Here is a 56107-nt window from a genome sequence, read left to right as displayed (position 1 = left end):
TTGACTAGAGCTGAGCTAGCATGACCAATGGAGGGTACCAAAAAGTAGGCCGCAAGCAGGCACATGCAAAGGGCAGTCATGCGCCGAGTGTGATAAGTTATGTCCGCAAGGTCACCGGAGGGAGAAAACATCTCAATAAGTTGCATCACATTGAGGCGACCATCACTAACTAAGTAGCAGGCAGCGCCGCTACTCAATCCAAGGGCTGCGGATAAAACCTTATGGATGCTTTCACGAACAGGAGGGATAATGACTTCTCTCGAGCCGAAACCGCCGAGGTACGCTCGGAACTCCTCCACGGTGGGACAAAGTTCTTGCTCGCCGAAGCGGAACACATGAACCTCGGGATCCCAGAGACTCACAGTTGCCCTTAAGAGCTCGGGGCGAAGACGGATGTTGCGAAGGTGCCTCATGGAGTAGAGGCCATGAGACTAGAAGTTGAGCCAATCGATGCCCTCCATTGAAACTAGCCATGGGCAGAGCGAACCGGTGAGCGAAAGGGCCATTGGGAGGAAGAGTGAGCTTTAGAAGAATGAGAGTTGAGTGGGATAGAAAGAATTTGAAGTAGAAGGCTTGAATTTATAGGAAAGATGGAGGAAACAATTTCAACTTTCAAAGAGTCTCGGGTTTCAAAAGTGTAAATTTTCCATGAGTCTTGAATGGGAAAAGGCTTGGTCATAGCATGGAAGCACAATGCAGTGAGAGTTGAGTGGGATAGAAAGAATTTGAAGTAGAAGGCTTGAATTTATACGAAAGATGGAGGAAACAATTTCAACTTTCAAAGAGTCTCGGGTTTCAAAAGTGTAAATTTTCCATGAGTCTTGAATGGGAAAAGGCTTGGTCATAGCATGGAAGCACAATGCAGACATGCACTAGCTCAGAAATGCCACTACACAGATCAAACTTCAACCATCGTGCAATCTGTCTTGGGAAACAAGAAAATGCAGACTATCAAGACAACCACGCATAGCATATGGGAGCCGTGCACAGCACATCCAAACCAAAAAATCAGCACGGTATCCTACTGATATATTGCGGAATCTTATGACACAACACATGGCGTTTTAAAGACCCGTGCGGCATACTGCGTCTGCATTTCTGCAATTTTTGACAGCAAGAGCATGTAATGGATTTGAGGGATCTCGGGGCACCAGCAACCACTAGAACACACTCCAACAAGTATTTGGGACTTCAGGGACGTTTTGTTTTGAGTCAACTCCCGAGATTCAAGGTCGTGGTACAAAAAGTCGATATAATCTAATTCTTGAGTCGTGTCGAAGCATCAAATTGTGTTTTAAGCCATTTCAAGTCACTTTTCTTGAGTCACACAGGTCATATTGGTCGAAAGTAACTCAGTTCAAGTTTCGGTTTGGGGCCCAAGTCAAAATTTGAAGTTGTCACCTTCCAGAGTCAACTTTTTCCTAGTCTTCTAGCGTATTCCAAGCATAAGGTCAAACTTTTAGGTTATATAACGAGCTTTGAAGTCTGTCATAGTCATTCAAATCCGTGACAAGGGCATTTATGTAAATTTTTGGGTAAAGCATCAATTTTTCCAAAGTTGTTCAATTACTTTGTCGATGTCAATCATTGCAAACCACGCATTGGACTCAGTTTTATGATCTATGTTGAGTGTCTTAGTTATTCCATTCTTGTTGAATAGCAGTAATAAAAGAGATTGGATGATAAGGACATTGAAAGAACGATTTCTAGACATAAAATTCTGGGCATCCATCCGTCGAAGTACATAGTAGAATAAGGCTTGTAAGCCTGTTGCTCAAAATCCTATCTACCAAGGGTAAACAGGCACCCTACAAAAGGAAGCACGCAGGCTCCATCAAAAGAGAAAACTCAGTCCTCATCCTCATCTCTGTCCTCACCCTCCTCTTCGTCCTCCTCAGAAACTTCCTCCTCCGCCTCGGAGCTGACGACCTCCTGAGTGCGAGTCACCTTGGGCACGGTACTGCCGAAGGTATCCTCCAGATCAATGTCTGTAGGCTCCCCGGTCTCGTCTGAAACGGTAACAGGCTCCTCCTCGGTGCCACCAGAGTGTCGTTGTCTCTTCGATGGATGCTCCTCTCGAGAGCCAGCGGAAGAAGCCTGTTGCACAGGCATGCGAACAGACTTCCTGTGTAGCCCCCGAGCAGCTACTCCTCTAGCATGCAATAGCATTCTTATAGCATTCACATCATAATCATGAGCAAGGGTAATGGTAAATGACTAAGATTTAAGAGCTTACCATCGTCCCTCCAGCGCGAGTCAGTACCGGTGGGGAGTGGCCCATGGCATAATGCCGCACAAGTTGCTCCAAGCCCATCATGGCTGCGCCATCTTCCTAGCATACTCCGAAGTCACCTGCGTAATAAAAAGGATAATTAAAATGGGTAGCAACAATAGTACATTCACAAATGAAAGCATGTCATACCTGAGCAAGGAACTCCGGAGGCTCGACTGTAGGATGTGGCACCTCCACCAGGCCAGGGACTCCCTAAGCGGTCACCACATCCACCGTCCAAGAGACGCAGGTAACCTAGCCCTGTTCTGACCCGCGCCGTCACCATGGCCTCCACCACCTCTTCCTGCATCTTTGCTTCTTCCCCTTCTACCTCTCCTACCTCTACCACCTTGCGCCTGTTGTTGCGTCTCCCAAGCAGCACGAATCCCAAAGCCTTGCATCAGGTACTGAGCCTGGTACTCCGCATAGTCAGCACCGGCCTGAAACAACGGCTCGAGCTGAGGGTCCGGCTGCGCGAACCGCTCAACCTCCTCCAGCGTATACTCACTCGTCGTCAGCATAAGAGAAGGGAGCAGTCCAGGGACTAAGAAAGTGTCTAGCCTTAGCGACTGACGTGATACCCAGTCGCCCAGGTACCACTACCAGTCGTAAGGGGACTCCAAAAGCACCCTCCCTTTCGTTGGACACATATGGAACCTCAAAGTGATCCCAGATACGCCAATGTACCTACAATTAGAAGCATGCATCAGGAAATCGATGCGGTTGAAATGCGTTGAGAACATGAATTAGGAAATCAAAGGAAGCATGGATACCCGGTTAGGACGTAGCTCGTCTCGGTATAGCCGGTAGGCGTTCAAGTTGCCTTTCCCTTTTTTCACCCCACGATATTCCTTCGACCAACGAAGGGCTCGGGGAAGTATCGTGTTGTCGGGGCACGACGTCGTGGGAGGGTACATGTCTAGTACCTCGTACGTCCAAAGCTGCAAATCAAAGCATTAAGAGTTAGCACAAGACATACAAAGGATGATGAAAGGCTAACTAAAAGGAAAAGCAAAGTTTCAAGATATACCTCCCAGACTCGCCAATAGCCGCCGAGGCTCTTCCCCGCTCCTCAGGAAAGAGACCCTATGAAGGCATAGCACGCCCCCAAAGCCGCGCCGCCTCAGTCAAAACGAGCAATCTCCCCAATATTCTTCAGGGCCGGCAGGAACGACAAGTGTACTCGGTTGCGTTTGTTGGGAAATAAAGACACACCGAGCATGTACAACAAAAAGCACCGGGCCATTTGCTCCTCCTGAACCCTACCCACCGGAGGCTCCGTCCAAAAGTCCAACAGCTGAGCATACGGCGCATCCCCCTTCTCTACCCTCGGCCGGTATCCCAAGAGATGTCTCTAAAGCTTGGGGTCTCTCCCCGTCGCAACGTCGTAAGGGATAGGGTCGCCTCCGACCCTCAGAACAGTGATCGCCGCAAAGTCCAATGGCATCACCATCATCTCACCGAAAAAGAAGTGGAACGAGTTTGTCGTATCCCACCATCTCTCGACAAGTGCCCTCACTACTTGGCAATCATTACTCGCCCTCGTCAGCACATTGACAAACTCCCCGAAGCCTGCCTCCCTCACCATTTCCTTCGAGGCCTCCAAGAGCCTTTCCCAAAACTGGGGCACATCGCCGGCACCGCCGTAGCATGAGATCTTTATCTCCTGATACAACAAGAGGAATGATTCAGTGAACGGGCGTGATATTCTAAAGCATGGAATTGAAAAGCATAGTACATTGTATTAATATATGAATATCAAACCATACCTCATCTCGGCGCAAGGACAAGTGTTGTTGTGGGTCCCTCAGAACTAAAGTCTTGTCATAGGCAGTCCTCTCTAGCCTATAAGCGTCCAGCAGCGCAGGCACCACTGCATGCCGAAGTGGCACATAGGACTCCTCGGTAAAAGGCCGGTCCCGCCCAAGGACCGCGATTGCCTCACCCACCATGGTCCTCCGTGGAACCAAAACCTCCTCCTCCTCCTCAACCTATGGCCCCTCGGCTGCTTCAGTCTCAAGCTCGGCCCGCAATTCCCTATCGCGGGACTTAAGCAAAGCCTCTCCAAGCCCAGGTACCCCTCGTAGTGTCTCCATTAAGTCCTCTAAGGACGCTATCTCTAAATAATCGCCCACACCAATGTGCCGCGATGACCCTACACCCACTTCACTACCTACAAACATGGCCGGTGTCTCCCATTCCCCGACCTGCTTCTCCTCGACAATGGGGGCCTTCCCCAAGTCGACCCGAGGCTCTCTCATGGGAGAGGCCTCCGTCTCCTCCTCTGCCCTTTCCAAGCCACCATCACCGTGGGCCTCCGTGGCCCTCTCCTATAAACCACCCGTGGCCCTCGATTGGCCCGTAGCTCCTTCCTCGGTCCTTGGCGCCATTGCACCCGAGCTCTCCAAGACTTGGTCACCATTGACCACTCCTCCATCGCCACCGTTGCTACCCCCCATAGTAGCCACCGAGGCCGTGGCCTCCTCGGCCATGGCTGCCGAAACCGATTCCCTTGGGGTTTTTGGAATATCCCCAATCGCTTTATCACTCTCTAGAGGGATCGAGAGCAGAGTAACCTCGACCTTCGGTGGTTGATCACCACCTGGCATATCGACACCGCGATCCATGATCATTATAGGAAAGAGAGAGAGTACCAAAAGAGAGAGAGAGAGAGAGAGAGAGAGAGAGAGAGAGAGAGAGAGAGAGAGACATGGGAGCAGAGAGAGCGATGAGAAAAAGAGAAAGAGATGACCGAGAGAGGGAGAGAGAGAGAGAGAGAGTCGAGAGACAGAGCTGAGAAAGAGAGCGAGAAAGTCAAGAGAGGGAGAAACAAGAGAGAGTGGGAATTTCGAATGAAGTGAGGCGTATCGTATACGCCTCACCCATATATCCCCCGAATTAGTTCGTCTGAAATTAAATTTGGACCGGGTTCACAACCTATAGCGCCGCACGACATTTCGACTAAAATGCGCGGCATATTGCTTTGTTTCAATGTGCCGTGCGTACCTTCGTAAGCTACGCACGACATTATGGTCTATTTTGACAATTCAAATTCTGGACGGGTTCCTGACATTTGGGGATATGATTGTTTGGATTCGCTGAAGTTTGCTCGAAAAGAGAAAGCAGACAGATGCAAGTAGTAAGAAAATGGGACTTTTCATTCCATAAAACCTGGGGTAATCCCCGGGATTTTCATTACATTTGTTCAAAAAAAAAAAGAAAGAGAAAACAAAAGGAAAACAGAAAAGTCCTACTGCCCCTGACTTTTCTTATTCATCATCTTCTTCCTTAGTCGTTCCCCTCCCTGGAAGCATCGTTCCCGCCATCCGAACGGTCGTCGGAACCGTTCGGATTCCCCTCGGAATCTTACGCAGTGTCCTCCGACTCGTGCCCCGATGCGAACTCAGGATCATTCTTGTCATCAAGTTGGTCATTAAGTTGATCATTCTTGTCATCAAGTCGGCTCGAGAGAAGTCATTATCCCTTCTACTCGTGAGAGCATCCACAAGGTTTTATCCGCAACACTTGGATTGAAGAGCGGCGCTGCCCGCTACTTAGTTAACGATGGTCGCCTCAACGTGATGCGACTTATTGAGATGTTTTCTCCCCCCGGTGATCTTGCGGACATAACTTTTCACACTCGGCGCATGATTGCCCTTTGCATGTGCCTGCTTACTTCCTACCTGTGGGTACCCTCCACCGGTCATGCTAGCTCAGCTATAGTCAGCATTGCTATTCAAATCGAGGCTCGAAAGGACGTGATTCCGATGGTTTTAGCTGAGACATTAATAGGTTTGGATAAAGTTCGTTCTGGAGAGACTGAGACTTTCGGGGGTAGTCCTATCCTCCTACAGGTTGGCTTCTCACTCAACTCTCTTTTTTTGAGTCTTTCTCACGTTCTCATTTTTCCTCATTGCTTGGTTCGGCTTTCTATAGTTTCTTACTTGTTTTTCTCTCTTTTCTAGATCTGGCTTTGTGATAAGGTGAATGTACTGACCATTCCTCCGGGCAATTGGGCATATGAGGCTAGGTTGTTGTCCCTCCGATGCTTTGAGTTTGCGGACAGGCGAGTTCCTGAGTGGGTCAACTTCTTTAGGCCTCTGCGAGCTGAGACCATTTCGTGGAGGCGTTCATGGCTAGATCTTCCTCCTATGATTGTGCACTTCATGGGCCCCCAGTGGGTCGTCCTTGTTGGTTTGAAGACCTTTACTTTCTACATCCCATACCGGATCCAGCGTCAACTCGGCCTTAGACAGGAGGCCCCTGTAGAAGTAATGGTTGATGTAGTTCTGCCTTTGTTTCGCCATTTCATTCTTTGCAACTATCAGCGGTTCTGGAGATTTCATGAAGTGACTGATGCACACCTTTATCCGTCTGTGATGGTTCGCGGGAGCTACCGGAAGTGGCTTAGGAGAGATATTGCTGCGAGGGTTGGAGCTCAAGGAAATTGACTCAATCTTACTACCCTGACCATGGAATAAATTGTGGACCCTATCTTCTTTGTGTTGTACTTTTTGCTTTTGAAAGTCATGCTCAGCTTTATGTATTAGAAACAGTTATTATAATAAAATGAGTTGTGAAGGGTTTCCCTATTTTAATTCAATGCTTTGAATTCTCACAACCTGGATTTTTATTTTGATTGATCATGACCGGGCCTTAGAGTAAGGCAGCCTACGTATCCTTATGGCAAAGGAATCAGGTCATAACGTAGTTCAGGTTAAGGTTCGCTCTGATTTTAACACTCTCCTTTTGCACTCTAAATTTTGCCTAGTGCCGCCCTTTCGGGTTTTCGGTCTAGTGAGCTCATTTATTGCATGCCTTAATTTTTGCCTAGGATGCCCTTCCGGATTTTCATCCTAGCAGGCTTTTGCTCTAACTTTTGTCTGGGTCTGCCCGCCCTTGCGGTTTTCAGCCTAGCGAGCTTCTCTCAGGGATAATAGCGCTTGAGTTGATCCAGGTTGACCAAAGTTGAAAATTCATTTCCATCCAAGTCAATGAGCTGCGCAGCTCCTCCGGATAGGATGGTCTTGATAATGTATGGCCCGGACCACTTCGGTCGGAACTTTCCACACGAATCGTAGACGGATGCCCGAATTTCCTTTAAAACCATATCACCTTCTGACAAGTCCCTAGGCTTCACCTTTTTATTGAACGCGCATGCAATTCTCCTCTGATACCTTTGAATATGATAGAAAGCCTCAACCGATGTTCGTCAAACAACATGAGCTCTTCAAATCGATTGGTTAACCACTCTGCCTCCTGGACCTCACACTCGATCATAGTCTAAAGAGATGGAACTTCCAACTCAATGGGAAGTACAACCTCCATACCGTAGACCAAAGAGTAAGGGGTTGCCCCTGTTGGTGTACGTACAGACGTGCGATACCCCTATAAGGCCAATGGCAACTGCTCATGCCAATCTCTTGCGGATTGAATGGTCTTTTCCAGGATGGTCTTGATTGTTTTATTAGTTGCTTCTACAGCTCTGTTGGTCTGCGGCTGATAAGTGGTTGACTTATGTACTTGAATCTGGAACTCATCTAAGACTTCCCTGGCTCATCCTTTGAAATGAACCCCATTGTCGGACATGAATGCCTGAGGAACTCCATACTGGTAGATGACATTTTGCTTGATAAAGTGTGCAACTTGAACTGCAGTCAATGTGGCATAAAAAGTAGCTTCTACCCATTTCGTGAAGTAATCGACGGCCACCAAGATGAATTTGTGACCATTAGATGCTGTTGGCATAATTCTCCGAATGACATCAATTCCCCATACTGAGAAAGGCCATGACGAGGTCATTTGATGTAGTTTAGATGGCGGAACATGCGTGAGGTTGGCATGGATTTGGCATTTGTGACATCGTCATACGTATTCCACACATTTTGTCTCCATGGTGGACCAGAAATATCGTTGGAGCATGGCGGCTCCATCTCCAGAATTGCCTTGATTTTTGATGGGTCAACCTTGATACCCCAGGTAGTAATCATGAATCCGAGCATCTTTTCTGGCTGTGACTCCAAACGTGCATTTAGCTGGGTTAAGGCGCATCCTATACTTTCTGATTCTTTCAAAGAACTTTCTGAGTGCAGGTAGGTGCTCTTCTCGTTCCTTGGCCTTGATGATCATGTCATCAACGTACACCTCTACTTCCTTATGGATCATGTTGTGCAACAAGGTCGTGGCGGCTCGCTGATAAGTTATGGCATGCTTGATGGGTATGGTTTTAATGAGTGCCACAAGTTCATCTAGGGTTATACTTGAGGGAACTTCTAGGTGAGAGAGGGCTTGGATGATGTAGGCAGCGTGCCCTTCGAAATTTTCGGATTCCGAGACGCAAGGGCCCAGATCGAGGGAGCGCGAGCGGGGAAGCAAGCGCTCGCAAAATACAGAGTCGCCACTTGGGTTTTGAAGGTCCGACACCCAAGGAACCGTATTTCGAAGCACTTGCCGCGTTGATTGATTTGAAAAAGTTAAGGAACTAGTCCGTCATAACCATATCTGGGTTCGGGAGCCAGGTTACGAGAGGGGAAGGGTTTTACAGCACCCTTCTCGCCCAATCCGGAGATCGGACTCTACTTAGGCATTTGCGAAAAACGTTTTGCGATTCTGTTTGATTAATCAATTTTTAGCCAATTAGGGCGGGGGAACAGTTAATCGGGGATTAAAACTGTAACAGTTTGCAGGATGTGATAAGATATAGCACGGATTGGCGAGATGACAAGTAATAAATGGAATAAAGTTCAAAACATCGATCATACATCAAGACAGTGCTGTGTATGATTTTGTCACGAACAAACGGCCAGCTTGCATGTGTGAATCCATCTACATGCAAGCAAACCATCGCGCGACACTACCATACACTCGCGCGAGTGTTGATGCTTCACCAATGGTTTGAATTTCACCCCCTTCTGGGCTTTGGAAGGACCAGTGCTCACCCAGGTGCAAACCAAGCAGTTTATGAGTACTTGAAAGTAAACAATATTACAACAGGCAGATAGAAATATTGTGAAAACATGACCCCTAAACAGTGGGGGTATCTAAACAGAGGCCAAGGCCAAGCTGCTCATGCAAGGGCAGTCCCTGGAAAACCCAGAACCATCGCGCGACAGAGTGATTCAGGCGCGTGATTGTTCAGACTGGACTTCCAGGAATTGCTTTGCATACTCAAGGCTCTGAGACATGTTCAAGAGCATCCCAAGAGCATTCTGAACCAAGGGAAGTTATAAACTAAGCTAAACTATGATTTTTAACATACAAAGCAGTGAGCTAATACTTTTTAAAAGACTTAAAAATGACTATGAACACAACAAGGAACTTAAAGACCAGCATCCCTTCCCCACGTGGTCCAATCTCACGCAGACAGAACTGTCGCGCGAGTGTATGGGACCATCGCTCGAGGGAGTGCTTGGTAACGGCTCTTGAAACCTTGCTAGCTTTAGGGCCAGAACTGGTATTGATTACCAACCTTGGCCCTGCCAGCCCCCCTCAGGGGTTCGGACAGTGAGCAGAAAGGTATTATACCTTTGCTTGAGTGTCTTGGAGATGGCTTGAATGAGGTGGTGAGGCTTGGAAGGTGATTATGTGGGAGAGAGTGTGGTATGAGATGTTTGTGCTTGAGCTTTGCTTCTTCTTTCTTGGAGAGAAAAATGGTAACCCTTTGAAATGAAGCATGGGGGGGGGGGGGGGTTTATAGAAGAATGGGTTGGTTGGTGGCTAGCCAAGGCCATGTAACCAGCCAACAAGGCTGGTCACAAATGCTTGGTGGAGAAGTGGGGTGGCAAAGGTGATGGGAGAATGGGGGGTGAGGTGGTGCAAGGGTAGCCCCCCAGAACGCTGTTCAGTCGACGAAAACGGGGTCACATAGGCCTGTAGCCCCCTGACCACCACGCAATCCGGGTGAAAATGACAGGTGTTGACCATCGCGCAAGACAGTGGGACCATCGCGCGAGGGTCCAGCCAACCCTGCGAGGGTCAATAGTCAAAGCTTTGACTTTGACCACCACCTGGCAAATGGACCATCGTGCGAGGATCCCAGTGTGTCGCGCGACTGTCAAACCCAAGGTCCAGGTTTTGATTCAAGGGTTTTAGGGCTAAGGATGGGTTCCGCGTACACCAAACTCAAGCCATCCCAAGTTCTCGAGACTGTTTTCGACCTGATTCATCATCGGGGAATCAAGAAACCGAAGAACAAAGTAAAACGATCGAGAAGTCAGATCGGGGTGTCTACAGATGAGTCCTTCTCGATGTCGAGTGGAATGAACGAGCACATCCTAAATAGACATTTTAGCTTGAGTCTGTTCGAGTTGTTACTTGACCATCCCTTCGGGATTTTTCTCAGGACGGGAAGGTTCTTTGGCTGGTAGGGCGAAAAGTTGGAAAGTGTTTTTGGTCGGGGTAGTGAAAGGGTTTGAGGGCTCTTTGGCTGGTGGAGCTGCGGGGTTAGAGGATTCTCCAATTTGAAGGTTAGGAGATTGATAGATGCGGCCACTCCTAGTTAAGTGATCGATCTGGCGGTATTTTGATTCTTCACTCCATAAGTCGATCGGGGCCTTGCATTTGTTCTGATAGAGGTATCCTGAAAGTTGGATGCTAAATCGGCGATAACTAAATCTTCCCAAAGATCTTCTGGTTTCCATTGTTCAGCTTCCATTATTGCCTTGTTCACAGTCCATTCCTCATTTCCCACTTTTATATTGATAACTTCGGAGCTGGCCCATGGTTTGGCTCCTGGTTCATCTTCCCATAAGTTCATCATGGCGACATTGACGTCTTTCGGGAAGGTGACTAATGTTCTGATTCTGCTTCTTCCACGATGTAATCCATGGGGTTAAACTCACTACTAGCCAGCTCCTCCTCAGGTTCTAGAGGTTCATTGTAAAAGCTTGGATAAAGGGGGACAGGCTCTAGCCCACCATAGGCTGGCATCTCGGGTTGGTATTCCTCAGTAAACATTACAGGTAAAGAGAACGTATCTAACGGGTCATTCCAGGCTAAAAGTTGATACTCAGTCGGGGTTGGGTCCCATTCCCACTCTGGAACTTCTTGAGGGATCTGGTAGTCGTTGTTTTGCCCTTCGAGCATCATGTATAGAGAAAACCCATCAAGGGGGTTAGCGTAAACATTTTGCCAATCAACTTCCCATGCAGGCCCAAATGGTGGTTCAGCATCTCTCTGGAAACTGGCTGCTTCGAATTCCTCCCAATCAGAAATAAGATCTCCCTATGTGTTTTCACATTCCCTCAAGAAGCAAAGAGCAATTTCTTCGGGAATTTTCACAGCCGGTTTTGGCTCAGTATCGGGGGTAATGAAAGGGGTTGGATCAAAATCTTGGGTGGTTTTATTTGGGGTTAAGGTGATTTGGTTAATATGAAAATGGGTATTATGTTGTGGTAAGGGGTTTGAAACGGTATTCGGTTTATCTGAAGGAGGGGTTTTAATCACCTTATTGTCGATGAGGTTTTGGATCTCATGACGAAGGAGAATGCAGTTATCGGTGGTATGGCCAGGCATCTGATGAAATTCACAATAAACACTTTAGTTTAGGTTTGGTGGAATAGTTTGTGGTGGCGGGAGAGGTTTCAGTACCCCGACTTTTGCGAGTTTCTTGAGTAAAGTAGATCTGGGATTGCTGAATTAGGTAAAAGCTCGATTCTGGAATTTTGGTTTTTCAGAGATCTGGTTGACTTCTATGGGCTTGGCTGAAGTAGTTCCGGCTTGATTGGTATTTCCGAAGAGGACATTGCTGTTACCAGAGTACGCTCTTTTGGACTTCAATCCCGTTTCCTTCTTTTCCAAAGTACCATCCTGTAAGGCTTCTTCCACAGCCAATCCAGAGTCATAGAAAGTCTTGAAATTTGGCACGGCCTGGGAAAGAACCATGTATGGGTCAAAGGAACTTGGCAAGTTTTTTGTTATGATTATGTACAAGTGCAAAGGCCGATTTGGGTTTCAAAAGGGGTCCCCAGATTAGAGCAAAGATGTACTCCCCATGTCAAGTGCATTGCAAGACAATGGTCAAACAGCACAATGGCTCATCATCGTCGAGGGTTGCAAGGCATTCCAGGAGAGCTTGTCACCGGCGAACCGGGTAAGATTGCCGAAACACACTGGCGAGGCTTGTGCGGTACAAAGTGTACAGGATAAAAGAGCTTTATTTTCCAAAAGACATTAAAAATTCCCTTTCGAAAATGTTTTTCAAGCTTGGCTCACTTTATTAATCAATACTTTGGAGAAAACTACACAAGCGAACAATAGTAAAAGTCTCAGTTCGGATTGGTCGGATATGAGATCCTGTTACGTTACCATTCCGTTCTCCAGCAGCGTGGAGCATGCTGTTTTGACAAACTTTTAGAGGATTGTTCATTTGTGTATTAATTTCAAAACTTTTGATTAATGTAAAGTCCCCAGTAGAGTCGCCACTAGGGGATCCCCAACTGGCACACGCCCAAGAGAGTCGCCACCCGGATTTTTGAGATGGATGATCCGAGAAACCGATGACTCGTTTGAAAAAGGCTTTTGGTCTAGCAAAAAATGTCAAGACTTTGGGTCCATGAGCCATGTTATGAATGGGAAATGTTTTGTTGAAAAGCACCCCACTCGCCCGGTGAAACCAGTCTCTACTAAACATTTTCAAAAGAGAAAATTTTCATGAATCTTTTGAAAAATAGAGCTCTTTAATAAACAAGTAAGAGGGGAAGGGACATGGGAAATATATTACATTGACGTGTACGTGGTGCTATCTGTACAAAGGTGATAAAGATGATGCAGTACATAAAAGAAAAGGGAAGCTTCTGGATAAACTGTCTGGACCACTATGATCTCCTTCATAGCATACTGTGTTGCCGCGCATGGCTTTACAATACACCGTGCGGGGTATCTGTTCTGTTATCAGACTGTCATCAGTTCTTAAAATATTATGTACAACGTTATTTTTTTTCAGAGGCATCCGAAGATCCTCAGTCATTGGGTCACCCTAGGATAGTACCACTTCATCAAGCCATGGGCATAAAATAACTTTTAATACATTTAATCGCTTGAGATAGTCAAGAAAACCTTGTTTATAAAAATGGAACATGGCTTGTAGATATGGTTTTATTCTGAAAACACTGATGACTGGTTCCTCAACAACAAAAACAGGCCTTGTAAAAGATAACTTTGGTTTAGACAGTTTAAATAAGAAAATAGTATTTGATGAAATGTCGTGCGTCGGAACACACTACGCCGTGTGACACATCGAAACGCTGTGCGGCGTGGTGCCTGCAGAACCGTGGCAGCTTTATTTTTCTAAAAATGATTTTTAAGTCGAAACTTAACCAAATGGGGTTAAGTCTGACAGTAGAAAGAGTTCCCTTAAGGTCAGGACTAAGCCTAACCCAAGAAAACTTGGTTTTTACCTTTGATCTTGAGCTTGGACGAGGACGGATGACAGTGGATGGGTGTCGGGACAATCAGTTGAGAAAAGAGAGGTGTGGGTAGCGTGGTAGATGGGTATATTTGGTAGTTGGGATCTTTAAAGTGAGTAAAAGGACTCACTTTTAATGGTGAGGAGAAAAATGGAGGACTATGAGAAAGGAAAAGCCCAGAGAATGTTTTTGGAGCAAACTTTCTCAAGACTTGGAAGTAAGGAGTGGGTGTGAAAGCATGATGAGAGAGAAAGATGGTTCAAGGCCCCTTTCCCTTGAGTGGAGGTATTTTCTGGGCGGACCAAAAGTGCTTTTTTAGCTTAGCCAACTTGTAGCTGTGGCTCATGTGGGCGTGGCCGACAGCTAGCTGAGCCAGTCAGAACTTTATCCAAAATGCCGTGCGGTTTACCTCATGACCTCATACAGCGTAATGAAATTCATTACACCGCGCGGTGTTAGAGATGTGTCGTGCGGTACTAAGAGTACAGTTCTGGGCTTTTGGGTTTATTTGGTTGGGCTTTTGGGCAGAGGAAATGCTTTATCCAAGATCGCAAAGGTATTGTCTCCTTTATTTCATCATCGGGACATCCAAAGCCCCTTTGAGGTCCGGATTGGGGTGTCTACAATAACCAAATATTCAACCACTCCATTAAATTCATTTCAGCCATGCATACATCTCATTTACTCCACCTTCTCTACCCTCAACCAAAATACTCTCTCTGTGGAATGCAGGTAGTGTCATTACAAGAAAATTGGGATCTAGAAACAATCAAAAGCGTCACTAAAGAACACAAAAAGCGTCTCTAAATGCTATATCAATGTTTCACCAACCGTCTGCCAAACCATCACAATACATCCGTCACTGTAGAGGTATAGCGATGGTTTTGACGAGCGTTGATACAGATTTTTTTTTTAGTAACGGTTTCTTTAGCTATGCTTATAACCGTTGCTAAAGACAAATTTTTTATTTTTGAAAAATCACTGTTGTGGGACATGATGGCCACGTGTCCTCCATGTGGTGCTGATGTGGCACCCACATGTCATCACCCCTGTGGCACGACGTGTCAACCCTGTGTTGCCTGCATGGCGCTAATGTGGCACCCACATGTCGCCCGCATGGCGTGTATGTGGCGCCCGCATGGCATAGTGCAACAAATTTTGCTCTTCCTAGGAATTGAACCCAGGACCTCTAGTTCTTATGCGCGTGCACGAACCAATTGGGCTGGCACAACACTTGTGTAAAAATGAAGCACCGACTAATATTTATACTATATTATATATCTAGATTTTTCTTAATCCAATTTTTTAGTAACGGTTATTAAAAATCGTCGCTATCGTCCGGTTTATAGTAACGGTTATTGGAAACCGTCGCTATAGTCCAATTTGTAGTAACGGTTATTAAAATTTGTCTCCATAGTCTTGAAATCTAGTAACGGTTGCATGAAAACCGTCGCTATAGTCATGTTTCTAGTAACGTTTTGTAAACCGTTGCTATACACCATTTATACCGACGGTTTTTTTCAAGCATTATTAAAAATACCGTTGGGAGATCCCAAATTTTTTGTAGTGTGTGTGAGCTCGTGAATTTCGTGGGTTGGGAGAGGGTGCATGTGTGTATATAATAAGAGAGAGGGTGATGAATAATTGGTAGAGAATTATTTGATGGGGAAGGAGAAATATGGGGAGGTGTGGCTTGCCATATTATTGGACAAGATAAAAGCAATTAATGGTGCCTTTGAGAACAGTGAAGTAGTTGTGAGGATTCAATGAGAGTTGTCGGTAAGGTTAACATTTTTAGAATTAAAATGTTACTATTAAATAATTAAAATTTTCGGGTTATTACATAAAATCTTGTCCAAAACCAAGATTGAATTTAAGATTGTGTCTTGAATTTTCAAACATGCAAGCATGTTTTAAGCCATCAAAATCTCTCTCTCTCTCTCTCTCTCTCTCTCTCTCTCTCATCAAATTGGGAATGAGGTTTAGACCATTAGTTTTTATGATAAATTTGCAGAAATATTTCATGAAAATATATGGGATATATTTTTGCACAAGGCTCACCGACATGGAAATTTAAATCGACCATGTTTTTTTTAACTTCAAATTGACCGTGTTTTATCATGATAGATTTTGAAAAAAAAAACAATTTTCATGATTTATTTGCACAAATCAACCATGTTTATCATGAATTATTTCTGCAAAATTATCATGTATTCAAAATCAACTATATATTTTTCATAAAAACAAGCATTTTCATCATTAATTTACACAATTGATCATGTTTATCAAGATTAATTTGCACAAATCTACCATTAAAATTGAGTCTCAATAATCAAAAAATGATCTTTCTTTCATGTAATATTCCTGCACCTCCGATGAAAACTGAAGCTCAATAATTACAACCATAATCTTACATGGAAATCATAAATCGAACAAATCACCCTTTTTTCATGGATTATTTCTGCAAATCGATCATAAAAACTGAATAATCCAATAAAGAATATAAATACACTGAGAGCGACAGTGGTCATGAAATCACCAACAGCAACACAAATTGTCACTGACCCGTATGCCGCGCGACCAGATTGGTTTTATGAAAATCTCCAGTATCAACAAATCAACATTAGCAACAAAAATTGTTAATCAACCAAAAAATCACATCACACATCGAAATCATTGATCGTGCATCAACACGCATGAAAAATACAACCTTGGGACCCATATAACCACAAACCACAGTGAGCGGTGGTCGGCAGCGTCATCAGAGAAGGAGATACGGTGGACGGCGTCAGTGGAGTGGCGGCGACATCAATGGACTTGTTGGATTGGCCTTGTGAGAATAATCATACGGTGCTAGGATGGACATCGGACAATGGCGGTGTATTCCAAAGAGAGAGAAAGAAAGAGGAGAGAGAGTGGGACTTTGATGGTAGGGTTGATGTCGACGATCGGTGCTTGTCGCAAGCCGCCGGATGCGATGGGCTTCGACAGAAGAGTGTGTGGACGGTACGAACGTGTGAACTGTTTGCAGTTTCATCACAAGCCACCGGATTTGCCGTTTTCATTTTCCTTTTTTTTTTTTCCTTTGGCTCCGTTCAGTTGTCAAGAAAGTATAAGAAAGGATGGGAAAATCATCTTTCCCATGATTTTTGTAGTGTTCAGTTGGCAAGAAAGTAGTGGGAAACATGTTTTTTAGTTTTCCTGCAGGAATTACTTTCCTGCAAAAGTGATCCTGCAAAAAACACAGGATTTTGCGTCGCGGGAAAAGGAAAATAAGTGAACACTCACAAAATTTTCCCGAAAGTTTCTTTTTCCTGACAAATGAACAACTAAACCTTAATTATTTTTGCAAAATTCTTTTGTCAAATGAACACTTACAGGAAAATAATTTTCTTTTTCCTTTACTTCACTTTACTTGACTTTTCCTGAGAATAACTTTCCCGTACAATATTCCTGGCAACTGAACGGAGCCTTTGGTGCGAACTAATATGCAATGAGGAAAATAATCCCGTGATTCTCGGGATCATGGGAGTGGAATTAGGGGACCTTAATTATAGGGACTAGGACCAAACCCGTCCTTGGGAAAACGGTTATTTCGTTTTTATCAAAAATAAGAAAGGTTTATTAATATTAAGGAAGGGTGTTCTTGGCATTTTTTCAATGTCGGGATGGACACTTAATCACTAAGGTTGGGGACTTAATTATTTCTAGGGGACAAGACCGCTACTTAAATGCCCCTTTTTTTATTCTACATATGCAACAATTAAACTCTTGAAAATTCAATCGAATTATTTATATAATGCCATGTATATACATATCTATACATTACAATGTTAATGCCATCACTGCCAACGTTTTTTCCACGATCTAATATTTAAGTACTCTTCTATCAGATTTTGTAAATCAATCGTGTTAGCTCTCACAGAGAACATCCATTTTGCACAATAAATGTCTCTTTATTATTTGCATTGATTGTAAAGTTGATTCCTATTATTTGATAAAGAATATAGTGTCAATTACAAAATTATATAAATATTGTAGCAGGCCAAAATAATGGCCCTTCGTCTATACCGAGCATTCAACTAAACCTACCGCGGAGGGAGTCAAGTGGGTTCGGATCATGACGGATCCAAGGGGCTTCCACTTGACACATCAATGCTCAGCAAGAGTTCCACTCAAGTAGGGTGGATTCGCCAATCAAGCTTGCCGATCTTTAGACAGTCGGGCATCATGATCGGATGTGAACAGACGGCAGGATCATGCTACCAGCTCATCCACGTGGGTGTAACCACCTTAGCCATGGTGACGACAGTGACATCATCCGAGCGGTTATACATTCAGATAAGGATAAGGGCTCGAGAAGACGTCAGCTCATCTCTAAGGGGATACAAAACCCTAATCTGACGATGAAGTGACGTCAGCCGACGTGTGCTGTGCACATGTGCATCTTTGGAGGGCAAGCAAAGAAGAGCTCTATAAATATCCCTTGACAGCAATCGTAGAGAGGTACATGATCTCTTACACTTAAACCCTAGTCTTTTGCTTTCCTCTCTGCACTATACTTATCCTTGCACCGGAGGGCCATCCCGGAACTTATCCGGTGTAGTCTTTAGTCTTATTCTGTGGTGTAGGTCAGGCGAAGGGTGCTAGGCGGACGAACCATCGAGATCGGAGTCCTCACAAATATTTTTTTCCCTAATGCGATAATAGGCCCCACAATATAGAATAAATAAATTTACTCATTCCCTATTTTACATCCGCCGCTTCATCACTCTCATGTTTGACAATTTTTCCAAAGTTGAAATTATATTTTTCTATGAGGCATTCCTACATAATAACAAAAGATGAGCAGCATAGAACAATTAATTTTTGTATAAGAAACTATCCGCTTACCACATATTAGCTTCCGATAATAAAAGTGATATACTCTCTACATCCCGATTTGTTTGTCTAATCTCAATTTTTTAACTTATTAAAGAAACCAATTCTAATCCATTAATTTAAAAATTTACATAATTTGAGCCATTGATTTTGAAATTGGACAATCAATTTGAAATACGTATAAGTCAAAAAGGGAACAAACAAATCAGGACGGAGGGAGTATTAGTTTTGTTAATTTCATGGAATTTTCCCATCAACCCACCAATGAGTAGTTAAAGTACGTATAAAAACGACAACGACTTTAAATCCAACGGCAATAAGACATCTTTATATACAACATTTTTTGCATACACTACTTCATGCCTTCGAATATTTCCATTCTTCACCAGAATTTTTGTGGTATTCTGTGATGTGTCTCTTGACAACGCCACATACAACTGACCGTGGCTAAAGATGTCTTCCGGGAGATGAATTCCCACGTGGGGGATTGTTTGTCCTTGTGCCTTTGTTGATTGTTAAGGTGAAACTCAAACGAATGGGAAATTGACATCGAGTCATCTCAAATGAAAGTTTCATATTCTTAGGGGTTACTACTACAATAAACCATAAAGATCACAGCTATTGGCCGTGATTGTAAGTTTTTCATCACGCTCCTGCTACCGTGATAGATCTAGGTGTGATTGTAAGTCACTTTTTCATCACGCTCCTGCTACCGTGATAGATCTAGGTGTGATTGTAAGTCACTCTCTTTTATCATGATTATAAACCGTGATTGAAAGAGAGAAACAATCACGGCTAAAATGATCACACCATAAACTGAGATGGAAAACCATTGCATGTGATCTTTTCTTTGTATCTACTAGACCATCTTTTCTTGTCATTGCCAAGTTTCGAACCCACGCACCCTTAGTTGATTTCCCAAGCCCTTACCACTAACCTAGTCAAGAATTTCTGTTACATTAGGAAAACAAAAATATTTATACTTACTTCTAAAAGTGAAAAAACTTTTTTTTCCTTTAAAATTTGCTGAATTTTTTGAAATGGAATTAATATGATATTAAAATATATTGAAATACATATATAAACATTGTTTAAAATATTTTTAAAATATGACAATAGATATTTTGCCAATCAAAATTAGTTGTTGATCACCAAAAGATTTTCTTGCGGCGAAAATTTTAGTTTTAGCTAGTAAATTTAGTAGATAATAGTGTTTTTTGTTGTGGTGTGCGCTTTGTATTAATTTTTATGAAAATTATCACAACCTGCAGATTGTTCATTATCGACAAACTTTTGATTTTTTTTATAAACTAACTATTTCACATGGATTTTGTGTTTATATTGAATTTCAATTTCAATGGTGGCTTTTAATCCTTTTCAGATAAGGCTAAGCCATAATAATATAATTGCTTTTTTACCTGGCTAATGTGTCAAACGCATACTTGGAAGACATCCGAAATAACTAAATTTCACTACTACAATAAACCATAAAGATCACGGCTCGCCCACGTGAAAATCGGGCACTAGTAGAACAGTCCGCCCGTCGTCGAAGAAACAACTTGGAACCCAATTGTGGGATTTGTCTTCTCTTTCTCTCTTTTTGAGTGTGAAGATGAAGATGAAAAGTAAAGATTTTTTGGGATATAATTAGGGCTTATCTTCTTACCTTTTGTAAAAAAGAAAAAAAAAAGAACTTTTCAAAGTTCTTAAACGACATCGTTTTTCTCACATAACTTTTCAAAGTCTGCCTAAATGAGTACCAGCCCGCCCACATGAAATTGAATTGGTTTGATGGAGTAAAATTTTTTCAGAATATGTTCCATAAACAAATTTTAATTGGATGAGATTAATTAATGGGTAGAGAAACTCAGCAGAAATTTGATGTATCAGTACTCCCTTTTGGTTTGCAAATTGCAATATGGGTTTGTTGTACTTACAATTTTATGCATTTGAAATGCATGCACTTACGGTGACGACGAAAGCAACGGAAGCTCTAGAAATGCTGAGGAAGAGCAAAGAAAGTTAAACTGAGATAAAAAAATTTAAGCACCACTTTTTATCACACTATAAGAGTGAGGTCATTTCTCTATTATTTCGCCACAAAAATGAGATCTTTTACTTTATTCTTTTCCGCCCTAAAATCTTTTATCACACCACAAGGGTGAGGTATTTTCTCTTTTTTATCACGCCACAAGAGTGAAGTCTTTTCTCTTTTATCTCGCCATAAGAGTGAGATCTTTTATCTCATTTTTTTCCGCCCTAAAATCTTTTATCACGCCGCAAGGGTGAGGTTGTTTTTCTTTTATCTCGCTGCAAGAGCGAGGTCTTTTATTTCACGCTAAAGCCCATTTTTTATCTCAGCTTTGGACTTAAACTGAGATAAAAAAATTTTAAGCACCATTTTTTATCACACTTTCACTGAAAACCGTGATCTTAGTGAATCTCCTTAGCGTGACGCATATCTATTAATGTAGTAGTGGCGTCTTAAATGGAATCTGTCTGATATAGAAAAGCTCTGGTAAAAGACCCCGTTAATATCTCCGTATCAATGAAATTACTTTTCAAATCACAACAAAGTAGTCTTGCGCCATTGCATAACCCATTTCTCGAATCAAGGTTTCTTAAAAGCATAATAGGTACGCCCTCCTTCAATCTTAATTCATGCGAGGTATTCCTCCTGGTGAAATAGAATTCAAAAACTGTTGCTGGTATAAATTGTGGGTGTCATTTTCCACTTTATCAAATGAGTATAGTAAACCCTTTCTTGTAGGCAAATTTTTTATGCACCCCCTTATTGAGATTCTTGATAGCTTCTCATTCTTTGGAGTAATCAAACTACTATCAACCATGTACTCAAAATCACCGGCACAATAATCCTGAAATCAGATAAACAATACCAAACTACCCTTTCTCACTCTCCTAATATTTTAAATCTCCCTTTTCTAATCTTTCTCGCTTCAAAATTCTATCCCCTAAAACACATACAAATACTAATTCTATAAAATATCCTTCCCAAACTCTAACTTTGGCAGTAAATTAATAACGTACATTAAAAAAAGTTTTATGATAATTATTCAATTAACGAAATTTACCATAACAAATTGTGTACAACACGTACACACGCAATCACAACTAATCAACATTCGATGGGAACTTAACTGAAGATGGGCTGAGGTCTCCAACATTGGGCCATGATTGGAAGCGCCCAATAACATGGTAGAAGATGGGCTCGATCAGTTCTCCAATATTTGGTCATCGTAATTCGAAACCCAACAATGTGGTTCAGCTCATCCCACAACCATTTCTATTAGAAGGGAAAAGATGCAAGTGAAGTACTCTGTTGTGGAAGTTAAGGGAGCCTTCAACATATTATAAGGAGAGGAAAGAAAAAGAAGAAGAATAAAAGGAAACAGTACTTAAGCGTCTTTGTTCAGATCAGCTGCTCTGGCTATCTCCTATATTTTCTTGGAAAGCATAAACATGATTTGGTATGCTGGAAAAAACATGGTTTTGGATACAACTACATGTAAGGCTATAGGTGCTATTGTCTTTTAACACATAACTATGATATAATAGAAACTTTTATCATACACTCAATGTAATTGACCCTATTTTTTTAAATTTTTTTTTATCATGTTTATGACCGGCCTTCAATTGGGACAATTATATATTTATCTCTAGCACAGTGTATAATCTATCTGAGGATATTTGGAGCATTGGATTTGGCATTGGTATCATTGATCTGGTAAAACCTTTCACGTAGATATGCAACAATGACTTTAGGACAGCGACTACGGGTCTCACAATCTTGCACGCCAATTTTTCTTTTTTCCTCTATTTTATTGTCTCTGTTATGTTATTCCTATATGTTATTTTATTCCAATTAACTGAGAACATTTCTCACATTGTATACTAAATTGGTTTTTGTTCTTACCAGGGTCCTGGTCACAACCCGCATCATGCCGCTAAGATACCAATAAACTTAATGCATGATGGAGTATTTTAATACTCGCCAGTAGGGCTGTAAACGAACCGAATCGAGCCGAACCCTGTTAAGTTCGGCTCGGGTTCGTTAAGGTATGAGTTCGGCTCGGGTTCAGCTCGAGTTCGATTCGAGCATGAACAACTTGGCTCGAGTTCGGCTCGTTAAAATTTTTCAAGGCTCGGGTTCGGCTCGGTTGGGTTCGTTAAGATACTAGTCTGGCTCGAGTTCGGCTCGGATTCGGCTCGGGTTCGATTCAAACTCGAACATCTTGGCTCGAGTTTGGCTCGTTAAACTCAAATGAATTGAGCCGAGCGGAATCTAAGCTCGAATTGAGCTCGTCAAGACTCAGGTTTGATTCGGCTCAGCTCATTAAATTCAAGCGAACCCAAACTCTCTCATTGATCGTACAGAATTTGGGAGAAAAATAAGTATTGAATTATATATACAACCTTTAAATTTTTTACATTTACAAATAGATCCCTATTGAATTATTAATTAAATTTAAGTATAGGTTCGCAAACCTAACCGAGCCGAATACCGTTAGGCTCAGGTTCGGCTCATTTACGGAACGAGCCTAGAATTGAGGTTCAGGTTCAGTTCGTTTAGCAGACGAATTGAACTCGAACGAGCTTTTACTGAACCAAGCCTCGAACAGTTCGCGAATGGCTCAGTTCATTTACAGCCCTACTCGCCAGTAACTAACTGCAGTTCAAGGGTTTGTGTGCCTGTTTGGTAGTTCTTTTGAATCTCGTTTTCATCAATCACATGAGTGGTGGGTTCCACACACAATACACATTTTAGTGTGTGTATGGGGCCCATCACTCATGTAAGTGTGGGTGTGAGTTTGGGTGTGTCACTAGAATTATTGGTGTTAATTATCTACCTAGCTAGCTAATGTTGCATGTTTGTCTCTTGTAAAGATATTAAGATGCGTCATGCGTCTACATTCAACAAACTGAGTTGTTGGAAACTCAGCGTTCAATACTTATCGTGGTTAAAAAGCATGTTTGCCTCCTGTTATGTACTATATATATATATATATAAAATATACGGGGCGGTTTAAGGGACACCCAAAAAAACACCTAAAAAAACACTTCAAATCTCAAACTCATAATTCCCGATCAAATTTTTATGATCCGAATCGTTCAATGTGTGCAGAATGTGATTTTAAGGGGGCTCGCGAGAAATTAGCAAAAAAAAAAGACCGAAAAATGCTTGATTTGAGCAGTTTTTATTTAAAACCGTTCAATAAAAAACTGTTTGAAACTGTTCGGATCAAACCCTTTCCGGTCATTTTTTTTGTTGATTTCTCGCGAGTACCTTTAAAATCACGTTCTGATCACATAGAGCTGCTCGGATCATTAAAATTTGATCGAAACTATGAGGTGTTTTTTTAGGTATCCCCGGAACCGCCCCGATATATATATATATATATATATATATATATATATATATATAGAGGACTGGGTTTGAATCCAAAAGACAACCAACGCTCAGATTTGTCCCCTTTATAAATCTAGACCGTTGGTTGTTCAAGAGTTATCATCATCGCATTTTGGTAATCGGCTAATCAAAAAAAAAAAAAAAAGGATCCCTGAGATTGATTTCCTGTGATTCAGAGATTTAATTTTTTACCACATTTACCAAATATTGACGTTCAAATTTCTATTGATTATCTCATAAATTGGGAAATATATAGCAAGTATGTTTGAATGAACCCTAATGAATTGCAAGGAGGAAAAAATTACGGTTGTTAAGCGGCAATCACAATCACAATTACGGCTGCCAATTACTAAATTTTTTTAATTTCCTTTTCAGTTTAGGAATCACAATCACAGCTGTGATTTTGTGAGGTTTATTATAAAATTTTACAATCACAATCACAGCAGTGAATTTCCTCTCTCTCTCTCTCTCTCTCTCTCTCTCATACACAGAGACACATAGATATCTACACCCTTTCCACCGCTGTTAAGCGGTAAGCAAAAAAGGTTCCCATAAAGGTAAAGGAAAGACGATATAATGAGTTCTTTTATAATCGGGATGATACAATGTGTTAATATTAGTTTTCAATTCCAACTTCTAATTTAATGATAATTTTTTATTCCAACTTCTGATACTGAACCATAAGGACCATTGCAGACATCACCGAGACACCGATAGTGAGGTAATCTTTTGTTCTTTTGCTTCAACAGTTTTTTCCAGTTCTAATGTACGGAGCTAAATCCCCTTCTCTACGGTTTAAAAAAACAAAGACGTTACGAGAACGGAATTATAGCCCTTCGCTATTCTATGAAGATTAAGGCTCTGTACATGAACAAAATACCATTCTTGATATTTTGATGCCATGTATGCCTGAGTTTGCGTCAAACGTATTGAAAAAAGAGGGAAAGTGATGAGTGGTCCCATTAATATTTTTGTGGTTTGGAGTTTTGTTGGTGATTATTATAGATTTTCATGTTTAATGAAATTTTTTAACAATACGTTTGCTAACAATATAGATTTTTTTATGTTCATAGATATAGATCGATACGGATTTTTTTATGTTCATAGATATAGAACGATTTAAGAATATTGGTAGATTGCGCTCCTCATTTTGCTAACACCACAGCGTTTTTTAATGTTTATGAACATAGATGCAAAAATAAAGATTTAACCTATCCATTCCTTATTTTCAGAATCCTAAATTCCTAAGATTTGTATTACTGTACAAGAGAACAAGAAGATCGGCCATATTTACACCCTAAAATTAAGGAGATAAGACTGGTTTTGAAGCCGGCTCTGAATGTCTAAAAAGTCTAAAATCAAAATGACAGAGAAGAGAATGATGAGAGACATGTTTACAAAAAATTGTAAGCAATTGGGGTGTTTACTTGAGGCTAGGGGCATTTTTTTTAATGTCTTTTAATATCTACCGACATAGGAAAAGAAAGAGTTCAAAACTAATTAATGCCCTATTCTTTTCTTTTTTTTTTTGAACGGCAACACCCTATTCTTTTTTTCCTTGATAGTTGTCAAAACAACATTTTTTTGCAAGATTAACACATGGAGTAATTGTAAACCTTTTTTCTCATTTTTTTAAACTTCGTTTCATTAGAACATGTGTTGTTATTGACACTCTTTTAAACGTTACCATATATGCATCGATGAAAATATTATGATGTTAACCAAACACACCGCAAACTGGAGTTTTGTATTCCTTTTTTGTTTTTGTTTTTTGTCACTCATCTATTCTAATATATAAAGGGAGAGCACCCTTTGGTGTCTCCTTCTTTTGTCATGTATTTTTCTTTCCTAAAATACCCTCTAAATAAAAAAACAAAACACAAAAAAAACTCCCAAAAACAGTTACCACTACAACAAACGGATTTACAATGAAACACTCAACACTCGCAAAATTTATAAAAAAAAAAAAAAAAACACCCACGTCCCACGTTTACAAAGAAACACTCACAATTTTTTTTGAAAAAAAACTCACCCACATCTCACGTTCACACTTCACATACTAAATTTTACGGAGTATAAAAAAAAACTCACCCACGTTCACAACCACTATCTAAGCCACCATTCTCCCCTTTTATCTCTCGCAAGGAAATTCCTATCCACTTTTTCTATTCTTCTACTCTTGAGCTCTCACAAATCTACCAAAAGAGGAATGTTTGCATGCAATTGCCGAAAACGTAAGTCCACCACCCTTGCTTCGATATGTATGTATCTTTTTCCCCACATTCTTAGTCCTAATTAATGGTATCTTAACTTTTTTGTTTTTTAGATTTTGAAAGTAAGAGGTTACGTACGCCTACCACACCGAATTAGTTAATTGATTTCTTTGCTACAACGTTTGGGTTCTATTCTCATCAACCGCTCAAAGGTTAAAACATTTCATGCATTCATGTACTCTGCACGCCAGTGGGGGGGGAGAATAGAGGAGAAGATCTGCTTCTTTTGGGGGAGCAGATAGCGTGGACTGTTGAGGATTGAAACATAAGGAACCGGCTAAGAGCATGTGTATCAGATTCGGCAAAACCCACATTGTAGCCATTGTGGGTGAGTTTTTCTTCTCCCACTTTTTCCTTCCAAAAACTTTTGGACAAAGATCCAAAAAAACCTTCAAAGACCCTAGGTGCAGTTTTAGAATTCCAGTAGTTTCTACATTTTAAAATTAGAGAATGTATATGGTCTAATCTAATGATTTGTGCAAACCACAGGTACTTTAGGTTCCTACATATCTATTGTGATCTGATTCCTTTTAATATTCCTCTTTACATTGAACTCCTCTTTTCAGAACAAAAAAAAAATGCATTTCTTTTAGTTTCCTACTTTTTCAAAACACTGAAGTGGGTTTCTTTTGTTATGTTATTAGGTGTGACCATCGGAATTTGGTATTTTAAAATTAGGATACCAAGGTATTTTTGCTAATTTTTTGAATGAAAAGAATGCATCTATTCTAAGGTCTAAATTTGGGCGTCGGTCATTTATTTAGGGACAGAGAGAGTATTTTGTAACATAAGAATCCAAATGCTAATCTCTTATTCCATGCATGTGTAAGGGACTAAAGAGTGTCTTCAATTTTGTATTGAAAAATATTAGTTTCTCTGTATGTATGGGGAAGGATAGTTTCTCTCTATGTATGGGGAAGGATATAGCCAAAAAAGAAAGTGGATTATAAAAGCGTGGGAATGACACTTTTGTTTCAAAGTTTGACATCTGTACATGCCCTCATTATTGACAAATTAAAGAAAATTTTGTAATTGTACTTAAGGTTTAAAATGGATGTTCTCCGTGAGAGCTAACACAATTGATTTACGAAATCTTATAGAAGAGTACTTAGGTATTAGATCGTGCCAAAATTGGTGGCAGCAGCGACATTCGCAAAACAATGGCTATTAGCATGGTAATGTATAGATATGTGTATACATATTAATTGTTACTATAGTATATAACAATTTGATTGATTTTTTGAGAATTTAATTGTTGTTTATCTATTACAATAGGTTAATACTAGAGGCCGGGGCACACGCGATGCGTGTGTAAATTGGATTTTCACAAAATTTTGTAAAAATACTTCTCACTTATTGTTTGATCAAATTTTCACAAATATTATGAAAATCCGACTTGCACACGCATCGCGTGTGCCCCGACCTTTAGTTTAATATTATGGGAGTCTATATATATCTTTAAAACGTTTTCTGTTGTTATTCCTATGATAACTTTTGACTATTACTCTCTTTCAAATTTCAGATAACTTCTTGGGACTTTAACTAATCATGGACAATCTAAGCATCTATGGCCATGTGAGTTAAACCGTTTCATTTTATACCTTGGTCGTAATAATCAAATTAATTGTTTTCTATGCATTCGGTGAATTCTTCATTTTCTTATGCAGCTCGACGGTAACTTGCAGAAAATATAAGAACTATTTACTCAATTGCATTACTTAATCTGGCTTTATATATTTGATTCATATTTGCTTTGTTTTATATTTTAAGTACAAATGTTACGTGTCTTCGAGAAAAAAATGTAATTGTGGTGATTCACGATGAGCAAGAAGTTAATCGTATGTTTATGTATGGGGTATGCCTACCAATGCCATTATTACTTTACACCCTCTGTTGTACTGTAAGGGGTCAACGAATTGATAAAAGGGATATGGTGCCATACAATACATACCTTTCGAGAAAATATAATTCTCATATCAATGTGGAAATTTGTCTTGGATTAAAATCTATTAAGTACATCCACAAGTACATCTACAAAGGTCATGATTGTACTATGATGGTGTTGAGAGACGAATAAACAAGATCTAGAATTAAGGTAACTATTATTAGTCATCATTTTACTTTTACAAAAAGGGATTCTTGCTCATTAATTATTTTTTTCGGTTGTTATTTATGTTTCTAATTGTGCTTTTTGGATGAAGTAAATATGCGTTGGTACAAAAACTCTTGGGAGGCAGATGGAGAGACAAATTTCAAGACAATAAAACCTATGTTGAACACATTTTCCCCCCCCTACGTAGTGTATCAGATTTGAATCTATATAGATTTTTAGATTTTTTATGTATGTTAAAATTGGATTCTATGAATGCAACATGGCATTGGTTTTGAGTTTTGTGGTTTGGATTAATATAGTTCAGTGTGTATCCTATCAATGCAATTAACTCGGTATATGTGATTGGGATTATCATTGGTAGTGATGCACACACGGGTATGGGCTTAACAAATAAATTTTTTTGTTGCGGAGTGCTACAGACATAGGTAATTAGCATATCAAAGTTTTGCAACAACAAAAATATATCATATTTTACTTTGTTCCTACCCATTTTTTTCGACATGCTCCCTTTGCTCATTGCTCGACCCGTAACTTTAGTTGTCTTCAAAATGTATTGCGCCGTGCCTGAAGGCACGGGCATTCGCTAGTATAATATAAGGCACGGGCATTCGCTAGTATATATATATTATAGGCAAAAGATGAAATTTTATTTTTAAAAAAAAACGAGAAAGGGGAAAAGGATCCAACAATGAGTTGAAAAATACACCACAAGGGCATAACCCAAAACACTCAAAGGTCTACCAGGATCCACAACAAAATAAAACAGTACAGCACAACCCAATACCCAAATAAAATAAATATTTGCATTACTGGATCTTGATTTAGTGAGGGCTTGTGTAATACTCCGTTCCACATCGAAAGTCTACATGGGTGATCTTAGGCATATAATAAATCATGTGGGCTACTACTAGTACCTTGTGCTTAAATTTTTGGGCCATGTGGTATTGTTCGTAGATCAAAATCATGGTGCTGAACTTGTAATCTGCTTGGGGCATTACAACTTGTCTTTTGAAAAAAATTAGATATATATGCTAATCCATGAAGATCAGAGAGACCGTTAGATGAAGATGATATGTGCAGGGTTGCTTCAGCATCCAAAGCACATTTTTAGTAAACAAAAGATCAATTTTCATACATACATCCAGATGCATTACATGAGATTCCTTTGGCGTATTCTAATTTTATACAAGAATATGCATATTCCTAGACTGTCCTCTTGAAACTCTTTTGTCCCCACTCTCTCAACTTTCTTGGACTTGATGATATTTGAGACCACTTGCAAACAAAGAAGCAAATGCTTCAGCTTCATGTTTATTCAACGCTACCCCAATCTCAACCCCACCGTTGCCATCTTTGGAATCTGAAAGAGATATAGCTCCACTTTTCTCTATTGATACGATCTCCACCTTCTTTGGCCTCCCCCACCCAAAATCAATTTTGTAGACCTCAAACCGAGGCGAGGATGCGATACTGATCAACAAACCACCCTCGTTCCTAATAGAAAGCAATTTAGGTATCATCTCTTTTGCTCCTTTTAGAACTCCATCATCCATTCCTCCTATAGCTTCACCAATTGCCCTAGCTGCTATGGCAACCCCATCTTCTGCCATCAACTTGCTCGTATCTCCATCTATGACACAACCTGTTATACAGTTACCGAAATAGGTAGAAGGGATGGGAGGTTCCAAGCGGGCCCTACAGTCAACGGTTATGAAAAGATGAACTTTCTCGGCCGTTAATTTGCGGGTCTTAACTAAGCAAACCCATGTGTAGGCAATTGTTACTGCAAAAGTGGATGGATGAAAAGATGGTTTCTCTGTATGTTTCTCTTGCCATTTAGATTTCACCCACCTCTTAATACACTCTATGTTTGCTTGTGTCAGTTGGAATGTGCCTAACATAACATCTGGTGGAGCTTTCAAGTCCCACATCTCTAGGCTTCTGTTGTTAGGTCCATTTTGTGCCAACAAGCCATTTAGGTAAGCTTTTTCTATATCGGATGGGTCATTGACTATGGTCCTGTCATAGAACGGAGTTGGTTCAGGCATTAGAATTGAGTCTCCACCACGCCTGCAAATAGAGGCCCATGAATGCATAAACATGGTTATGGATTTCCCATCGAATACCGCATGATGGGCGGCATAACCAATGGTAAAGCCTGCGTTTGGAAAAAGAGTCACTTGCAAGGCTAGAACTGGTACTCTTGTTTTAGATGCCAGTAAGTACGGTGCATAATGATGATATTTATCGGCTTCGCGGAAACCGTTTGCTGAGAGATGGTAGAAATTGTCTTCAGACTCTCCTACTGTAAGTGAAACTGCATCGCCTTCATTGTATTGGACAATTGGTTTGTCGGAATCCTGAGGCCAGGTGAGATTTCCAGCGAGTGGTAGATAGTGTTGTAGGGTGACCGATAGGGAGTGTTTTAGTTTGGGAAGGATGGTATCTGTGAGTGTTGTTTTTGGAACGGGGAATTCATAGAAGAATAAGCGCCGACTCGGACGTAATCTCAACCAAAAAAGGTCGAAAAATGTAAGAGGAAGCGATGTTTGGGTGGGTGAGTTGGGGGAGTGATCAGGCATAGGAGCAACCCTACAAACGTCTAGTACCTTCACCAGATTGGCTTGTGCCATGAGCTAAAGGGAGAAGTTGGAGGATGGATGTGTGGATGGAGTATGAAGTTTTAGAATTGGTTGGAGTGGTTATATATAGAGGAAGATTCAACTGGTTAATGAGTTGAAGTACTGTTTATCAAAATCAAGTGGTTGGGATTTACAAGATACAGGGGATTTTTGAACTTAATTACTATAAATTGACCTCATCTTTTCTGGCTCATGGGCTTGAAATCAACTATGCCTTTTTGTGAGTCCTATGTCCATAAAATAAAATTAATAATTTTCTTTATTTTTGAAGTACCAGATACTTTGAACTAAAATTTATGTGTTTTTCTCAAGCTTTTTTTTTTCTGAAGCTTTTTTTTTTTGGTTCAACCGACTGATCATCAGAGATGGAGAAGAATTTCATTACACATGGGCAACCATGAGCTAAAAAATTTCTATATATTTTTAGAGGGAATTTTTTTTCTATATAATAGTAGAGTTTTAATTTTTTTTTCTTTGCAGGGGCGACCGCCCCTACTGGCCCCTCCCTAGCTCCATCCCAGATCATTCATTCCCTTGAAGTCATCTTTTAAATGAATTCTAGTCATAATTAAATCCATGCAATAGATAGTATTTAATTTTTTAACTCCCGTCAATAGTATGATTTTGGTGAACTGTGCATGGCTGGGCTTTCTAAGTTAGTAAATTTGGATGCAAATTGCTATCTTAGCTGGACGAAAACAAAGCACAATTATAATAGTTGAATTTTGGACACACTTCTACCAGCATTTTTTTTGTCTTATCATATCCCAAGCAAAAGTAATTTTCCAATTAATGTCGAATTATTTGATTTTCAAAGTGAATTTTAAGGTCAGTACGACTTCAATACACAACTTGGATGTGGGAAGTAAGTTCAGAAGATGAAAGGTAAACTTGTGTGATGGCCAGAGTATTGCTTGAACATATGAAGCCCAAATGTTTCTAAATATGAGTCCTATCTGTATCAGATATGTATCGATATTTTTTGGAGGCTCACGGATATGTACTCCAAATAAATTTAAAATGTAACTACAATATAAAACAATAAGTCTACAACCCAGGAAATGGACCCATGCCAAAAACGTGGCCTGGGCCCCACGTCAAGTGCAACAAAATATAAAAAATAAAAAAACGCTTCTACCATTCTCCCCTCACATCTGAGATCACATCTGGTTTGAACGACCTCAAGCAGAGAGAGAGAGAGAGGGAGAGAGGAGGAGGAAGAACCCTAGACGCTAGACCAGACCTGCGACCACCACTACCACCGACGACCACCCCCACCACTGGCGACCACTGACGCACCCCTTCACAAAAATCGCCTCCCCAAAGAATAGATCTCGTGAAAATCTCCTCCTCAAGCTGTTCCTCTCTACCAAAAACTTACTCAAACAAGACACACGATAAATCATACGCAAAATAAAAATCTCAGCTTTTCCCTCATGGTTTCGGAAGGAAAAAAACCCAAGCATACAAAACCCAAATTCTAATATGCGATCCAAATCTCAAACCTGATGAAAAAAGAACAAATTTTACATGAAATTATGTCAAACCCATATCACAGTTGTAAATGATCAATTAAAGCTTAAACTCAATTATTCCTCAGTAATTTTACTGGATTTTTAGTTAAATATAAATAGAGCCAATAAACTGGAGTTGGGTGTTCGGAAAATATGGAGGCAATACAACACCACAATTGATGAGGGGTATATCAGCGAGAGAGAGAGAGAGAGAGAGAGAGAGAGAGAGAGGACTTTGGAGAGACGGAGACGAAGAACCGAGTATGGCGTCAGTGCAGGAGAGACCTTGGAGTATGGCGTCATCCTCTTCTTCTTGTCGATCTTCTCTTCTTCGTTTCTTTCTCTCCTCTCTCTGGTTCCAGCCCAAATTTCGTTTTTTTTATTACTTTTTTTTGCTGCAGCTAACGTGGAGCCCAGGCCACGTTAGCACGTGGTTTTTGGCATGGGTCCGTTTCCTGGGCTTAAGGGTCATCATCGGGCCGGGCCGGGCCAGTCCGCTAAGGCACTACCAAGCCCACCCACGGGCCAGGCTAATCGGGCTTTTTCTTTTTTGCGGGCCGGGAGGGCTGGGCTACCTACTATAAATTGAAGCCCAAGCTTGGCTCATGGGTTAGCCCAATTGATGGGCTAGCGGGCCAAAAATCGGGTGGGCTTAAATTTCTTGGGCAAGGGAAAAAAGAAAGGATTTTGTGGAATTTGGGGCTAATGGGCGGGCCCGTGGGCGGGCTTTTGGACGGTACCACGGGCGGACTCACGGGCCGGGCCTACAGGGGACCGAGTAAAAATTTATAGGCCCGAACCCGCCCAATACAAACAAGCCCGTCCATTTCACGGGCTCGGACCAGGTAAAAGCCTGATGAGCCGGGCGGACCGCGGGCCTTCGGGCCGAATGATGACCTTACCTGGGCTGTAGACTTATTGAATATAAAAACTTCCTTTATTTTATTTCTAATTATTGAATTGTTATCAATTATCTGACTAAGATGAAGTTATTGGCATTGGATTCCCATAGGCATTGCCCTGCCGCTTCATTCACAATGGACATGATTTGACGTTGAGATTGTTTGGCACCTCATTTTTTATTGATTAAAATAATTGAATAATCTCACTTAAATAAATAGACGCCAGTCATAGACATTTACTTAAGGAAAATGATTCGCATAGCTAATAAAAAATAGGATTAAGAATCTCTCAAGTTCATTGGTTGGACCGCAAGGTCCATTACAAATAGTTTTTTAGCCCAAGAATGACTTCAAATTTCATACTTATACAATTAATCTACCTAATTTAACCATCATCATTACGTAATTATATATTCTTATATACTATTCAAATATGTATTAATTTGGAATTGGAATCAACATGATTTTTTGAAGCTTAATGGACGGGATTCTCGAGTTGCCTTCAAAAGATTGAAATAATTTAACTTTCATGATTCTTTCTTCATTTCTTAGGCAATCCAACCCAAACTCAAATCAAACCCAAATCTCATTCTACATCACCCACTATAATTATATACTAAAGCGTGAAATCAACACACAAAAAAACTGACAAAATAAGATAAATAAGCCAACTTTCATACTTTTGCTCTTTGTGTGGCGATTAAATAATAGTAATTGTTAATAAATGAAGCAACAAAAAAAAAAACCTTTGCAAAGACCAAATCAAACACCGGCCTAGCTACCTGACCACAGAAAACGAATTGTAAATTGTCCAACTAAATTATCACTCTCATGATATACTCCGTAGTAGCGAATTTTGAGTGTACACACAATACACTATTAATCGATATTTTACAACTGAATTGAAATGAAAATGGTAAACCTATGGAGGTGATTTCAATGAAGCTAATTAAACATGCAAAAATCAGAAGGAAAAAACAAAGACAAATCTTTGATTTGATGATGAATGATGAAGCTGTTTTGGATGCCTTTGATAGACTGACATGAAAGAACTAAGGAAACCGGATGGTACCGGCCAACTCCCTTCAATGCCAAGTCAGTTAATATTGTAACAACCTGAATTTCCAAATGCCCAAATTGCTAACAATTTGGAGAGTGCGAAAATCACTCCCCTTAAATAACAAGACATTTCAAGTGTACCCAATACGTCTACGTACCATCTTTTTCCCGCATTAATAGTGAACTTCATTAGATCATGAATAAGAGTTCGATACATCCCAAATAGAGGAAAATACTGCAACTACTTAATAAACTTCGAACATATGAAAAAACTAGAAATGGGCCATGCTTGTTTGTTGTATAAATATCATTGTAATTAACTTGTGCTATGTGACTTTATGTCTCAAATTCCAAAATCCATTATCGTTAAATGCATTATCAAGATTTACTCCCGAACGCGAATAATCTGAAAATCACAATATACCATGTGAAAAAGCTCCATGCAAGCACCCCCGAAGACCAAAAATACATTACCGTATTACAGTTGTATCATATAACAAAGTAATATATTTTTGAAGGCTCTCGGATATGTACTCTATATGAATCTACAATATAAAATTTTATCCATTTAAGTATTGAATCGATCAATATCAACTACTCGTATTGACTAAGATGCAGTGATTGGTATCAGATTCCCGCGGTAGGCAATGGCCTACAGCTACATTGGTACTGGAGATGATTTTAATATCAAAAGTGTATTTGGCTGACCTAATCTTCTACTCCCTTCATCCCTTTTTAAGTGTCCTGTTTCGTAACTTCAACTTATTAAAAAGACATCATCATTACACCTTTCACATCAACTTTTTTCTCCACTTTCCCTACTTATCCATCATCATTACACTTTTACTCACTAACTTTTCAAAATAAAATCTACTTTTAGGGACAAAATAGACAATAAACCAACTTTTACCCCCCTAACTTTACAAAATGGACACTTATTAAGGGACAGCCCAAAATGGAATACTGGACAAAAAAAAAAGGATGGAGGGAGTATTGGTTAAAAAGTCGAATGATCTCATTTAGACAAGTAGACGGTAGGCCCGGCCCTGAGTTTTTCGGAGCCCTAGGTGACTAATCAATTTGGGACCCTTCACATTTAGAAATGCTATATTTTCAAAAGATACAAATCATTGCAAATATAAAACTTGCAAATACTTATATATCAAGGTCACAAAAATTACTTGACATTACAATAACTAATGGGGCAAATTTTACTTACCTCCCCTAAGGTTTCTAACAATTACAAACATCTCCCCTCAGGTTTCTAAAATTGCACTTACCTCCCTTGTCAGAGTTAGGAGCTAAAAAACTTTAACGGGGAAAGCAAATTTACTTTTTTACCCCTTCGTTGACCTCCCCTAAGGTTTCTAGTAATAATAGATACCTCCCCTCATATTTAGTGAAATATTTATGTTGTATTTATTTTTGCTAAGTATAGTTATAGCGTCTAAAATTTTATTCTAACACCCAAATAAGTAAATCGATACTAAAAATAAATCATACATGTGCTTGAGCTTTAAAATGGCAAAAGAAATTGAATAAGGACAAAGGATTACTTTTATCTTTAGTAATTTTTTTATGATTTTGAGGATAATTTTATATTTTTTAGATTTCTCTTGTTGACACAACCCTATAATTCAATCAAACTATATAAAAAATAAACGCAAAACTAACAAAAGGACTTACATGATAGTAAAAAGCAAGAATGATAATATTCAAATTCTCACATTTTTATTTATTACAATTACATTGTAAATTACTCACGTATCAGGGACAAAAGTCATAAAAGAATTTAGACATTTATAAAAATATTGGATGGTGATAAATCCATAATTGGACCTAAGCTAAAAAAAAATTAAAAAAAAAACTTACGACTTTATTTTTGCTTTTATTTTTCCCACTAATGATCACTATGAGACTTAGTTTTATAGTGGAATGATTATAGGTTGAAAGACAAAGGATTGTAGCATTGAAAATAACATTAAAACTAATTTTTTCAATATTTATTAGCTAGACAATTGATTTAGTTTAGAGGAGTAATTAATTATTTATAACATGTATTCACTAGCTAAACATTAAATTAGCATATAAGAAAAAAATATTTAGGACAAGAATTTCAATTAACACACACACACACATATATATCTATATAATAAAACAGAGCTGTGTTTGAATCCAAAAGACAACCAACGCTCCAGATTTATCTCCTCCTTCTACATAAATCAACGCCCTCCATTCTACAAAATGGCATGCCCGTAAATACTTTATACCTTTGTGGCAAAAATAGAGAACGGAAATAGGTCAACAACTCATCAGCTTTCAAAGTCAGAATTGTTTCAAAAAGAAAAAGAAAAAGGAGACTGCGGCCACCGATCCATTCTCCATCGTCTCTCTCCTCTCTAGGAATGACCACTCCGTCTTCCAAATCCCATCAACGCCTCTTCTCCGTCTTCCAAATTCCCCTCAACTATGTGAGTTCATTTACAATCCCTCTTTTTTTCTTTTTTTTTAAACATATCTATATATCTGTTCTCTCCCATACCTTACTCTCTCAACTCTCTCCAGGAATTCGACTGGGAAGCAGCAGTCAGAGGGATCGACGTCGCCTGCCAATCCACAAACCCCCCGATTCAAACCCAATTGCAACAGACACTAATAACGTTCCATCTTCTTCTACCAATACCCACAAGAACTCCAGCGTATGATCGGAGGGCCGAATCGATCGGGAAATCGATTAGGACAGAGTCGAGGGTAGTGTACGGGTGAGTTACGTTGAGATCTATATACCCTTTACCCAAGTTTTATGCACTACTATGCATTTAATTTTCCTCTTCTTTTTTTTTTTTTTTTATAGTGGTTTTAGATTTTCAGGATTTTGGTTTATGTGTTTGAAAATGGTTTAGTTTTTGTGGCTTTTGGGGTAACAAAAGAAAGTCTTGCTTAGGGTTTAGTTTTTTGAGGGCTTATACATATCTGTTGTATCTGCACATTTTGGTAGATCACATCGAATTTTAGTTTTTTTTTTCTGTAACGACCCTGAATTTTGGTCAATAAAAATTTCGTTAAAAATTTGAATTTTATTTGAATTACTTATTTTTCTCTTGTGTGACTATATGATTGCTTATTAATTTCCGTCGTAGTTAGATTTTTTTGGTCATTGGTTAAACTCTTGACTAGAAAAACCTACGTGACCAATTTAGTTAGTTTTCAACCGACTACTTGGAGGAACCAAGCAACCAACTTACCTAGTTACTAGTGGGACCTTTTGAACCCTTTGGACCTTTTGAACCTTTGCCTTTACCCTTTGGTCCATAATGGTTAGGGTAATCTTTGTCCATTGGACAATAGGCCCCCCATTTAAATATTTTGGTAAAGTACTAGATATAATATTTTAATGGTTTATAAAAACATGTGCAAAGTACTTATATGCATTGTTTATTGGGGATTCTTCCACCCCTCCATTATCCATTGGTTAATAACCACAAGGGTAATTTTTGTCCATTGGATAATAAACTTTTTAATATAAAAGTACATGTAGTCTTTTCAAAATTTTATTTTAATAAAAGATACTTGTATTCTTTTGTCCAATGGTTATTAACCGCAAGGGAAACTGTTATCCATTGGGTAATAACCGCTAGGGAAGTTAGTAACCATTGGGTAATAAAGTCTTTTGATCAAATAAAGTACCGATGTGACTAGAAAACCTTCCAATAAAGTTGATGTGACTAGTCAAACTTTTCAAACCCTAGAAATTACTTATTTATTTCTTTTTATTAATTTGGTTTTATTCTTTGTCCTTTGGACAATAAAAGTTAGGGGAACTATTATCCATTGGATAATAGAAACCCAATTCTTTATATTAAAGGGGTTTTGAGCAAAGTGCTTGAATAGACTTTTATAATTATTTTGAAAAGTACTTTTGATTATTTTTTCTAATAAAAGTACCCAAGTAACCTTGGACCATTGGACAATAACCGTTAGGTTAATCTTTACCCATTGGACAAAAGCCTTTCCTTTATTTTATTTGGCAAGTACATTTATATATAAGCATGGGTAAATTTCAAAAGGACATGTAGTCTTTTAAAAGACTTAAATTATGATTTAAAGTACTCGTACCTTATTATCCATTGGACGATAACCGTTAGGGTATTTATTATCCATTGGGTAATAGAGTTATTCTTTCACCAAGTACATGGGCTTATTAAACTAGTCTTTTTTCTTAAAACCCATGTGATGAAGTACCCATATTTTAATTTGAAAGTACTTAGTAGCCTTGTAGCCTTTAAGGCCTAATATTCTTAAAAGTACCCTAGTTTATTTATTTAAAGTGACATGTGCTTATTTATTTGTTAGTAGGAGAAACTTAGCCTTTAAGTTTCCTTGACCCTAGTACCAAAGGTACCCATTGTTTATTGTTGCTTGTACTTTTATATGTATATATATATATGTGTGTGTGTGTGTGTGTACTAGGGAGAGAGAGAGAGAGAGAGAGAGAGAGAGAGAGAGGAGGAAAGAAAGAGGAAGATGGGATTGTACCTTGCATGACCTTCCATGATCATTCCTTGATCTTTTCTTCATCTTTGGAGAATCTTTCTCCTAACCAAACTTAACTCCCATTTGTACTTTTAAGATTTGTTCAAAACAAATCTTGTACCTTTGTCTCCAAATCTTCCAACCAAATCTCCCATAATCCCATCCAAGGACAATCTTAGCCATGCAAACCTAGGGTTTAGCCTTTGATCTTCCATAAGTGCATGACATGTGTCAAAATTTGAGGTAGAAAGAGAGAGAGGGGGGGCCGGCCATGAGAGGGAGGAGAGGGCCAAGATTTTTCCTATAAATAGGACCCCATTCCAAGCATTGAACTCACACCTCCCATTCTACAACTTCTCTCTCTAGAAATTCCTTTGTTCTTTCTTTGTTCTTGTGTAGTTCTTGAGTTCTTCAAGAAACTCAACCTAGGCCGCCACTAGACCGCCACTCGACCACCCTCTCGATCCAAAAGTAGTAGTAGTGTTAGTCAAATAGAAGTTTCGAGAGAAACCTTTCTCTTTCGAAGCTACCGGAGACCACCGTAGGAAGTTACTCCGCCCGACCACCGACGTACTTTCCGTAGCCGACGTACTTTCCGTAGCCGACTACCGCCTAGAAGAACTGTAAGGAAATCCTTACTTACTCCCTATGTATTTACTTACTCAAATACAAAGTAGGTTATCTTTATTTACGTACTTATCGTTTGATTAGAAGTATTCGTATTTTGATCTTTAAGATAGTTATGAATATGCGTATATGAGTTGCTTGTATTACTTGTGGTATGTGATAAAGCATAAGTGATTTCACTCCAAAGACGTCCGTACATGTGGCGTTGTGCTTTGAATAAAGCATAAGTGATACACTCCAAAGGCGTCCGTATATGTGGCGTTATGCTATAAGTAGTGATTGAGCGTGTTAAAGTAATATAGAATTGGATGATCTTGTTAGAAAGATTCATGTCCTACCGCGGAGTCTTTGAATGTAAACGAGACACGAGAACCGAGAAAGTAGAAACATGACACCTAGGGTGTGATTAATAAAAGAAATGTTCTCCGAGGAAGGAAATATTTTTGAAACAACATAATGACCGGTTTTGGGTGACATTATGTGAGTTGTGTGCGTGTATAAAAGAGACATTTGAAAAGGTTTTTGAAATGTTTTGAAAACCGCAACGTGGCCGGACTTGGTAGCCCGTTGTGTGTATGAAAACTCGTAATGTGGCCGGACTTGGTAGCCCATTGCGTGGATTGTGAAAACCACAATGTGGCCGGACGTGGTAGCCCATTGTGTGGTGTGTGTTTTGTGTGCGTTCCAATGGGAATCCGGGAAAAGCGGAACCATTGTGAGGTTGTGTGTGTTCCAATGGAGATCCGGAATAGCGGAACCATTGTGAGGTTGTGTGTGTTCCAATGGGATCCGGGAAAAGCGGAACCATTGTGAGGTTGTGTGTGTTCCAATGGAGATCCGGAATAGCGGAACCATTGTGAGGTTGTGTGCGTTCCCATGGGAACCCGGACCGGCGGAACCATGGTGAGGTATGGCTTGGTTATCCGCGGAGAGGAGCCAATGCAATTGTGTGCCAATGGGAACCCGGCGCGGCGGAACCATTGTGAGGATACTTGGGAACCCGGCGCGGCGGAACCAAGGTTGGGTGTGTATGCTTGGTTATCCGCGGTACGGAGCCAATGCAAATATTTTTTGTGTGCCAATGGGAACCCGGCGCGGCGGAACCATTGTGAGGATACTCGGGAACCCGGCGCGGCGGAACCGAGGTTGGGTGTGTATGCTTGGTCATCCGCGGTACGGAGCCAATGCAAATATTTTTTATGTGCCAATGGGAACCCGGCGCGGCGGAACCATTGTGAGGATACTTGGGAACCCGGCGCGGCGGAACCAAGGTTGGGTGTGTATGCTTGGTTATCCGCGGTACGGAGCCAATGCAAATATTTTTGTGTGCCAATGGGAACCCGGCGCGGCGGAACCATTGTGAGGATACTTGGGAACCCGGCGCGGCGGAACCAAGGTTGGGTGTGTAGCTTGGTTATCCGCGGTACGGAGCCAATGCAAATGATTTTGAAAGTGTGTGGCTTGGTTATCCGCGGTACGGAGCCAATGCTAATGATTTTAAAAAGGTTGGGTGTGTAGCTTGGTTATCCGCGGTACGGAGCCAATGCAAATGTTTTTGTGTTAAACAAATGGTTTTTGAAAGATTGTTTTGTAAATGAAAATGTTGACACGGTCTACGATGAGTCGCGTAGGAGAAACACGAAACTCTTGGACACCAACGATAGTTGATTAATGAATGTGGATGTGTCATTGATTAACTGTGTATATACTTATCATGTGGAAATTGATGTTGTATTATAGCTTGTTTATAAGTTATGGGTTAGCGGGTATGTGATTACTCTGCTGAGCTTTGTAGCTCACGGTGTTGCCTTTTGGTGACCCTGACATATTATATGGGTGGCGACGCCGGTATAATGTGTCAGATTTTGTAGATAATCAGGATAAGCAGTTCACCGTGGAGGCTTTTGGAGCTGAGGAGCTGGCAAGAATGGAGGAGCTGAGGAGCTGTAGTTAGGAACCGTAGAACCCCCTTCATTTTTGTAAATATTGAACTCTTGTAGGAGTATTTGTTGTAATAAGAGCCAGACTCTATTTTGAGGTTATCAATAAAATGTCTTCTTAACGTACCCAAAATTCAGGGCGTTACAGATTTTATCAATAAATTGTCTTCTTAACGTACCCAAAATTCGGGGCGTTACAACTTGGTATCAGAGCTTTAGGTTCAAAACCTCGGCCATGGGTAGAATGGGTAAAACCACGAGATAAGTTTGACCGTTGCACGAACGTGAATTGAGTTTAAGTTTACCGTCCCTAATTGGGTGGAATTCTGTCAAAACAATCCTCGGATTGAACCAAGGCGCGGAAATTGGCAGTACCGCTGACCTGGGAATTCCCGAACAATTGGATGATGACTTAAATCAAGAGTCGAATGTGGAACTTAGAAACTCGAAAGTTTTCTTAGTATTAGCAAAACCCTGTCCTAAAATTTTCCTAATTGAAGTTGACACTTTTTCTTGTAGATGAAACGTCTGGTTGATCTTTTAGCCGAAGCCTATCAACCCAGAAATACCATAGAAATCCTGACAGCACAAATGTTGGAAGATCCTGCCTTTATTGCCGCAGTACTTAAGGAAAAGAGAGATTTCCAAAGAGTGCAGCAGAATACCCCTATTCCCGTTGAAGTGGACCCTTGGTTCCCTGTGATGTTTCCTATCATGTTTGCTTACCATGAGTATTTCGGTGTTTTACCCCCGATGGAGAACTTTGAGGTTGGAGTTAAGGAGGAAGAAATTGATGGCGATAAGGACGCCAATGAGGTAACCGAGGAGGAAAATCTGTTAGGTGAATCTCGAGGAGGACGAGGCCCTAGAAGATCAGTAAAGGCCAAGGAGATTGCTTAGGCGTGCATAGAATAAAACTAGTAATCGTTGTAATCCTTCGGGATATAGGATGATAAGGATTAGGACCATCTCAGCTTGTAGTAGGAAATCGTGTTCTAATCTATTTGTTTTATAGTAGAACTCTATGTTATGTTTGTAATTCTACGCTTATGATTGAATGATGTTCTTATCTATGAAAAACCTGCTTTATTTTTTTAAAGAGTACCGTTGCATACTATTTGTTAAACTACCTTTGGCTTTTGAAAGTTAGACCATTTGCAAAAAGAAAATTTGTTTTAGTAAACAAAAACCCCCTTCGATTTTCCTTCGTAGATTGTTAATACGCGCCGCGGATTAGGATACGATAACGGAGAATCCTTCCACGCGAACCCCGACCTAACCCGGATCGTGCAATCGTTCATAGCTGCTTTGAACGCCAACCGCCAAAACCAAAACCACGACGACGAACCTATGACCCGAGCCCGAGCGATGAACGAGTTCTACAAACGTCGACCTTCGACCTTTCACGGAGACACCAACCCTATCGTAGACGAGACGTGGCTGAATGAGGTCAAGATGATCATCAGCACCTTCGGAGTTACCCAGGATGGAGATCGTGTGGCCTTGGCCACGTACCTGCTAAAGGGAGTATAGCTGTTAGTCTAGTGCGTCGAGAGTGCAAATTAGGAGTAGCCGACCTGTGCCTAACTTGCGACCTTCGAGTGATCAACATGGCGGATTTTCGACGTAATCCTGAGGTTGGACCGGCGATCTGCACGTCAAGCGATCGTAGACTGCCATCAGAAGAATGGTGACAGCTTATACCCTAGAAGGGACTCGATTCCTTTTAAGGGGGATAGACGGACAACAAGTTCGGCGACAAAAAGATCGAGGTAGCAGAATCCACAACTTGGTATCAGATGGAAGAACCAACTATTTGGATGGCTCGCTAGTCTCCAATTGGAGGAAGCCAATAGAATGGAAGTGGGATTTCCACACATCGTGTACGAGTATGCCGATGTTTTCCCTGAAGAACTTCCTGGCTTATTGCCTTAAGGAGAAATAGACTTCTCTATAGAACTTCAGCCAGGAACGGCACCAATTTCTATGGCGCCATACCAAATGGCCCTGCTGAACTCAAGGAGCTCGAGACCCAATCGAAGGAACTGATGTACAAAGGATTTACTAGACCGAGTACGTTACCATGGGAAGCACCGACATCGTTCGAGAAGAAGAAAGAAGGCACGCTTCGACTATATAGAGAGCTAAATCAAGTCACCATCAAGAACCGGTATCTATTGCCAAGGCTCGATGACTTATCAAGAGAAGCACGAAGGACACTTTCGGATGGTACTACGAGTACTCTGAGATAGCTAACTTTACGCCAAGACAAGTTCTGGCCAGAAGTGGTTAAGTTCTTGGGGCACGTGGTATCCAAGGATGGAATCAAGGTCAAAGTAGTACTGGATTGGAAGCAGCCGCTAGAAGTCGACGCTGCCAAGGTCTTATTTTCTCGGGACTGCAAAGGTTCTTTCAATGCCTTTGCAAATACTGAAGAGTATCGTAGGGCTTGCTTACTGATGTCCAATGGAGAGCTTATGCCTTACGATTATAAAGGATGGACCCATTGTTTCCTACTTTTGGAAATAGATGTAATATCAAGGAGCATGAGGGTTCAACAAGGATGTATTAGGAATGCTTGTGGGATGCTAGTCCGCATGACGATTTGGTAGAGGTTCTGCATTTGGCGTTGGTATTTATGGTGGAGACCTTACCGAAGGCGTACGACGAGGCAAGCTGTTCGACGGTAGAAGCAACTTCAACCCCATCTCGTTAAGCAAGTGATGAGGCTTAATTCGATTGATGGTGACCTACTCGATTCTTTTTAAGGGGGATAGTCGATGATTCCGAGATCGGTCTAGTGACTTAGCCTAATCTGTAGTCGCGCGCCAATTTCGGGGACGAAATTGTTTTAAGGGGGATAGATTGTAACGACCCTGAATTTTGGTCAATAAAAATTTCGTTAAAAATTTGAATTTTATTTGAATTACTTATTTTTCTCTTGTGTGACTATATGATTGCTTATTAATTTCCGTCGTAGTTAGATTTTTTTGGTCATTGGTTAAACTCTTGACTAGAAAAACCTACGTGACCAATTTAGTTAGTTTTCAACCGACTACTTGGAGGAACCAAGCAACCAACTTACCTAGTTACTAGTGGGACCTTTTGAACCCTTTGGACCTTTTGAACCTTTGCCTTTACCCTTTGGTCCATAATGGTTAGGGTAATCTTTGTCCATTGGACAATAGGCCCCCCATTTAAATATTTTGGTAAAGTACTAGATATAATATTTTAATGGTTTATAAAAACATGTGCAAAGTACTTATATGCATTGTTTATTGGGGATTCTTCCACCCCTCCATTATCCATTGGTTAATAACCACAAGGGTAATTTTTGTCCATTGGATAATAAACTTTTTAATATAAAAGTACATGTAGTCTTTTCAAAATTTTATTTTAATAAAAGATACTTGTATTCTTTTGTCCAATGGTTATTAACCGCAAGGGAAACTGTTATCCATTGGGTAATAACCGCTAGGGAAGTTAGTAACCATTGGGTAATAAAGTCTTTTGATCAAATAAAGTACCGATGTGACTAGAAAACCTTCCAATAAAGTTGATGTGACTAGTCAAACTTTTCAAACCCTAGAAATTACTTATTTATTTCTTTTTATTAATTTGGTTTTATTCTTTGTCCTTTGGACAATAAAAGTTAGGGGAACTATTATCCATTGGATAATAGAAACCCAATTCTTTATATTAAAGGGGTTTTGAGCAAAGTGCTTGAATAGACTTTTATAATTATTTTGAAAAGTACTTTTGATTATTTTTTCTAATAAAAGTACCCAAGTAACCTTGGACCATTGGACAATAACCGTTAGGTTAATCTTTACCCATTGGACAAAAGCCTTTCCTTTATTTTATTTGGCAAGTACATTTATATATAAGCATGGGTAAATTTCAAAAGGACATGTAGTCTTTTAAAAGACTTAAATTATGATTTAAAGTACTCGTACCTTATTATCCATTGGACGATAACCGTTAGGGTATTTATTATCCATTGGGTAATAGAGTTATTCTTTCACCAAGTACATGGGCTTATTAAACTAGTCTTTTTTCTTAAAACCCATGTGATGAAGTACCCATATTTTAATTTGAAAGTACTTAGTAGCCTTGTAGCCTTTAAGGCCTAATATTCTTAAAAGTACCCTAGTTTATTTATTTAAAGTGACATGTGCTTATTTATTTGTTAGTAGGAGAAACTTAGCCTTTAAGTTTCCTTGACCCTAGTACCAAAGGTACCCATTGTTTATTGTTGCTTGTACTTTTATATGTATATATATATATGTGTGTGTGTGTGTGTGTACTAGGGAGAGAGAGAGAGAGAGAGAGAGAGAGAGAGAGAGGAGGAAAGAAAGAGGAAGATGGGATTGTACCTTGCATGACCTTCCATGATCATTCCTTGATCTTTTCTTCATCTTTGGAGAATCTTTCTCCTAACCAAACTTAACTCCCATTTGTACTTTTAAGATTTGTTCAAAACAAATCTTGTACCTTTGTCTCCAAATCTTCCAACCAAATCTCCCATAATCCCATCCAAGGACAATCTTAGCCATGCAAACCTAGGGTTTAGCCTTTGATCTTCCATAAGTGCATGACATGTGTCAAAATTTGAGGTAGAAAGAGAGAGAGGGGGGGCCGGCCATGAGAGGGAGGAGAGGGCCAAGATTTTTCCTATAAATAGGACCCCATTCCAAGCATTGAACTCACACCTCCCATTCTACAACTTCTCTCTCTAGAAATTCCTTTGTTCTTTCTTTGTTCTTGTGTAGTTCTTGAGTTCTTCAAGAAACTCAACCTAGGCCGCCACTAGACCGCCACTCGACCACCCTCTCGATCCAAAAGTAGTAGTAGTGTTAGTCAAATAGAAGTTTCGAGAGAAACCTTTCTCTTTCGAAGCTACCGGAGACCACCGTAGGAAGTTACTCCGCCCGACCACCGACGTACTTTCCGTAGCCGACGTACTTTCCGTAGCCGACTACCGCCTAGAAGAACTGTAAGGAAATCCTTACTTACTCCCTATGTATTTACTTACTCAAATACAAAGTAGGTTATCTTTATTTACGTACTTATCGTTTGATTAGAAGTATTCGTATTTTGATCTTTAAGATAGTTATGAATATGCGTATATGAGTTGCTTGTATTACTTGTGGTATGTGATAAAGCATAAGTGATTTCACTCCAAAGACGTCCGTACATGTGGCGTTGTGCTTTGAATAAAGCATAAGTGATACACTCCAAAGGCGTCCGTATATGTGGCGTTATGCTATAAGTAGTGATTGAGCGTGTTAAAGTAATATAGAATTGGATGATCTTGTTAGAAAGATTCATGTCCTACCGCGGAGTCTTTGAATGTAAACGAGACACGAGAACCGAGAAAGTAGAAACATGACACCTAGGGTGTGATTAATAAAAGAAATGTTCTCCGAGGAAGGAAATATTTTTGAAACAACATAATGACCGGTTTTGGGTGACATTATGTGAGTTGTGTGCGTGTATAAAAGAGACATTTGAAAAGGTTTTTGAAATGTTTTGAAAACCGCAACGTGGCCGGACTTGGTAGCCCGTTGTGTGTATGAAAACTCGTAATGTGGCCGGACTTGGTAGCCCATTGCGTGGATTGTGAAAACCACAATGTGGCCGGACGTGGTAGCCCATTGTGTGGTGTGTGTTTTGTGTGCGTTCCAATGGGAATCCGGGAAAAGCGGAACCATTGTGAGGTTGTGTGTGTTCCAATGGAGATCCGGAATAGCGGAACCATTGTGAGGTTGTGTGTGTTCCAATGGGATCCGGGAAAAGCGGAACCATTGTGAGGTTGTGTGTGTTCCAATGGAGATCCGGAATAGCGGAACCATTGTGAGGTTGTGTGCGTTCCCATGGGAACCCGGACCGGCGGAACCATGGTGAGGTATGGCTTGGTTATCCGCGGAGAGGAGCCAATGCAATTGTGTGCCAATGGGAACCCGGCGCGGCGGAACCATTGTGAGGATACTTGGGAACCCGGCGCGGCGGAACCAAGGTTGGGTGTGTATGCTTGGTTATCCGCGGTACGGAGCCAATGCAAATATTTTTTGTGTGCCAATGGGAACCCGGCGCGGCGGAACCATTGTGAGGATACTCGGGAACCCGGCGCGGCGGAACCGAGGTTGGGTGTGTATGCTTGGTCATCCGCGGTACGGAGCCAATGCAAATATTTTTTGTGTGCCAATGGGAACCCGGCGCGGCGGAACCATTGTGAGGATACTTGGGAACCCGGCGCGGCGGAACCAAGGTTGGGTGTGTATGCTTGGTTATCCGCGGTACGGAGCCAATGCAAATATTTTTGTGTGCCAATGGGAACCCGGCGCGGCGGAACCATTGTGAGGATACTTGGGAACCCGGCGCGGCGGAACCAAGGTTGGGTGTGTAGCTTGGTTATCCGCGGTACGGAGCCAATGCAAATGATTTTGAAAGTGTGTGGCTTGGTTATCCGCGGTACGGAGCCAATGCTAATGATTTTAAAAAGGTTGGGTGTGTAGCTTGGTTATCCGCGGTACGGAGCCAATGCAAATGTTTTTGTGTTAAACAAATGGTTTTTGAAAGATTGTTTTGTAAATGAAAATGTTGACATGGTCTACGATGAGTCGCGTAGGAGAAACACGAAACTCTTGGACACCAACGATAGTTGATTAATGAATGTGGATGTGTCATTGATTAACTGTGTATATACTTATCATGTGGAAATTGATGTTGTATTATAGCTTGTTTATAAGTTATGGGTTAGCGGGTATGGGATTACTCTGCTGAGCTTTGTAGCTCACGGTGTTGCCTTTTGGTGACCCTGACATATTATATGGGTGGCGACGCCGGTATAATGTGTCAGATTTTGTAGATAATCAGGATAAGCAGTTCACCGTGGAGGCTTTTGGAGCTGAGGAGCTGGCAAGAATGGAGGAGCTGAGGAGCTGTAGTTAGGAACCGTAGAACCCCCTTCATTTTTGTAAATATTGAACTCTTGTAGGAGTATTTGTTGTAATAAGAGCCAGACTCTATTTTGAGGTTATCAATAAAATGTCTTCTTAACGTACCCAAAATTCAGGGCGTTACAGATTTTATCAATAAATTGTCTTCTTAACGTACCCAAAATTCGGGGCGTTACATTTTCCTTCAACTTTTTGTTAATTGTTTTGTTTCTGGTATGATTATGTGGCTTTGTGGCGTGGTTCGTTTTTGGTATGATAGTTTGGGTTATCTAAGCAAATAGGGTTCAAAAAATTGTTCATTTCTTTTGGTTTTCAATGAAATTTCTGCACCAGTCTTCTTGATAGAAACAACTTGAAGAAAAATAAGCAAATACGAAAAAGGTGTAAAATTGTAAATTGTGTTAGGCTTAGCAATGTGGGTTCTCCATAGGCCAAATTTCTCAATTAGGCTCAAAAGAGCTTGAACGTTGTATGATAAAACGAGATGGTGGTTCCCATTCATAATGCAGCCTTTATATGGTTGACTAATTCTTATTTTTCTTCTTCCAGATGGCCATGGATTAAACAGAAGTACTAAAATCCTAGCAGAAGGGTTGCATGTGGTAAGCATTCCGGTTGAATTTGAATTGTATGCCATAGTTTAAAAACCCTAAAAATAGGGGGGAGAAAATAGCCATACTGATTGATTGTATGAATTGTGGATGCTTTACTTTTGGACGTATCATTGGAGTAGGTTAAGTAACCAAGTATGGTTGTGGTTGTAGTGTTGACCTGTCTTCTCTATGTTGCAGGGTATGTAATAGTATAGGTGGGTAGCCTTCCTTGCTAAATCGTGATTGGATTCAGGTATCGTTTTTGTTTTGCAGTGCTAATTCTACTTTGTTTGGAAACGATAATTGGTTAGTTGTTGCCGATTTGGTTGACAGTCAATAATAAGTTAGTATAGTTATCTCATCATATGATCTTCACCTCAAAAGGTTTGAAATCTCAGTATATGATTCGCATCTTTCACTATAAAAACTACGAGTTTAGGCTTTGTTCATTCCCATGGCATAGATCGATAGACACTGATTACATATGTTATTCATGTTGTCATAGGTACGAGTGCTTCTCAGGTTAGGGTTTCTCTCTCCAAGGGATTTCTTCTCTTTCCGAGCACCACCAATTGTGGCCAATCGAACATTGCGCTCACCCAAGTCGCGGGAACAACCGAGGTCAAAGGTAACAACTCTCCCACCATCATTGGTAAACAAATGGGTTTCATATGGATTTTGTTAAAGATTATAGCTTTCCATCTGCGCAAATAGTTGAACAACTTTACCCCTTGCTGGAAAAAGTAAAGCTCTTAGTTTTGCTATGCTTCGTCCTTGAAAATAATGAGACATATCAAATGAGCACATGTAACTAAGAGCAAAGTGAAGCTCTTAGTTCTTTATTCTGATTCTTTTTCTGCGAAAATAAATATTCTCTGGATTTTCTTTACTCCTGTGATGGTTAGTGTTGCGAAATCTTCCGAAGCTCCTATGAAGGTAAGTTTCTTGATTGTTGCCATCTGTATTTTTGAACTTTTTTTTGGTCACCTTGATCGTTATATTCCAGATTGTGCCAATTTTTAATTATGTGCAGCTTTTATTCCCAACTGTCGGTTTGGCTAAATGTTTGACATACAGAATGGTGTGAGGAAGGGTATCTCTCTCTCTTTTAACCAAGACAAACTGACAGGACCTGGTGCAACTATTAATTTCTTGAAGAATCTTTGTGATGGTAACAATTAAAACCCTCATCAGGCATATAGCTAGAGAGATGCTTTTTGTTTATCTAAATTATGATTTTGTGTTAGTTTACTTTTTTTGTAATTTTGGATTTGAAATGGTCATAGATGACTTCTATAGTAAGCCATCTTCATTGTTCTTTCCAAATTCTGATGACTATACACAATTCCTAAGAGGTAAAGATAAAGCTTTGATTTGCTTTCTTTTTTGTCAAGGTTTATTGTTTTGGTGGTACCATAGGCAAGGTTTAGTAACTATAGTTGCTAGGAGAAATCAACCATGAGGTTGTGCCCAAGCAGGAAAATTACTTGAAATTTATATATGCAAGGGTTAGTCGCCTAAAGCTAATAATTGATAAAATTGATTCATAGTGGCCCAAGCCCCCAAGCTATTCAAATCTATGCTGTCATTGTTTTCCTTACTTTTTGTTTCCTACTTTTGTAGAATTAGAAACTCAAACTATGCTGTACAGGCTAATTTTACAGGCTAATTTTTTTGTGATGACACCAAGCTTATAAAAAAAGAAGTTGTGAATATACCTCCAATATAAAAAGGGTTTCATTTCTATCAAAAAGGTTTTACGAAGTGGTGTAGTGGATCTAGGATATGCCTAAATTTGTGTACTTACTAGAAAATTAGAGTATGAGATCTCAAATTTTTCCAGGGTCATTTGGCACTTGGATGAAGCCATGAAGGTTTGATTGTGTTTACCATGTGTACTCGACCTGTTTTTTACATCACAACCAAGGCACCATAGTCATTTATGCTTCGCACATGTTCATAATCAATAAGATTCAAGATGTAAAATCTTGAATTGGTATGATCCTATATTGGGACCTTTTTCCCTATATCAGGATTCAGGACATTTGTAATATTTTTCTTCAGGCCTATTATTGGTGCTTCATAAACATGGACATTAATTGGTCTTTTTGGACGTTTCTTATGGTTTTCATGCGCAATGCCATCGGTAGTGATGTGAAGAAGTTCATGGTTAACCTACTAAAAACCAAATTCTGTGTATTTGTGGGGTATGGCTTAGTGGAATAGGTTGTGGGAAGTACCAGGTTTACTGGTGTAGGTACCTAATTTGGTTTGGTGAAACTCTATCCAACACTAACATTCTTAAAGATCGCCACATTTGTGTTAGACACTCCTTAGACACGCAGCATGTCGAGAACACGTACGTGTCCATTAGATTTTAATATTTTTAATGGTGGGACAAGCCGGGGATACCACAAAGTGAATTATAAATATTAAAAGATTTGTGGTGTAGTAAAATTCATTTGTTGTGTCCTTGGTCATATTAGAGCAAATATAAAATCTTCGGAAAATGCGAGTTTACATTCATTTCATAAGATTCTATAACATTGTGTCCATAGCTCTTTACTTATTTTCAATTTCCGCTACAGTTCCTAATTATTTTTGATGAATTGCTTTTTACTTTCTATGGTAGTAGGAAGGAGGTGATGATCGTGCTTTTTGAGGGAGCACTTAGAGTTGAAGGAGAAGTATTCTTGGTAGTGTTTTTTAATGTGTTTCTGAACAAAAGATTTTTTCTAAACAAAAATTGAATGATCCTATTCAATCATGTTGCGCCAACATTTAGATTTAATATGCAGGTATCCAGAGATGGAAGGTGGTGGTGGAGGTCATACTGTTGGCTATCCTCTTCCGAATGACTCCCATTTTATCTTCTTCTTTTCATAGTGTTGGCTACCATACTAACTTTTTTGTTGGTAGCATTTAAGGTCTACATCAACTATGGTGGCTTCGAATTTTGGTGGGTTGGCCCCTCTATGTACTGAATTCGATAGTCTTTAGTGACAAATTCTCTTTTGATTGACTTAGTGAATGTTTGTGATTTGAATAGCTGCTTCAAAACGGTTTTGATTCCCTAAGTAATATTTTTGATTAAGAGTAAGCAATTGTATTGTTGATAGTACAAGAAACTTTTATATCAGGTTAATACTTTTTAATAAGTGACTTATGGCATGGGCTCATTTGTTGAGAATGTGTTGTGAACGTATTGTGTTATGTCTTAAGGCACCGATACAATTGGTAGGGATTGAAAAATTAAGTGTTCTTTATTTGCTGATTCAAGCTAAACAGGTCAATGAATATGTTTGGGTTATTGTGTTCTGCATAGTTGGATTCGTTGAGCGGGGGTTGATATGTTGCACACGAGTCCAGAGTTTATTTGCGTGTGCTGACCATTTGAAGGCACGGTCAGAAGAGTGTTGGCACATTTTCAAATGTAATGGTTACAAAGATTGTAGAGGTGATAAGTTGTCCTTTTGATTTTATTGTCGGTTCATATTTTGTGATGACTTTAATAATTCTTAATCTTATTTATGTAGGAATGTCGAGGACTGGCAAAGGGATAACGGGGTCGTCGTGATAAGAGCTTTTTAAGATATTGGAAATTTCATAACAACATTTTATTTGATAGGTTAAGTTTTACAAATATATATTTGGTTTGACAGTAGTTAATTTTTATTACGTGTGTTGGGTGATTTATGGATTTTGGAAATTTTTGACCTACTTGCATATTTTTTGCACCTCGATTGTCCTGCACATATACCGTATTTTACTTTGTTCCTATCCATTTTTTGCTCATATACTGCAATTTACTTTGTTCCCAACGTGTACTCCCTTTGCTCATTGTTCGACCCGTGCCTTCAGGCATGGGCATTCGCTAGTATATATAATATGTCATGATATTTATAAGTAAATACAAATAAAGATATGGGTATTTACAAAAATCTTGAAGTTTCATTAAAGAGAAAGGGAAACTAATTCTTTTTTACATTATACAAATATAATGGCTTAAAAAAAAGTTTAAATTTTTTCCTAAAGCTTCATCAAAACTTAGTATTGGTTAGTTTGAAGATAAAAGTAATTTTATATTAATTTATATTTTGAAATGGCTTAAGCAAAATTGTTGACTCAAGGGTAAAATGGGTAGTATCATAGATGTAATGGATGATGTCAGCAATTTCCGTCATACTTAGTGACAGTCAACTACTAACGGATGGGGGAATCTGCGGCCGACAACTAAAGCAGAGGGGAGGTAAGTGCAATTTTAGAAACTTGAGGGTAGGTGTCTATAATTGTCAGAAACCTCAGGGGAGGTAAGTGAAATTTGCCCTAACTAATGCCCATAGCCATACCTGGAATGAAAAGAGGATTCCGAGAGGCAAGAAAGCAATCCGACAAGGCGATACCGAATCAAAATATCAAATTTAAATGGTAGATTTATTCCTTGCAGCGAAAACCGATTCTTGGATGTTGTATCACGTTTACCTCTTCAAGTGCTAAAAGTATTTTGGGGGTTTGCTTTGATTTGGAATTTGAGGGTTAAGGCCACAACCCACAAGCAGGAGATGAAATTTTGGGGTGAGAGAAGTCGACTGGGTTTGTTTCTGTATAAAATTCTACTGTATTTTTTTTTCTTTTAAGAGTGAGAGTTTAGGAATTGGCCAAATTGAGCTTACAAAAACATTTGGGCCCTAGTTTTTGAATGGCCTCACTTAGTTAAATTAGTTTTGGGTATAAATGTTGGGTCTAAAGACTCCTAGTATACTATGTTAACCTATAATGATGAGGGGCCCTAATTTTTGGGCTTTTTGGGAAGGCACTAGACCACCGCTTGATGGGCCTAGGTCCAAGGCCAGTCCTAGTAGACGGTCAGCCATTAATTTAATTAATGGAACATACATATATAACTTGGATGGCTAATCAGAATTGAAATAGGTGTCTTCATTTCATTTGTGGTTGGAGGATCCAATTGAAATATTTATTGTGCCCTTTTTCTGGTCCTGCTAAATGATCATGATCTTTCTACTTTTAAAGAGAATCATTCGTACCAAAAATATCGTTTGATATGATTTTAGAATGCATTTATTTTAGATAAATAGGTTTTTCAATGTTGCAATCATCTATAGTTTCAAGAGAAATGACAAACTAATACTATAAATCGGATCTGGATCCTTTATGAGGATTTCTTCCTATGAGGATTTCTATGGGATCCAGACTGTCCATCTCAGCAATCAATAATCGGGATTCAAAATAAACTTTTCTGGGGAAAAGTTGACCCTTTCTCGGAAAAATTTTGTTTTTAATTCGGACCATTGATTGCCGAGATAGATGGTGTTGATGCAAACCCTCACATCATCCTTATAGAGAGAATCCTCATAAAGGATCCGTTCCATTTTTTCTTTGTGTTGTGATTGAGAAATGTTAACCGTTATAACAATACATAAAGAAAAAAAAAACCGAAATGATCCTTATAGTTTAGTATTTGTGTCAACTTAGTCTCTACAATTTGAATTGGCTCAATTTACACTCTGTAATTTTCATTTTGTTCTAACTTGATCCAATTACTAACTGTCGTTAGACTCCGTTAATCCCAGACACGAATGGGCTCCTTTTCTAGGGTTAAAATCGTAATCTGCTATTCTCCTCTTACCCTAATATATCTCTGAACCAAAACACAGAGCCTCATTGCTCCATTCTCTTTTTTTTTTCACGGGTTCCATTCTCCATTTGTCGCGCCCGATATTTTACCTTCGACCAAAACGTGTCTCGTTCGCCTTCGGGGGGGAAGGAGTGAGAGAGATTACGGCCTGAATAAGTGATACGATTCCTATGGATTGTGACTTGGTTCTTGAAAAGAAAGAAAAAATGAGGAGTTTTGTGTTCTATAAAAGGGGTTCAGATACTTTTGAAAAATGTTTGAATTTTAGAAAATGAAGTGGATTTTATTTTCAAAAGGGACCGAACTTTCTTCAAGCTGCCTACATATCTCCGGGTAAAGGAGAATCAGGTCTGGCCATAGTTCGGGCCACAAAAGGGGTTTAGAAAAAAACTCATCACCACCGGGCATAGAGTTCAGGTGCGTTTGGTCACCTCTTGAATATCGGAAGAATAATTCAAGTATTTTAGAAAAAAGAACACCGGTCAGAGAACCCAATTTTTAGAAAAAAAAAGTGACTCTGTTTTGCTTTTTAGGAAAAGGCTTTAGGTCTGCGAGGTTCAAGAAGAAAGGGTTTGATAATTCACAAGAAAATGGACCCATTTGTGTCTAGGGTTAACGGAGGCTAACGGCAATTTGTAATTGGACCAAGTTGAAATAAAATGGAAATTACAGAGTGTAAATCAAGCCAATTTAAATTGCAGGGACCAAATTGACACTAATGCTAAACTACAGAGACCATTTCGATTTTTTTCCCAAAAAAGAAAGAAACTTTAATTTGTACGTAAAGACGAAATCAAAAGCTTCTTACCTATCAATGGAATTAAAAATTGCCCAAATTGAACATTCTTCTCGTGCCATTATTGCACAAAGTAGTGATTGTTGAGGGATGCACACTAATACAAAATATTTGAATAAATATTTATAATGAATACATACGACAAAACTTGAGTGAAATGAAAATAGTTGAAATAATTTCAAAGAAGCTAAAAATGTGACAATAAGAAGAAAAGACGTATTGTTTTTTTTTATCCTCAACTAAAAGAATTTTTTTATAAACTAAATAAAAGTACATTGGAAAAAGGTTGAGTATACATCAGAAATGCATTAGAGCCTCTCCAACCCATCTCTAAAACTCCAAAATAGAGAATGAATGTGACATGTTGGAGGGAAATTTTGTAATTTATTCACTTTTTGCACTTTATGGGAGAGCCCATCGTACTTTTTAGATATTTAGGTCTCCAAATTGTCTTTGATTCTCCAAATTAATATGGAGACCCTACTTCCATTTTAGAGACAAAATCTCTAAA

General features: G+C 39.9%; 1 protein-coding gene and 1 long non-coding RNA gene across 3 annotated transcripts; one reads left to right on the top strand and one right to left on the bottom strand.

Moving 5' to 3' along the window:
- Positions 1–29378: 29378 nt before the first annotated feature.
- Positions 29379–31045, bottom strand: LOC131324689 (phenolic glucoside malonyltransferase 2-like). Its single transcript, XM_058356765.1, has one exon. It carries the CDS (start codon positions 31003–31005, stop codon positions 29614–29616), a length of 1392 nt encoding a protein of 463 aa, XP_058212748.1. The 5' UTR covers positions 31006–31045; the 3' UTR covers positions 29379–29613.
- Positions 31046–36839: 5794 nt separating this feature from the next.
- Positions 36840–52557, top strand: LOC131324688 (uncharacterized). Of its 2 annotated transcripts, XR_009199416.1 has the most exons (5): positions 36840–36960; positions 37055–37251; positions 49101–49153; positions 49343–49397; positions 51780–52557. It is a non-coding gene; the product is annotated as an uncharacterized LOC131324688 (long non-coding RNA). The 2 variants fall into 2 exon arrangements; XR_009199415.1 differs by having other exon boundaries at positions 36846–37251; positions 51780–52556.
- Positions 52558–56107: the final 3550 nt, after the last annotated feature.

The sequence above is a fragment of the Rhododendron vialii genome, chromosome 4a, assembly GCF_030253575.1.
Source record: "Rhododendron vialii isolate Sample 1 chromosome 4a, ASM3025357v1".
NCBI lineage: Eukaryota > Viridiplantae > Streptophyta > Magnoliopsida > Ericales > Ericaceae > Rhododendron > Rhododendron vialii.
This window is presented reverse-complemented; position numbering and strand designations above follow the sequence as displayed.

Bases quoted from the DNA above. Each gene is read 5' to 3' on its own strand.
- LOC131324689 (XM_058356765.1), bottom strand. From the start codon at position 31,005: ATGGCACAAGCCAATCTGGTGAAGGTACTAGACGTTTGTAGGGTTGCT.